General features: G+C 36.2%; 6 protein-coding genes across 7 annotated transcripts in view; 2 read left to right on the top strand and 4 right to left on the bottom strand.

Annotated features, from left to right (window-relative positions):
- Nucleotides 1-24,969: 24,969 nt before the first annotated feature.
- LOC120773972 (pickpocket protein 11) lies at nt 24,970-27,492 on the bottom strand. Its single transcript, XM_040103257.1, has 8 exons — nt 27,455-27,492; nt 27,189-27,378; nt 26,927-27,060; nt 26,000-26,267; nt 25,723-25,936; nt 25,488-25,656; nt 25,221-25,339; nt 24,970-25,139 (listed from the first exon to the last, which is right to left on the bottom strand). Exons 1-8 carry the CDS (start codon nt 27,490-27,492, stop codon nt 24,970-24,972), a joined length of 1,302 nt encoding a protein of 433 aa, XP_039959191.1.
- A 1,431-nt stretch (nt 27,493-28,923) lies between these two features.
- Nucleotides 28,924-30,951, bottom strand: LOC120766973. Its single transcript, XM_040092764.1, has 2 exons — nt 30,767-30,951; nt 28,924-29,134 (listed from the first exon to the last, which is right to left on the bottom strand). Exons 1-2 carry the CDS (start codon nt 30,949-30,951, stop codon nt 28,924-28,926), a joined length of 396 nt encoding a protein of 131 aa, XP_039948698.1.
- A 6,279-nt stretch (nt 30,952-37,230) lies between these two features.
- On the bottom strand, nt 37,231-41,175 carry LOC120782821 (serine/threonine-protein kinase greatwall). The gene is made up of 10 exons (XM_040115335.1): nt 40,859-41,175; nt 40,072-40,549; nt 39,762-39,920; nt 39,562-39,704; nt 39,317-39,490; nt 39,104-39,238; nt 38,691-38,848; nt 38,530-38,619; nt 37,770-38,458; nt 37,231-37,696 (listed from the first exon to the last, which is right to left on the bottom strand). Exons 1-10 carry the CDS (start codon nt 41,003-41,005, stop codon nt 37,431-37,433), a joined length of 2,439 nt encoding a protein of 812 aa, XP_039971269.1. The 5' UTR covers nt 41,006-41,175; the 3' UTR covers nt 37,231-37,430.
- A 1,084-nt stretch (nt 41,176-42,259) lies between these two features.
- On the bottom strand, nt 42,260-48,999 carry LOC120778779 (protein mel-28). Of its 2 annotated transcripts, none has more exons than XM_040110766.1 (2): nt 48,867-48,999; nt 42,260-45,201 (listed from the first exon to the last, which is right to left on the bottom strand). In XM_040110766.1, exon 2 carries the CDS (start codon nt 45,147-45,149, stop codon nt 43,281-43,283), a length of 1,869 nt encoding a protein of 622 aa, XP_039966700.1. In that variant the 5' UTR covers nt 45,150-45,201; nt 48,867-48,999; the 3' UTR covers nt 42,260-43,280. The 2 variants fall into 2 exon arrangements, with proteins under 2 accessions (XP_039966700.1, XP_039966709.1); XM_040110775.1 differs by lacking the exon at nt 48,867-48,999 and adding an exon at nt 48,760-48,838.
- Nucleotides 49,000-49,736: 737 nt separating this feature from the next.
- Nucleotides 49,737-52,003, top strand: LOC120766326. Its single transcript, XM_040091750.1, has 3 exons — nt 49,737-49,905; nt 49,968-50,577; nt 50,674-52,003. Exons 1-3 carry the CDS (start codon nt 49,783-49,785, stop codon nt 51,840-51,842), a joined length of 1,902 nt encoding a protein of 633 aa, XP_039947684.1. The 5' UTR covers nt 49,737-49,782; the 3' UTR covers nt 51,843-52,003.
- A 5,920-nt stretch (nt 52,004-57,923) lies between these two features.
- The window catches only part of LOC120766278 (elongation of very long chain fatty acids protein 7), a 25,217-nt gene continuing 11,051 nt past the window's right edge, over nt 57,924-72,089 (top strand). Inside the window, exon 1 of the mRNA XM_040091679.1 lies at nt 57,924-58,256. The gene's annotated coding sequence lies outside the window, so the exon portion shown is untranslated. The remainder of the gene's footprint in view (nt 58,257-72,089) is intronic.

Here is a 72,089-nt window from a genome sequence, read left to right as displayed (position 1 = left end):
CGACATGATCGCCCAAATGAATGAAGACACTCCAGCTGTGAGAGTATTCGGCGCAGTACCCGCCGGGGAAAGCAGAGGAAGAGAAACCCCTCCACCCCGTTGGAAAGACCAAGTGGAGAAAGACCTGGCTACACTTGGAATCTCAAAACAGCAAAAAGGAAGAACGACTTGAGCGCTGTTGTAATTAAACTTATTTGGGCAGGCAATGAGTTTGCAAGAAAGGGCTACCTTACTCAAATTTAATCAGGATGGGAACTACTACAAGCTCTTAGCAAGGTTCACGTCACAGTAATGATAGGTATTCTTCAATTGAAATTCACTTGATGAGATTCTCAAAATTTCAGGAAGGAAGTTAGGTGAAAACATTGTGACACTTCCTCTTCCCCTATTCGGCTTTTGCCAAACTAAGCCTGAAACAGCACTGTTTGCCATACTTTTCTTTTTGTTTCGGAAGTTTTAATTTTCAGATGAAGACTAAGAATCATGCCTTAGCAAAAATGTTACTATTTTAAAAACCGTTAAAAAATATTTTGCAACTTTTCGAATATTTTTGTCTAAACTATCAAGAAAACCTGCCTCAACAGTGATATGATTTAAAATTGAGTCTTTTTCTGTATCTATATATTTTATAAAACAAAATATCTCGAACTTCTGTAAAATGTAATTTTACTTTCAAATCGCTGCCACAACACACCCCCCTCGTGTTGCACCTTTGCCTCTATTAATTTGTAGTTGCGGCGATAAGTTTGGGCTTTATCTTTTCTTTTTCAATTCCACGCTTGTTTTTGCGACGTTTCGTTTCGTATTTCCTTCTTACGTTTTGAATTATGAGCACTTAAAATTAATTTTCACATTGAGGCATATTTGGATATTTCTTACACAGCTTCTTCTTGCGCTCGTATTGCAATGGATGCTTGCGTTTGCTGCTACCTTAAAAAAAAGAAGTTTTCATTGCCAATTTCTGCGTAAGTGGACTCTTCAGTAACCTTAGTTCTGATTTAAAAGCTTTTGCAATGTTATTAAGGGTGCCAGAAAAAATATTTCATCCACATGAAATTGATGGTATTTTTAATAAGTATAATATTAGTAAATCATTGTGTAAATAGCAAAAACCCAACTTTTTGTTTCCGGATCTGTTGTATCAAAAAATATTTATATAATTATGCATATAACATATTATTGCAATATCTGCCTTTCCAGCCAACCTGCCATGAAATAAAATTCTACAACAAATGTTACGAAATAATTTCATTATTGAATCTTAAAACCAGCATTTCGTTTGCTTTATACATTCTTAATAAATTCATACCTTCTTAATTCATAAAAGAAAAAAATTTCATCTGGTTCATCTAACAGCAATATTTTTTCCATACCGCTGCCACGCACTTGAAAGTATTTCCTGCTGCTCTTTGATAGTCAAAAGAACTTGCTACCACTAAATTATATTTAATGAATGATTGGCAAACAGCAGTAAGTACTTGTGGGTTGATAAAAGTTCCAAGGAGCACACAAAAGTAGAGACATACAAATATACAATTCTAATGTATGTATGTATGTATCAGTTCAACTACAGCAACAAATTTGACTGAATTTTACATTGAATTTTATAAGAAATACTTATTCGCAGCACTTGATTTCAGTGTGTAATAAGAAAAATTAGTTATTTGCTAGCAGTTAGTATTCATAATATGATGTTTCAAATAAGTAGACCTCGCACTAAGTCTAGAAATTTTTCTCTTATACTCTGACACTAACATTTTACATAATGTGGGCAAAAAAAGTCAAACTGTTTAATTTAAATTTCGCGCAAAAACTCACCTCCAAGACGGCCATCAACATCAACTGATGATCAACACTTCAACAAAATAAAGGAATTGGTGCTTGAGAATCCACGATGAACAATCAAAGCTCTTACTGGCATCGTTGGAATATTTTGGAAGGATCAGTGAAAACCATTTTGAAATATCATTTGGGCCTGAGAAAAGTGAAAGCACGATTAGTTCCAAAATCAGTCTTTTTTTCGAAAAACAGCGTCGCTTTAACGTCTCTTAAACAATGCTTTTCGACTTCCAGAATATCATGAAACGTTTTTTACTGGCGATGAGTTTTAGATTTATGCTTACGACCCGGAAACAGAGAATCAATCGGCCGAATATAGTGGCAAAGGTAAACCGAAGCCGTTTCCAGAATTGTAAAAAACATTAGCACAAGTGTAATGGTGCGAAAAAGGACTTCTTTGAGAGAAACGACTTAGATTTTGAAGAATAAATTAAAAATTTTATAATTGTGAACAAAGTCTTATTTTTTTTTTTTTTTTTTGCCCATAATGGTAATAAAACAAAATTTCATTTTACTTATTTTGATTATCACTTCCTCGATCTTGCAAATAGTGCTCGCAGTTTTTACTATTTCACATTGCCTATATATAAATGTTAAAATCAAAATTTTGGATGTAATCCATTTTTGCATTCACTTGTTATAGGTCTCGACGGGACTAACCTTCAGTGTCTTCAGCGAATGGATTTTAATGGTTTCAATGGAGTCACAGGAAGCCCAATGTTGCAAATACAGTGGCTGAACAACAACTATCCCTTCGTTTTTTGCCAAAAAGTCAGTCACAATCACGTTAGAATGCGTCGGCGAAATATCGAAATATAAAGTTCATAAATATTCTGCCAACAAATTCAGTCATTACGACGAACTGCTTCATATAAACACTTCAAACCGGCCAAGTATTAATCCTTGCTGACCTTTTGACCCAATGTAACGAATCCATTGTGAATCACACCACGGTAACCAAAAAAGGCTATTGGCATCACATTGTTTTTTGATGGACTTTGACGTGGTTTTTTCGGTTTCGGCTAATTTTGGTGTGGCATTCGCTAGATTAGTGGTTAACTACGACCTTATATTCATAAACTCTTTCTTGCCAATAGTAACGATGCGTTTGATGAATGTGGAGCCCTCAGCTACATTGTCAAGCATCTCTTTTGTGACCGCTTCTCGTTTTTGTAAAAGATTCAGGCTTCTGGGTATGAACCTAGCTTGGCACGCTTCATACCCAAAACATTAGCCAAACTGCGTTGAGTCGATCCATAGAAGAAGTTGGGATCTTCTGCTATCTCTTTGATGACAGCATGACGATTTTTAAGGATTGTTTCTTAAAATTGATCATTTAAAGAGTTGGATGAACGATTCACATGAGCCGAGTAAAAAATTTTCATTAATAATGATTTATGATCCTACGATACCTAATTCCACTCCACATTGACTTATATCAGTGAGACTTGTGCTAAAACTTAGTATTAACAAGTAAGGAAGGGCTAATTTCGGGTGTCACCGAACATTTTATACTCTCGCATGATAAAGTGATAATCGAGATTTCATTATACGTCATTTACATATTTTTCAAATACCGTATTTTTGTAAAGTTTTATTCCGCTATCATCATTGGTTCCTAATGTACTATATATTATACAGAGAAGGCATCAGATGGAATTCAAAATAGCGTTATATTGGAAGAAGGCGTGGTTGTGAACCGATTTCACCCGTATTTCGTACATGTCATCAGGATTTTAAGAAAATATTATATACCGAATTTCATTGAAATCGGTCTAGTAGTTCCTGAGATATGGTTTTTGGTCCATAAGTGGGCGAGGCCACGCCCATTTTCAATTTTTAAAAAGCCTGGGTGCAGCTTCCTTCTGCAATTTCTTCCGTAAAATTTAGTGTTTCTGACGTTTTTGTTAGTCCGTTAACGCACTTTTAGTGATTTTCAACATAACCTTTGTATGGGAGGTGGGCGTGGTTATTATCCGATTTCTTCCATTTTTGAACTGTATATGGAAATGCCTGAAGAAAATGACTCTGTAGAGTTTGGTTGACATAGCTATAGTAGTTTCCGAGATACGTACAAAAAACTTAATAGGGAGCGGGGCCACGCCCATTTTTCCAAAAAAATTGTGCCAAATTTCACTTTAATAGCATTATTTATGGCTTAGTTATGACACTTTATAGGTTTTCGGTTTCCGCCATTTTGTGGGCGTGGCAGTTGGCCGATTTTGCCCATCTTCGAACTTAACCTTCTTATGGAGCCAAGGAATACGTGTACCAAGTTTTATTATGATATCTCAATTTTTACTCAAGTTACAGCTTGCACGGACTGACGGACGGACAGACGGACGGACAGATGGACGGACGGACAGACAGACATCCGGATTTCGACTCTACTCGTCACCCTGATCACTTTGGTATATATAACCCTACTCTTTTAGTTTTAGGACTTACAAACAACCGTAATGTGAACAAAACTATAATACTCTCCTTAGCAACATTGTTGCGAGAGTATAAAAAAACAAGTAAGGAAGGGCTAAGTTCGGGTGTCACCGAACATTTTATACTCTCGCATGGTAAAGTGATAATCGAGATTTCATAATACGTCATTTACATATTTTTCAAATACCGTATTTTTGTAAAGTTTTATTCCGCTATCATCATTGGTTCCTAATGTTTATACTCGTATTATACAGAGAAGACATCAGATGGAATTCAAATTTCATTTTAATATCTTTATTTATGGCTTAGTTATGACACTTTATAGGTTTTCGGTTTCCGCCATTTTGTGGGCGTGGCAGTGGGCCGATTTTGCCCATCTACGAACTTAACCTTCTTATGGAGCCAAGGAATACGTGTACCAAGTTTCATCATGATATCTCAATTTTTACTCAAGTTACAGCTTGCACGGACGGACAGACGGACGGACGGACAGACAGACATCCGGATTTCGACTCTACTCGTCACCCTGATCACTTTGGTATATATAACCCTATATCTGACTCTTTTAGTTTTAGGACTTACAAACAACCGTTGTGTGAACAAAACTATAATACTCTCGTTAGCAACATTGTTGCGAGAGTATAAAAACTATAAGCCGTAAAAATATACTTGATGTTAATGTGAGACAATCATTATCAGTACTTAGAGCATTATGTACAAGTATATTCTAAATCTTCGAAAGATAGATTTAGTAAAAGAGCGCGGTCGAATTAATATGTTTTTATTAAAACACTGAAGGTCTGAGTTAAATATTTACCTTAATAATATAAACTAAACCAGGCAGTTTTGATCCCATAGTACTCGTGTGAGAAGAGTATATTTCTGATGGATCAATTGAATTCTCATAAGCCATAAAGGCATCAGTTGCTCGAATGAAACAATAAGGTCAGCAAACTAGTTTGACTTGAGTTTCATACCAATTCGATTGAGGTAATTGTTATGGAACAAAGAGTTGTCATTGTTGTAGTGGTAGAAAATGGAAAGATATATAAAAATTTGGGTCAGCTCTCAACTGTCGAGAGAATGAAAAAAGTTACCATTGTTACTAGGACAGGAGATGCCAAAATTCTTAATTTCTTCAGTTGCTCGATGTGCTAGGAAGAGTTTTCAATAGTGATACTACACTGCGAATTACCATTGACCAGTCGCTTTGTAATCTCTGCCTTTTCCTGTTTAGAGATCTATTGTTATTTAACCGTATAAATTTTGTGAATATTATAAGCTGAGTGTCTAGAAATATTTATTCGTTGGTAAATTCTTATACTACTTCTGCTCTTTTTAAAAATTTATGACCGAAAAGCCTAATGAAAGCATAAACAGTAAAGAAAAATAATAGAACTAGTAAGAAGTTCATCATGACTACCAAAATAACTAAGCTATTCAAATGCCGGCCGGACTACATACACATCACACCTAGACAATTTTACGAGCACAATATAACAGGCCATTCATAAATAATACTTACAATAATTATGTGCATGTTAGAGGCATTATCATATTAAATGAGTTGGAAAAGTATGCGTAAAAATAATAGACGAATTTAATACAACTCTGCTGGAAAATTATGGCGCGTTCAAGTAGCAGTCAGCTTCAACGCCCTCGCACATCCTTCAACTAAGCCTATATAAGTTTTACGACTTTAATAGTTGGCCCACTGTGTGCTGTCCGCCGGACTGGTGTACGAGTATATGGAATAGTAGTATTTCCGTTGCCGGCGTTGAGCAGCAGCTTCTTTTCCTCCGGCACTTTTGTCTGTGGCGTATTGTTTATGTGTTTATATGTTGACATGCTAGTGTGTTTGTGTTTAAATATTACATTATTCTAACAAAATATTTTGTTTTCAACATGCAACAACAGTCCATGCAAGCAACGTCGTACAACTCATAAATGCAAAAATCGCTGGGTGAGGAATTGGGTTTCGCAAACCAACGTAAGTAATACAGAAAGTATATAAAGCTGTTGTCTCATGGTTATACCCTGGATGTTATAGAAATTTGAGTATACTTAAAACTTTTGTAATCATACCCAGCATTACACTTTCTTTCAAATAGAAAGGCAAAGGAAATAGCTGTGTAACTAACCAGCAGCAGATTAAAAAAGTCGCACGAAAGGGAGGCGCCTTGTCTGAAGCCTAGTTTGATATCGAACAGCTGGGAGTGGTCTTTCCCGATCCTGACGGAGCTTTTGCTATTACTCAATGTCAGTTAACCAGCCGTATTAGTTTTGCGGGGATACTAAATTCAGACATTGCATAAAGGTAACGAAAAGGTGGTGTGTGTCGATTCTCTTCTCACGGGATTTATCCAAGATGGTGAATATCTGGGCGGTCGTTGATTTTCCAGGCCTAAAGCCACACTGATAAGGTCCAATCAGTTTTTTTCGGTGCGGTCTAATCTTTCACACAATACGCTCGATAGAAACTATTATGTGATGTTGAGGAGGCTTATCCCACTGTAGTTGGCGCAGGTTGTGGGGTCTCCCTTTAATGCCAATCGGTGAGCATGCTTTCGTCCGACCATATTTTACAAAGAAATTCTTGAAATCCACATGTCCAAAAAAACCAAATTTCATTAAAATTACGTTTTTATGAAGGGTATTACAGTTTCGCTTAACACTTTCGTACAAGACAAAAAGACCTCCAACGCAACTAACATTTCGCCACCTCATTTGGTCTCGGTCTCTAGCTGACATAGCGAATAATTTAACAACCCGTTGAGTGAGTGCTAAAATTAAATTCATAAATCATTTCAATGCTTCACGGGCCGACATGTAGCACCCAGAATTTTAGATGCTGCAGACCAAGAGCTGGGCAGCATGCTAGCAGTCATAAATATGCGCTTACCAACAACTACATACTAACACGCCATTAGAAATCCAACTGCCCCCTGGAAGGTCCTACTCGACTTCTACCACAAATATCATTGTGTTGTTGCTGTCATCGGCACTAGCACGGGCTTTCAAGTCGGCGTTTACGCTTATTTTCATTTCATTGTGTGTACAAGTAATTTGTAGTCAAACGTAAGAAAAACATTTAGAAGACAGTTTGCGTATTGCGAAAAGACGCAGACAAAGCGCAAACAATGCATATCCGAAAATTCCTATTATCGTGGCAAGAAATTGGTACCAAATGGCTCGACGTAAGCGCGCTTGTTGCACTAGGAGATGGCGCAAGTTTACAGCGCCTCCGACCCTGGGTCTTTCTCGAGGCTACACAAACAACACATACACTGCAAGTGATAACTATTAAATACGCAAAATTCGCTGCTGACTCGGCGAATTATTTTCGAGGCACAGCACCCACAACGCCAGCCAAACAAATAATCACTCGACGGAAGCGTAGCCACTCAGACGTAGTCACAGTCTCAGTGGCAGTGGCAGTCTTTGGTCGCAAGTAATTTATAATTGAATAATTTATATTTTTATTGTGTGCTCTATAAAGTGAAAGAAGTACCCTGCCCAGCACCAACAACTACAATGGCTGTCTGAATAATTGTCTCCTTTGCAGATTTACCAAACACGACGCTCTCCGCTCAACAACCGAAACGGCTGAAGCTACAACAAAACTCCCGTGTATCAACGACAAGGATGAAATTTAGCCTTCCTCCACTGCAATATTATTTTTGAGCGCCGACATCAATGCCAATGTCATATTGACAGAACTTCTTATGCGAATACTATACATACATACTAATGAAACGCAGTTTCTTATGGCTTACATCCCCCAGGCATGAAGTTGTGCCTTAAAACCGTCTGTTGAGTTATTCATTTATTTTCATATTTGAGCAGCTGAAACTTTATTGTCGAATGTGCATTCATCAAATTCATCATTACTTTGTTATTACAATTATCTGTGCATTTTTGGACAACGGCAGTAAGGAATATCCATATTGTCGGCATAATAAACGTAGAAATAGCCATAGCGTAGGTGGCGCCCGGTAGTCATCAAAAGTTCGGCGGTTAGCTCAGCTTCAGAACTTGCGTGAGGGGGCGAAGCTTTCTGGGTATTTTGTTTGTATAGCAATTGTTTGGCTTAATGAGCGACGGACTGCAGCAGAGTGGTTAGTGGATTAAAGTCGCGTAAGCAGCTTTAGTTGACTATATTCGTAAGTTGGTGTGCACGAACGGCCAAACTACCTTAATATCTTTTTTGAAAATATTTTGGCGAAATATACAAATAGTACTCAGTCTATAACTATCTCTATCCAAAGTACATACATATATATGAGAGACACAGAGAATGTTAGGCTCATAGCCTTTAGTGGACTTTAAAATGTTTCTACTTTAAATGAATATACAAATTGAGCTTTCGAGTTGGAAAGAAATGAGATACACTATGTAGCTCTGTGGTTTCGTTCCGACTAAAGGTCTTTAGTAAACAAAAGGCATAAAGAAACTACCATAGATAGTTAAAACTTCGGTATTGACGTGATTTCGTAGTTGTTCCGTTCTCTGCTACCAAAAAAATATTGCTCAATGCCAATTGTCGAAGTTGTTGAGAATAAGTCGAAGTAAAACATTGATCATTGTTGGATTTAGACTCAATTTGGTCTGCCATTTCATAATGAACATACTTACTTCGGGACAACGTTTGCAAGCCGTGTAAATTTTTTATCAAAAAATGGTTCGGGTCGCGCGCTGAATCCACCATTCGAACAAGATAATCTTCTAGCAGAGTTGGTAATTTAAGCAACCATCGGTCGGTTTGGCACTACCTTTACTCCGGTGAATAATGCGTATCCTAAGTGACGCCGTACAGTGCGCACTGAACTCCCTATTGTTGCTATGGAACAGAAAATCTAAGAAGACCTGAATGAGTCCATCCACCATATTGTGCAACAATTGGGGCCGTGCCCACTCCAGCATCTGTAGGGATGATAATTCACAAGCCATTGTTGAGGAAACGTCACATCCTCAAAAAGCCACTGTCTGGCTTGCTCTTTGTGTTCAGGGAATACAGTCAGCGATACAAACATTTAATTTAACTTTTGGCGAGTGAATTATCTCGTTTCATTATTCTTGGCGGAGTTACTTAAAGTCTACGCATGTAAGCTCGAAGGATTGACTCCTCGGCAGAAAATATTTGGCGCATTATTTCTGTCATATAGCCTCAATTGCTGGACAAAGTGGTCGAAAATTGGGCCTAAATATGTTTCGATAAAGCACACATAATTTTCGATAATATCAACAGTTCTTAAGAATGGCATCGTTTAACTCGCTCGTGAAAAAAGGAACCCAATATTATCCAACAGTTATATTGGAATCAATTATCTAAATAAAATTAAACGCAGTCTGTCACCAACTTTAAAGGGCCGTAAAAATATATTATCAAAGTGCTTTAAGCTCATTTCTGAATGTCAAATTGTCTACACTTCCGCCTTCCGGTACAAGTTCATGACATTTTCAGCGGCGTTGAGTTCATTGCACAAATTGATTGTACACAAACATGCATGCATACCAACGTCTGTTCGTCTATATATTTATGTGCGTGTGTTTGTATGTGGGTAAGTATGTTTAAGCCAGCAAACGAACAGGAATACTTTTCCGCCATTCATCTACTTTATTGTGTCAATAGGAAAAATTACGCACAAACAAATTGTAAATGAATGAGCGAACAGCATTGCCATTCATTCAAAAACTCGTGCATATTTGCCACTCACATACTTACTTTTGGCTCACAGCGTACAGTGGAGCAATTCATAACATTTTGTGATCTTATTAAAAATGTTTATTATACAGAATTTTTTGGCGTAAATTATAACAAAAATTAATTTTCTAATGATTACAAAAATATCTGATATTATAGTCAGTATTAGAGATGTCTGAAGGTATGCGCTCCCAAGTGTTTAAGTCTTAACCTTACAAACGCGGAACGTTCAAGAAGGAAGTGTTGAGTTGTTTCCACCTCATCTTCTTCCATATGGCTTCTGGTTGGATATCTTACCTTGCAGCGTGAACGCCTATGGGGCAATGGTCTTTTGAAAGCCCCACAACTAGGGAGAGGCTAGCTTTACTGAAGGCAAAGAGATTACTAGAAGGCTTTTGCGATAACGCATGTACCGATGGTGGCTCAGTGCTGGCCAAACTTCCGCTCCCATTCTACGATAGCGGTTTTAGGATGTCTTTCCTTGCTAGTTCATCTTCTTCTTCTTAATTGGCGTAGACACCGCTTACGCGATTATAGCCGAGTTAACAACAGCATACATAAAAGGAGGATGGAGTCATGTGTAGAAGGAGGATGGAGTCATGTGTAGAAGTTCACGCAAGTGAGGAAAGTTCTCTGATCGCCATTCACTTGGGAGTGGCCAGAAACGATTCTTTTACACATGGCTCAAGCAGCTCACTACTTCCGGTCTTTGACCAAGTATCCTCTGGGTAGCCTAAGAACATCCGTTCGAAGGCGAGCTAATGTGAGAAGGCGAAACATCCCCTGCATAGGGTTGTGCGCTGGGTTTGGGACCCGCCACGTAAAAAACACCCCCAATGAAAAAGAAAACACAGCCTCGGATGAGAGATCCCCCTTTTGCTAGTTCATCAGCTTTACAATTTTCTACGATTCCGTTGTGGCCTGGCACCCATACCAGTTTACCACAAAGACACTCGATGCTATTGACAGCGAGGTTATGCACTTCTATCTGAGTGGACGGTCATTTTTCTGAAGGAGATTTTATTCGGGAGCAGTTAATAACTGCTACCTTAATGACAGCAACCTTGGCTTGGAAAACACTGGAGTAGTCAGGAAGTCTGAAGCTTGAATTGATTGAGAGCTCCTGACAGTAAGCCCCTCCCTCGCAAAGAAGATCTGTATTCGGGAGCAGTAAATAAGTGCTACCTTAATGACAGCAACCTTGGCTTGGAAAACACTAAAGTAGTCAGGAAGTCTGAAGCTGGAATTGATAGAGAGCTCCTGACAGTAAGCCCACATTCGCAAAGAAGATCATTGCCCATGTCCTCTAAAGGCTTCTTCCCACCCACAACTCCCTCGCCGGGATATGTGAAGATAAAGGGCCGCCATTTAAGATTATTGCAAGGTCTAAATGTTTCTACCTCACCTTCTTCCTTCCAGCTTTGACGATTCTTTAGTCTTACCGCGTGAATACCAAAAGGACAGTGTCCAGTTAGAACACTTGGCATTGCGGTGAGATGAATCTTGCTATAAACAAGTCTCATGAGTGCCTAACCATTATGATAACGTAGTAACTTGATGTAATTGCTTGTAGGTTAGACCTTGACTAATCTTGAGCGCACTATCAGCGAATTCCAACCAGTATTGCTGCTCTGCTGTTGGATTGAATGCACACCACACAATTATTCAGTCCGATTTTGAGCAACTATATGTCAAAGAACTACCTCAAATAGAAAAAACGCAATTATTAATCTCTATATTTTCTATTCAAACAATTTCAGTCATTACTGCACCACTGTGCCGAGCAACAAACACACTAGCGAACGGCGCACCAGCCTTCCAGCAAACAGTGGTCGGTTCGATGCTCAACAGAAGCTGCAGAAGTCATCGTATCTTGGCTTTGCATCTTTGATTGCTTTTCATTATGTGCTGCAAAAATATGTGTAAACAGAAAAAATGCAATTCGCAGTGGCGCATTCTGTAACCAAACAGCCGGCAGACGCGACAGACAAATGAAAACATAACATAACGCTCACATACACTTACACTGGTAAGTCGGAGGGCACAAAAGACAAATCGAAAGAGTTGAATGAAGCGTAAAAATAATGAAACAAAAACAACAACTGGCGACATCAGTATTCTGGCATAAGTTTGTATGATTTTTATTCCAAAAAAAATATTGTAAAAAGATTTGACACACAGCCTTACAAATTGGCGGTAGCAATACAAGAGAAGCTGAGGAGGACGTTGGCACTGGTGAAGGGGATATTGACATTGATCTTAGTCGTGGTGGGTTGGCGGTGAATATCAAGGATACAGACACTTCCGTTGATTGCGTTGGCAAGTGAATGAAGGTGCATGGTAAAGAAGAAGAGTGTAAATTTTCAGGTTATTTCGATTGGGAGCACGTTTTCAATTGTTTCTTCTCAAAGGCTTTGAAATTATTTATATGAAAAAATATAATTCTTTTATAGAATTTTGGTTAACAATAACAAGCTTTTAGCACATTAGTAATTCTAAAAAATTTGATTGGGAATATAAATATCAAACAACAAATTTAGTGCGTGTGAGACAATTACGTATATGCAGTAGTAACAGTGGTTGTATTCCTCCCATGCCGAAAGCTACTACTCAAAATACCACGATATGTATAGTATATGGAAAGTCTTTAGTTCAGGAGCATTCTGTCTTCATCATGTGATGTAGTCACTGTCACTGAAACTTATTTCAACACAATAAATGTAAAAGTTGATATTGCTCCGACCAGAATGGCCAAAAATTACATATAAAAACGGCCTACTGGTCGAGTAGTACGACACTTACCCATCTTGAGACCCAGCGTTCATTATTGGTCCATATTTTTTCAAAAAGAATGAGAATGTATGCGGATAAGAACCGCCAAAGGCGACCGTTATCGAGCCATGATAAACGACTATTTGATGCCTGACAATGAAGCTCCTGATCTTCGCGTTCCTTGGTTTCAACAAGACGACGAAACTTTCCAGACATCACATCAATCAATGGATTTATTGAGAGAACACTTCGGTGAACAAATAAGTTCGCATTTAAATTCTTGCTCGGCGCATTTGAACTAGTGATGCTCCAACAGAAAAATACGTTTTCCAAGAACTGTGACAATAAGCTTCAAATCGATTAAGCTTTTGACGCGGTGAGTGACTTTTTAAAATTTGAAAAGCAAATTAAGTAACATATGTTCAAATGTGGAGAATGAGGTAGTCGGGACTAGAGTTCATTTTATATCGGACTGTGACTGATGATGAAAAATTTATCCATTACGACAACTCAAGCAATCACCCCCAATCATATGTATTACATAGGTATGGTTAACCAGCCAAATCTCCGGTAAAGCCGAATATCCATAACATCACGATAATGCTTTGTACGGTATTTGGTGGGATCAGAAGAATGTGCAGTATTAAGAGAGTCCAAAACCGGGTGAAACACTTAATGGGGAACGCAGCGGCAACAACTCATCAAATTGAAGCGAGCGATTACTGAAAAAGCCAGAAATTAGTGAATAGACACGAAGCAATAATTTTCCAACACACCAACGTGTTAAAATTTTTGGAAACCAGCGACTGGGGAGTTATACTTCACCCACAACTTGGCATTTCTTACAAACATTTCTTCCAGTCTAAACAGAAGACTGGAACACAGTTCACATAACCATTCTGGCAATTTGTGGATTCCATCCCAAGAGAACATTGTCGGATCGGTAGACTGTACTGATGTGAACTGTATTCCAGTGATATCACTCCAATTCATCGGTAGAAAGTCGGAGGATCTAGACAGAAGTCCATGTTAGATTATTTCACAGAATATAAATTGGCTTGTATAGAAAAAACTGTTGAGGTGACTAGTCGACTTCGGAACTTATACTAGTTGTAAAGTACTTTATAACTAGTTGGTTTCACTCCGAGGTATATATGTTCGTATGTATGTAGCACAAGCATATGTACTCACGTTCGCTAATAAGTAGCAATTACACTTCGAGCCGCATCGTTAGCGCCAAAACGCAGGCAAAGTTTGTTTAAATAATCTCAAGTGAAAAGTATTTGCACAACTAACTTTAACATAAACTTTCAACGATCTGCATATTATCATGCGCTCAGCAGTTATTTCAGCACATCACCATAAACACAAACAAATAACCATAAGAGGACGCACATGCACATACCACATAATAAATGGGTGCAACCCAGGCAGCTTGGCGAAGCGCGCCGCAAGCGACGTGCCACCCACCAACCGCCTCGAGGCAACGTAACATGTACAGTTCACACAACTTTCGTGGCAATTTGTTAATAAATACCCAGCAAACAAACACACACCACATAATGATTGTTGTTGTTGCTAGCGATTTTTGCAATGCTACTTGGCTATTACTGCTATGAGGGTAATGCTGCAGATGAATCTCAGATACGAACAAATGAGCTGTTTGCCACAATGCCTCTGCATGTATTTGTTGCTTAAGTACGACTATTGCTACTGCAAATTTAATAGCAGAATGCCGACGAGTTGCAACAATGCGCCGGCGCTGCGCTGCATAAGTAGCGCCGTAGTACATACAGACGTATACAACGTGCAACACGCCGCATATGTTGCCGCAAATAACTTCGGTGGCTGTTTCTTCACTAGCACCCCGTGCAACCATCGCCCGACGGAAATTTTAATGCCGCTGCATTCATTTAAATTCAGTAGCTTCATTTGTTGCAGCCAACAGCAACAGTAGCATTTGCAACAATGAGCGTCAAGACACAAACAACAAATGTGCGCGTTGCCACCTTGTTGGCGGCAATAGCCACGCGGCGGTGGCAGCGAAAATTTGCGCACATTTTCAGTTAACAAATTGAATTCATTATTCCAAGCTGGCCCGCGGCCAAAAGCTGCTTAGGCATCAACAGCGCACGAGTCTTACTTAGCAGGTACTGCTTAGTCCAACCTGCAGGCGTTGCACGGACATGCTTTCTAACTCTGTCAGCTTCCTACCTATGTGTGGTTAGCTCTTGCACCTAAGCTGCACTTACCCACACACATATATACTTACGTATATAAATGCATACCTGCGCGTATAAAATTATGTTAATTGAATTAATTATTAATGAGCGCGCATCTTTGGTCTTGGTCGCGGTTTCAGTTACTAAATCTGATTTCGTAATATTATTGCGGCTGTGCGGACTACAAAAACCGGAAAGCTTTCTAAATTACTTTGTATGCTCGCTGCGTTTGTGTGGAGTCACTGAGTATCTCTAGGTACTGCTTAGTTAAGGAGGGAACTGTTAAATTTTTATGAACTGAAAAGTACTTGTAAAAAAAAAAACCAAGTAAAACCACAGAGATGAATATAATAAAAGAAGAATTATTTTAAAGAAATATTTTATTTACTTATTAAAACTCGAGGTGAGTATTCATTTAGGTTACGATCGAAGTTAAAATATCGATTATAACGTCTTCCAACATTTGAATATATGCCTTAAACTGGGGATTCATTGGTTTGAGAGGCGTTTTTATCACTTTATGATCGTAATAATGGTCCACCTGTACTCACATTCGTCGAATTGTTGAAATTTTACATATTTTTACATAATATTCAAGCGCCAATAAGACAAAGAACCGCTCGAAGTAACGAAAATATCGCTGCTGAAGACCACAATTTCTCGATTCCAAGACGTTCTCAAAAAATGGGACTGTCTCAAACAAAACCCTGGCGGATTTTGAGAAAGGATTTGGGTTTGAATCCGTATAAAATTGTTCTCACTCAAGTACTGAATCCATTGGTCCACCGTAAATATCGTGAATTTGTGGATTTTGCTCTGGAACAACTTGAAAACGATAACGAATTTTTTAAGAAATTCTTCTCCTCCGAAGAGGCTCACTTTTATCTGATTGATGCGGTAAATAAACAAAACTCTCGAGTCTAGTGTGAAGAAAGTCCGCAAATTATACAAGAACAACCATTACGTTCACCTAATTTAATAGTTTGGTGTGATTTTTGGTCTGGGGGAATCATCGGTCCGTACTTCTTTCGAAATTAAGCTGGTGACACCGTTACTGTCTATGGAAAGCAGTATAGATAGATGATAATTAACTTTTTATGGCCGCAATCAGAAGAAGTTCTTCTTGACGATATCTGGTTCCAGCAAGACGTGGTTCTGTGCCACATAGTACTTGCAACAACCAAATTATTGAGAAAGAGTTTGGAGACTTGGTTATTTCAAGAAATTATGAACTCGAATGGCATCCAAGAAGTCGTCATTTAGCGCCATTAGACGATTTTTCGTGGGGTTATTTAAAGTCATTGGTCTTTAGCAATAAACTCTCTTCAAGCTTTATGAGTCAATATTGAACGTGCTGTTCATGACATACGACTTGATTCATTGAAAAAGCACTCGAAAATTGGCTTCATCGAATTCCTTGCTGCAAAAGAAGTCGTGAAGACCATTATATGTGACCTGGTCTACGGAAAGGGGGTTTAGGTGTCAAAAAATCAATTTTCACTTTTTAGTTGATTCGGATGGAAGATGAGATGCCATGAGATTTTCCCAGAAAACTAGTTTTCGCACGTTAGCTCCCTTTTCCCTTTTCGTAAACCAGGTCACATATTCAGAACATTATTGCATCGATTGTTGTGTTGTGAATATAACATATCTACAGGTATTGGTCTGGATTCATTTATCAAGCAAACTTTTTCGGAACTTATTTTAATAGTTCTGTAAGCTCTTTATTATTTTAATTTAAATTTTTATTTTATAATGGTAAAACAGACAAATATCATTTCTCACGGCAGAATAATTAAATCTGTTTTTGCTTTCTGCTTCTTACATTTGCGTTCAGATGCCATTTCACTTTTAAAAGCCAAAAACAATTGACGACAGATAAAGTATTGCACCTCACAAATACCGACCAATGAGAAGCCCGTTATAATGCTAACAATATTACCAATAAAACCTGCAGGGAAGATTAGCACAAAAATTAATACAAATAGTTATAGGTTTTGAAAAAATACACAAGCTCACTCAGTACTTCAAACCAAGTGTCCTTGAGCACACGTCTAAAAATCTGAATATGCGAGACGCCGAAATAAATATGGGTCAACGCAAAGTTCGATAGATTTTCCGCGTCTATTTCTCTGCAATTGAACAAAATGTATGTCTTTAATTTATATATGTAATTATAATTTATTATAATATTTAATTTATGTATGTCTGCTTCAATATAGCTTTTTGCACTTAGTCGGGTCTTATGATGTACAACAATAGGTTAGAGATGTACGACAATATAGATGTTGAAATTCTGTTTCGACGGAAGAAAGATCGATACATTGCAGTATTTGGGACTATTTTTCTTAAATTGATTTTTGTTTCATTATACCCTGAACAGGGTATATTAAGTTTGTCACGAAGTTTGTAACACCCAGAAGGAATCGTCGGAGACCCTATAAAGTATATATATAAATGATCAGTATGTCGAGCTGAGTCGGTTTAACCATGTCCGTCTGTCTGTCTGTCCGTTCGTCCGTCCGTCTGTATATATACGAACTAGTCTCTCAGTTTTTAAGATATCGTTTTGAAATTTTGCAAACGTCATTTTCTCTTCAAGAAGCTGCTCATTTGTCGGAACGGCCGATATCGGGCCATTATAACATATAGCTGCCATACAAACTGAACGATCGGAATCAAGTTCTTGTAATGAAAACTTTCACATTTGGTACAGATTATTTTCTAAGGCAACAATGTAATCTCCGAAGAAATTGATCAGATCGGTTAACTATAGCGTATAGCTACCATACAAACTGAACGATCGGAATCAAGTTCTTGTATGGACAACTTTCACATTTGACAAGATATATTCACGAAACTTGATATATGTTATTTTCTAAGGCAACAATGTAATCTCCGAAGAAATTGTTGAGATCGGTTAACTATAGCATATAGCTACCATACAAACTGTACGATCGGAATCAAGTTCTTGTAGGGAAAACTTTCACATTTGTCAAGATATATTCACGAAATTTGCTACAGATTATTTTCTAAGGCAACAATGTAATCTCCGAAGAAATTGTTCAGATCGGTTAACTATAGCATATAGCTGCCATACAAACTGAACGATCGGAATCAAGTTCTTGTATGGACAACTTTCACATTTGACAAGATATATTCACGAAACTTGATAAATGTTATTTTCTAAGGCAACAATGTAATCTCCGAGGAAATTGTTCAGATCGGTTAACTATAGCATATAGCTGCCATACAAACTGAACGATCGGAATCAAGTTCTTGTATGAAGAACTTTCACATTTGACAAGATATATTCACGAAACTTGATATATGTTATTTTCTAAGGCAAAAATGTAATCTCCGAAGAAATTGTTGAGATCGGTTAACTATAGCATATAGCTGCCATACAAACTGAACGACCGGAATCAAGTTCTTGTATGGACAACTTTCACATTTGACAAGATATATTCACGAAACTTGATATATGTTATTTTCTAAGGCAACAATGTAATCTCTAAAAAACTTGTTTGGAACGGATTACTATAGCATATAGCTTCCATACAAACTGAACACATAGTTACTAACAGAAATGCACCTGTGAAGGGTATTTAGCTTCGGTGCAACCGAAGTTAACGTTTTTTCTTGTTTTTTCTTAATTTTGCTTAGGAACTTAGTTGAAAACCTTCATCAATTGGAAGCTTCTTTCTATGATCTCGCTAACGTGTCAAAATTATTGACACTTTCGGAAGCGTAAATTCCCTTATATTGAATAAGGTATAGATATACATAGATATAGATATAGATATATATGTATATAGATATAGATATAGATATAGATATAGATATAGATATAGATATAGATATAGATATAGATATAGATATAGATATAGATATAGATATAGATATAGATATAGATATAGATATAGATATAGATATAGATATAGATATAGATATAGATATAGATATAGATATAGATATAGATATAGATATAGATATAGATATAGATATAGATATAGATATAGATATAGATATAGATATAGATATAGATATATTACAACTTGCTAGGATCAAAGCCAAGGAAATTTACACACTAGTCACTGGGATTTCAACCGTTATGTGAATAAAACTATTATACTCTGTATCAACATGTTACAAGAGTAGTAAATATTAGTACAAGATTCTTTACTTACGGAAATGTATAAATATTATACGAATTCAAAGGCAGTGCGTTGGCATGAATAACGTAGCGCTCCGAAGAGCACGTCGGCAAGCATTGCGGGCAATAAAGAGAATCCTCCATTTCACGTTCGAGTCCAGGAATATTTTCGCGTTCAGTAATAACATTAGACCATTTGACTATGAAAATATATTGGAACATATAAAGTTACGCCAAACACATGCTCTCTTTCTCTAACTCCCTCTTAAACTTACAATAATAACGTTCCAAGCAGGCTTTGTGCCGCAGCGTACAATAGACATAATCGGTAGACACATCTAACAACCCATTGGGATGCATGAAAAGCAAACAATTGCATAACACCAGTATGCTATACATACGACAACGTGTTATACAACTATTGTAGCTGTATAGTTTACCAAATATCCGAGCTTGCTCATCGGCAAAGTAGCATTGGCGCTTTGCAAAGTGAGCGAGGAAGAAGTTTAAAAACATTTTATATAAAGTTTTTCAGTATTTAGTAAATTTTTTTTATGTGCTGTGTCTATAGGATTAGATTGATCCTTTTAACTGTTTTAACTGCGGCACTTACCACTGATGGCGACAATATGCGAGCTTCGTTGACAGTGTCAATGATACCCGGTTTAATTGCCAAGTATGTATTCTTGCCACTTTCCACGTAGCGTTCCTTTACCGAACCGCTCGTGATGTCTGCGTAGTGCCCATGGGAATGTATATAAAACTGTATGAAAATAAAAACAAATAATTGTAATATCAGCAGTATATGTTATTACAAGCAGATATGTATATAGTTAGAGAGACGTCTGGAAATCATGGTCGATATTATTACTCAAAGTATCTCTTGCACGGATAGAGAGACTTCCAGAAATTAGTCCATCTCTATCTATTGTGCCCCTCATCCTGAAATATTATCCATAAAATAATATCCATCTCGATTAGTTTTGGATTGCGAGAGTTTACATGGTTTTATATTAACTGTCTTCTCACGAATTACAAATAATTCAGAAAGACAGACATTGACCACAAACTTTTGAAACCAATTTATTTTATTTATATCATTCCAACTTACTGCGAAGCTAGCTGATAGTGATGCTTTAAAATATTCATCATTATTTGAAGAGTTCAGTAATAAAACGAGACCATTTAACTCATCGTAAAAACTTAAACTTTGAGGTCGCGGCTTCGAATATCTGAAAAGAATAGAATAAATATATAACTGTATACAGCCAGCTTCTTTATTCATATTCAAATTTGTAAGTAAGTGTTTATAGGTATAGTTTTCAAAATTTACGCAAACTCAGAAGTAAAAATATGAGCGCCAAAGCTTATCGGCTAGTACACTTTTTTTTAAAATGGGTGAACCATTTGAAGAAGCCCTACTTTTTCAAAGAAAATATACCGAAACTTCAAATTTAATAAGGAATGATTATTATCTTTTGGAAAAACATTTTTTGGCATTTATTTTTTGAAGATTATTTCTTTGAATGATTGAGTCCAATTTTCGATGACTCCTTCCAGCATTTCGACTGGTAAGTGGCGAATGACACGCGTGATGTTTTGCTCTAAGGCCTCAATCGAAGCGAATTGTCCGCATAGATCTTAGACTTTACATATCCCCACAGCAAAAAGTCTGACGGTGTGATATCACACGACTCACGCGTAATTTGCCAAAAAAAGGCTATAGAAAAAAGTATGTACCTCTACTTGGATCACCCGTTAATTGTGACTTCAGAGAATTTTCTTCATATATTCTAAAAAGCTTACAAGCCATCGTCATTAAAGGTGCAACAAAATCCATTCGCTGTTAAAGTTTCTGTAAATTTCGTCAGGCAATCAAAGTCCTCTCCGGCCAAACGGCAACGGACCAATATATCCTTGCAACTTGGTGTTAACTAATGAAAGAAAATAAGGAATGCCCGAATATTGTTATTTTTTGTTTAAAACATAAATACTACGGCTGACATATTAGCTACAGTTTGCTAACATATGGTTGAACAAAATTTTCGAGTTTAAATTCGGTTCAATTTAAATATCTTCAAATTGATGCTAACCTGTTTCATACGATCTCTGGTATTAAAAAATACTTCACTATCCGTGGTGTCGGATATATCAAGAAAGTTTTGAAATTCTAAAAAATCTTCATAGTTCTCGTCCTTTTCAGTTGCCTTTAAATATGGAAAGCTCAATTTTCTTATTTCATGGTAAAAATAATTAAATCCTCGTTTGTATGGATCTTTTTGCTGGCTAAACAAATATAATTTCAAAAATATATTTTTTAAGTTCTTAAAAATCAAGTTTTGATATATGCACATATGTATATGTATATGGTGTATGAAAGCAGGCGCTTACAGTGTCTCCGCATATCTGGTAACGGAGGCGTTCGACATGCGATTCAGCGTGCATATTGATATTGTGGGAAAGGGCACCTTATGTATAGGATACAATGGATCGAACATGGTTGTGCTTAAAAATTGCCCCTCGAAGATGGGCGTTCTCCATAGAAAGACAATCATTACGCTCATCATTGTTATATGGAATATAACCCAAAAGAAACTGCAAGTAAATGAAGAGCGACAACAAAAGGCTGTTGATTAAATTCTCGCTCCAACGGCTCCGTTAAACACTGATGGCAGGTGACATTGCCAAGTACTCACCGTTCGTGGAAACGTCGATGAGGCTCCACTAATTTTCCATAACAATGAAATGACACATTCCGCAGAAAGTCCTTCAATGCCTCGGCAAATGAGATTTTCCGCTTGCCATCGCGTCGTGCAGCTGATACCGCCGGCACCCACCAAGGTGCACGCCCCAACATAAATGGTGGATGCGTTTTATTCGACGCTTGTTGAGGTGTGTAGCGCTTTTTGTGCGGCGATAGTGTTGCCATTTACGTTCAGATAGCAGTTGTGCCAGGTGAAAGAGACTCAATCCCCGAATACACTATCGTTGTCTGACAACCGACAGTCGCACTAATTGTAGCTCTAAAGGCAAATGCCACGGGTTTTATATACGAAAAATACACCAATGAAATGGGATGGTGAGTTGGTAAGCATTGGGGTTAGGTTTGTTAGCGGCACTTGTAGATTTTCGGTTGCCTTGTACCTGTAAATTAGAGTCGTTTTCGCTGGCGTACTCGCATTAGCGCCGGTTAATTGCTTTGGTGTTAGTCGTTACTGATATGTCGAATTGCCAGAGAAGAGTGCCGGTGTTTGTACGTATGTGTTGGCATGTTCGTACGCATATTGAACTAATTATGCGGCATTATGGCTTATTAGTGGAGCGTTTAGTGGAGCAATCAGGCTTACAACTAGACTCGATTCTTAGTCATTGAAGATGAGAGAGTTGTAAAGATTTGTAAAATGCTCAATCTCATCGCACGTACGTAAAAATGTGTATTCTTCCACCAGTCATCGTAAATTGGCAGTAATTGCTTGCGCTAATTGATTATTTCTATCGAATGTACAAAACATTGTTCAGTAATCAAAGTGAATAGCAAACAACTTGTAAGGCATTTATTGCTTAATTTTGTCAATATCTTCTACAATACTGCTTTTTGAAATCCTACACAACAACACCATTGTAGAATGTGATGTAAGGCATTAAATTAATTTTAATCATCGAGACAAAGTCCAGACAAAGATAAACGTTCTCTGAATCCTTAGTTGAAACTGATTGTTGACTTTACGCCATTATATCAATATACGCCACGCCCTCACTTTTGTTAGAGTTTCCTGAAATTATTTCCATCGACTACCATGGTTAAACCAGAAATAAGGATAAAACCTGTTTTGTTAAACCAAAAACTCTTCAGTCCACGCTGTTTGTATTAATTCGAACTTAAGTATCCGCAACAGGTAGCATCTGCGCTTTTTGGGAACTTTAAGAGAGACTTTAATCTAATTTTGATACTTCCTCTAATCCCTTAAACTGCGAATCTCCAAGATATCTAAGACAAGTTCTAGATAAGATTGGACAGCCTGTCTACTTTCCTGCATTTTCAGCATGTATCGTCCGTACTAATGCCCATCTGGTTCGCATGTGGTGCCACGAAGTTATGACCTGTCATTAGTCCAGTCCTGTGGTATTTTCGCACTTACCATATAGTTAAGTAAAATGCATGCTCGTTTTTCTTTGGAACTCTTGATAACAAAACTGAGTTTATTATACTCTTGCAACCAGTTGCTACAGAGTATTATAGTTTTGTTCACCTAACAGTTGAACGTATCATCTAAAACTAATCGAGATAGATATAGGGATCAGGATGACGAGAAAAGTGGAAATCCGGTTATCTGTCTGTCTGCCCGTCCGTGCAAGCTGTTACTTCAGTAAAAATTTAATCTTAATGAACTTGATGTGCAGGTTCCTTTGTACGAGTTCGTAGTTGGGCATAATCGGACCACTGCCACGACCACAAATCGCCATTAACCAAAAAGCTGTAAAGTACCGTAACTAAACACCTAATTAAGATATAAAACCGTGCCGAATTTGTAGGTCAGTGTATAAGTTATATACAGTATATATGTTAGGGTGTTTTTTTTTTGAACTATTAATGTTTTTCAATCCCGTCATAAAATTTCCTTGGAAATACTCTAAAACAATGGTGCCCTTAATATTAACATTTAGGACTGGGCTAAGGCCTGTAAAAATTTTTCAATGAAAATACACGACAATCGTGATTTTTTATCTTTAAATTTCTATAGCTCAGAGGCATTTTTTGGCATCGCTTTCACTTTAGACACATATTCCTCAGAATTGAACACTCTACAAAAGTGCCCATTGTGACAAAGTCGAAACTCACACCGGCGAGGTAGTACGGGGGTCTAAGCCTGATTTTCCACGAATTTCGCATTTTTTTTGTATATAATTTTGATATTCGACTTTTTAAGTAAGGCTTTATAGAATTTTTATAGATGGTATGTATTAAAAAATCTATGAAAATTCCAGTTCGAGCATGTCGACTAGTAACTGACGGATGACACGCATGATGTTTTGCTCTAATGCCAGAATCGAAGCGGGATTGTCCGTATAGACTTTAGACCGTACATATCATTCGATCTTGTTGCCCAATCGATCGATCCAAAACGTGAAATTATTTGCTCACCGAAGTGTTCTCACAATAAATCCATTGAATGATGTGATGCATGGAAAGCTGCGCCGTGTTGCTGAAACCAAATGTCACCGAAATCACGAGCTTCAATCTTCGGCAGCAAATAGTTGGTAATCATGGCGCGATAACGGTCGTCATTGACGGTTGCGTTCTCACCAGCATCATTTTTGAAGAAACTCTCCACGGTCTTGGTATACACTCTTAGCTAGGGCTGCTATATTTTCTTCCCTTTGCGCTGGACGTGGTCTATTCGGTCGAATATTATCCAATAATGAATTCTCGGTCTCAAGATAGGAGATGGTGTTGTGAATATTTAGTACGCTCAGTAGGCCGATTATGTTGACCATAAGTTGAGGGAAGCACGTGAAACCCATTCTTTGCAGAACGTTATTTCGACAGCTTAACACGACTCACTCGTAATCTGTTAAAAAAGGGCTATTGAAAAAAGTACCTCTACTTTGATCGACCGTTATATATACTTTATAGGGTCTTCGACGTTTTCTTCTTGATATTTCAAACATCGTGGAAAGCTTGATATACCATATTAAGAGTATAACATAATTTTTTTTACATATAAAAAAATAAGTGGAGACCTGCTTTGTAATCGCAGGCACTAATACTTTAATTTCGAACACATATCAACCATAAAACATCGAATGAATTACAATGATAACAAATATTTTAACTTATTTTATGGACATATATACAGTTGCATCTCGTCTTTCTTTTTGCCTTTTTTATGATCTTGGCTTATGGCTGATTTAATAACAAGTATTACGTATTTTGATGTAAAGAAGCCAATCTCAAAGGCTGCAACAATAGAGAAGCCCAGAAAAATTGAGGTTACATTACCAATTGTACCTAGAAATGCAAAAGAAAGAATTGCTCAAGGCTAATAAGATTTATAAACGACATAACACTTTCAACTACATATATACTTACACAATGCTTCATACCAGATATTACCCACCACGCGCTTATAATACTTTGCATATGGTTCATCAAAGTGGATACGCAATACAGACATCTCCTCCAAATCCAGGCCGATGTTATCCAATTCACTAAAATTAAAATTTGCATCCAAAGAGTTTTGGCTTAAAACATTTATGATATGGATAGCGAAGAAAATCGGTGGATTGTAACCTTAGTTTAGCGGCAATTTCTTGGTTACGATCACCTTCAACATAACTGTATTTCATTTTAACTTACGCTTTCGTATTGGTAGCTAAGAATCGGTCTATAGGCAATGTCATGAAGGACACACCATATTGTATATCGTTGCAGGCTGGCAGGCATTCCGGACAGTACAGAGCTTCTTCGTAGGCACGTTGTAAACCAGGCACGAACTCACGGTATGTTAGCACATTGCTCCATTTAACTATCAAAATAAAAATATGTTCATATATTCATGCTTAGTCCTACAGAGAGATCTGAACAAACTCACATTTATAGCTGAGCAGGCAAGGCACATGGTGCAGGGTACAGTAAATGACGCCATCATTATCCGACAACATTCTGGTATCCATATAAAAGGGTATACAACGACACAACGCCATAATACTACGAATCCGGCAGCGAGTTACACAATTGGAGAAACTGTAATTCCATTGAGTATGCGTTGCATACAGAGAAAATTCATCTTCGAAATAACATTTACGCTAAAAGTAAAAATATTGAAAGGAATTTACAAATTTCACTCAAATTAGTGGCATCTCACTTACTGTATGCGGACTAAATGAACTCAAATTGGGTTCTGTATAAACCAAAAGAGCATGCAACTCCAGAAAGGACTCTTCACCAGATGTTACAAATAGCTCGTGTGACTCACCCGATGTTGTATCGGCAAAGATATCGGAATCATGGACGATGACAATGTAACCATCTATGGTCAATAACGACATGAAATCATCTTTATGGCTGGTATTCAAAACGACCGTCAAACCAAGTTCCGGATTGACGAATTGATCACGCATTTTACGATTGTTGTAACTGTAAATGATGAAAAAGAATATAATTGCAATAAAAAATATTTAGAAATTACCCGAAAAGCGAGTTCAGAGTGATAGAATTTTAGAACCAGAAATAATTTGGTTAAAATTTTTTTTTAAAAAATATACTTAAGAGAACGTCGATTATCAATACCGAGAAATTTAATTTGGTTTGCAGTTTGATTGAGGGATTGTTGGGTGTCGGAAGTGAAATTATTCCATTGGAAGCCGTCAAACTCTTACTAAATAAACTCCACAAATATTTACGCTCTGTATTTAACCCAAAGAGCCTATTAGCCAGCGTTTCTTAATTATCGGAATTGGACGACAATTAGTATCAACTCAGAATAATGAACAGTAAAGTCCACAAGGGTTTAGAGCGAATGTCGTGAAGCAAATATTGTAAATGGCAAATATCTAACTATTTTATTCGGAAACCCAATGGCGTCATCTTCGTCACAGAACGTAAAACACAGACCTTATTATTAAGAGTTCGAAGTATACAACTTGAACAACCTGGAAAGTAAGTTTTGCTGGAATACTTTACTTACATTCGAAAATACAAATTGCAAATCCTGGAAAGTAAATGTTAATGGAATATTTTTATTTTTACTAGTCGCGGGAGTTTTTCGGATACTTATGTACACTAATTTCACTCACAAATTTCCTGTATTAAAGGTACAACAAAATCCATAAGTCGTCAAACTTTTCTGAAATGTCTTACGGCTGAAGCATTCGACTTCAACACCTGATAGCTTGCAATTACGTATGAGACTCTCACATGAGGGCGTGAGCTAAAAGTACGAAAGAAGATTAAACACATTTATTAGTTGAGCTTCTGTACTGTATCTATATTTATATATATATATTTATATATAAACAGAATACATATGCATTAGTAAAGAGGATTGTGGATTATTACCATTTCGGCAACCCTCCGTGTATCATAGAAAGTATCATTTTCATATGTATCGTATTTGTCCAACAACGCTTGAAAATTAGAGAAAGCTTCACCATCCACATCCATATCAAATTTCTGATAAAAATGAATGAAGAGCTTTAAATGTTCCATGAAATAATCAATGCTTCGACCTTGAAGATCCTTTGCACTCCTACAATAATAAATAAATAGGTGCGTTCAGTGTTTTAATATATACACGAATATGTTTCTGAAGCCACAAAACATACCATAAATGCACATTTTGTGCGGAAACCAAAGTAAACATCTTGACCCCAATTGTAAATAACAAAGACATGACAATAAACAACAACAACAGATTGTGAGATTGTATACTCTAAAAGGAGCTCCGTCTAAATCGTCTGGAGGCAAAAATAGTACCATGAAATGCCACATTAGAGGTAAGTTCCCTGTGACAACCCAAACAAACTTACTCAGTACCCTCTTTTCTAAAAGCGAAATCCTTTTAGTCTGTCCACCACCCACAACCACATTCTTCTATAGTAATTTCGTGATAATATATGGCATTTCTTTATATCGGTTGGAACTTAAAATTATATTGTTATTATGATGCAGCGGTTCGACTTTTTTCTTCTCTTCTTTAATAGAGTAAACACCGCTTACGCGGTTATGATCGCCAATCCTTTCTCCGTTTAGCAATTTGGCGACAATTCGAGATACCAAGTGCAGTCAGATTCTTCTCCACCTGATCTCCATATAGCAGGACGGGAATTATGAGCGACTTATAGAGTTTGGTCTTTGTTCGTCGAGAGAGGAATTTACTAACTCAATTGCCTACTCAGTCCGAAGTAACACCTGTTGGAAACAGTTATTCTTTGTTGGATTTCGAGGCTGACATTATTGTTGGTGTTAATACTGCTTCCAAGAGAGACGATATATCTACGACTTTGAAGTTATGACTGTTAACAGGGACGTGGGAGAAAATCGCGAGTGTGACAACTGTTTTTTTTGTCTCAGAAGAAATTTTGTCTTGCCCTCGTTCTCTAACAGACCCCGTTAGACCTAATTGCCCTTTTTCTCTCCACAAGAAAGCCACCGGACTTGCCGGTCAAAGCTGAAACTCACTTCAGGGCTTCAATTAAATCCAAGGTTTCGGCCTGAAAAACAATATTGTGATTGTAGAGTTTAAAGCTAATTTCTCATGGCATCTTAACTACTGGTAACTGTGCTTTGGTTCATATTTCAGTGACGAAACGATTTTAATTTTCCTTTTAGCGCGCATTTATATATACTTGTATGCTGATTCCGTGGTAGACCTTAGCGTGAAACTTTGAGACGGCTAGTTATAAACCCAAGTCTAACCTGGTATTTCTTATTTAGTAGGGTTTTATGGTGGGTTTTTCTTGAAGATGGTAATCGCTGATTATTAGAATACTTTACGCTTTGAATGTTCTAAACAGAAGATCACAAACGATTTCTAAAAGGCTCTTTCTGGTACTATGTTTCTCTGATAAAAATGAAGAATATACCCAACCGGTTTTTAAGCAAGCTAGGAATTACAATCGCACCCTCATAGAACTAAGAAACTGTTTCGACTGATAATTTAATGGCGACTCAACGGCGCTTGCTGTTAATTACTGGTAAATGCCTTCAGATGAATACATACATTCAGGGTTGCTTTCTGGTGTGTGAGTGTGTGTGTGTGCATTTAATACCTACAATAAGTGAAATGTCAAACTCACAGCTCCTTTGCATACGCCAATGCCGCTTGCTTTGAGATTCTATTGTTCGAGCAGATGGAAATTGAAGGAAATGCCACGGATTCAATGGGATACAGTGGATTGGATAGGTTGATGACAATGTACTGAGCGACAAATTGTTCCCATATCAGTGACAGAATCGTAAACAGAGTGAACATTGTTGTTAAATGCACAGCCAACCATATTAATCTGCAAATATGAGAACATACCATACAAATATATAGACACAACTGTAAATGAACAAACCGTTATTGAAGTACAGAGCAATTTATGTATTGAGGCGCACATACGGTTAAGAATATACCAGTAAGTTTAAGCCAATTATTGAGTAAATGCAATTGAGAGCACGGTTTGATAATGTTTAAGTGCAAACTGATAGTGTTCTTATGTATGTCATTTCGTTACCGTTAACGAAATATGCAAACGGTGGTATCCGTCAGACACCAAGGGACAGCGGACTTCACGGCGAACCTGCCTTGATTCGGCTGAAAAAGGGATGTTCACCGTTTTCACCGGGTTCACTAGATGGAATCTACATCGGCTATCAATATAATACTCGATTATTTTACAGAAAAACGAGCCCATTTGGTGAAAAAAATTGCTCTTTCACCATAACATCTTCTCGTCTCAAACTTATGCCGTAAGTATTAAGTAAAAATTAAGAAAACCCGATAACTTCGGCTGAAATGAAATATAATAACCTTCACAAATAAGAAGGTTTCTATACAAAAACCAAATTTTTATCGAACAGCTTAATTGGGAGATATATGCGTTAGTGAGGTTGTAGCGTTACTTTTATCAATATTCTATACCTTATTGTCGTGAAAGTATTTTATTATGCAAAATATTGATCTTGATCGTTCAGTCGGATGATCGGAAATCGGCAATTCTAGCAAATAAGCAGCTCTTTGGTGAGAAACGTCAGAGTGCAAAGATCAGATCGCTTTCTCAAAATCAGTTGGACTGGTTAGCGTTTAATATAGAGAGACATACAAGCAGACAGACATGGCTGAATTGGCTCAACTCGTCCGGCTAACGACGTGTTCTCTAGGTAAACTTTAGATTGGGTAGTCGAAAAAGTCTTTTCGTATTTCGTATTTTATATCTCCAACGCTACCAATTACATTGGGTCATACCACATACATATAGTGTACGAAAATACTTTTTCGACTATCCAATATATCTTGTTAAGGGTATAAATATTCTTATACCGCTTTGAACGCTTTATTTTATGCTACGAATTGGCTAAAGTTAATAATACATCGGCATCGGTATAGAATCTATAAAATTAAGAATCATTGATTTCTGGGTCTTAGTTACAAAGCCATTTTCAATTTAAAAATACTTAAGTCAAAATTTTATTAAGATTTAAACTTAGGAAGGAAATTATAGATTTGAGCTTAATTTCTTAATGCGTAACTTCCTCGAATTGATGATAAGTCACCATTCATACAGTAAGCAGTCAGACCTAGCCGCTTCATTTAATTTACTTAAGTTCAGCTTAAGCTAAGCTGCTTCGACACCGATCCGATAACGAGCCAGATATGTTCACAACAACTCGAATGAACTTTATTAGATTAGCACCAGTAAAACTGTGTATGGCAAGCTCATTTCACTAAAATACAACTTCTACTTCATTAGGTAAATTTTTCCATTTAAATTATATGTAAATCGTTTAAGAATTGAAATCTTAAACAGCACTAGCTAACAATCAACGCTGCGTATGAGTAATATTGCGTACAAGCATATTCCTCCCTCAATGCAGCATTAATTTGCTAGTCTTCATTGCTGATCTATGTGTGCATGTATGCGTATACTCACTTCTCCCACACATTCAATGTGTTGTCGACCAATTTACCATACGCATGCATCGATATGTTGCGAAATAGATCCGTCATGTCATTGCTGAATCTGGCGCCAACTGATTGCTTTCGCTTTTTTATAGACCTTTTCGATGTTTTCTTTGGACTCTTTATCCACCAAATGGCACTAGATGTTGACTTCATTTCGCACTGCTACACTGCTGATACGTATTTGCATAAACTAAGTATGCACACATGCACATACATACAAACACGCTGATGATTCCTCTGAGCTGCTCTTCTGCTGTGAGCCTGCTTTCCACTTATTGCAGCTGCCTCTTGGCTTGCTAATGCTGGTGATTTACTGCGTCCGTGTGTAGCGGGAATGTTGCAATTGTTTGTCCGCCGGGGATGGGAATTGGCACTGCAGCAACGGTATTACTTTCACGGTTCAGTGATTTTCACGCAACACACGGTTTGTCGCTCGTTGCCGCGTGAGAACAACGGCTGCTTTACAATCGCTGTCAGCGCTATGCTGCGGATAAAGTTCAAGTGACAGCCACACGAGGTATAAATGCCCTTATATAGATGTATGTGTGTGTGCTTGTGTGTTGTTGGTATAGGCAAGTCGTCATATGTGTACACCGAATGCGCTTCGTTCAACATGCGTTGACGCTTAGGCTGCATTGAATAATTGCCATTGTCACTGCAGGGGCGTATGTGCGAGAACTTGTAATGGATTTTCATCATTAGCGACACAGGGACACATAACGCCTACTTAACCGAAATTCACTTAGAGGTTTCAATTTTACTGCAAAGCCACTTTCGACTCTTTGAAACTTGGCTGGGTCGTCGTTGCCTTGCAAACTTAATCAAACTTTTAAGGACGTATGAATCCACCGTTAGTTCAAGCATATAAAAAATACCACCTTACCTATTTAATTGGGTTTCCAGATTAATGTCACTTTGTAAATGTAAAAAATTGTATCATTTGGAAATGAAAAAAAGCCAAAACTCTTAAATCACTCGACAAACTTTAGAGGCCGGTGCTACTATAGCGTAACCTATTGACGTAGACACCATTTAAGCGATTATAGCCGGGTTAACAACAGTGCTCCAGTCGTTTCTTCTTTTCGCAAGGTGGCGCCAATTGGAGATTCAAAGCGAAGATCCTTCTTCACCTGGTAATTCCAACGGAGTGGAGGTCTTTCTCTTCCTCTGCTTCCCCCGGCGGGTACTGCGTCGAATACTTTCAGAGCTGGAGTGTTTTCATCCATTCGGATGATATGACCTGTCTTTTAATTCGCTGAACTATGAAAACGTCGTCGTATATCACATACAGCCATCATTCCGTCGAATGCGATATTCGCCGTGGCCAATGCGAAAAAGATCCACCGCAGAGCTTTTCTCTCGAAAACTCCCAACGTCAACTCATCAGATGTTGTCATTGCCCATGCCTCTGCACCATATAGCAGGACCGGGATGATGAGTGACTTGTAGAATGTGGTCTTTGTTCGTGGAGAGAGGACTTTACTTCTCAATTGCCTACTTAGTCCGAAGTAGCACCTCTTGGCAAGAAATATTCTGAGTTGAATTTCGATCCTGGTGTTGTTAATGGTGTTAATACTGGTTCCAAGACAGACGAAATTATCTACGACTTCGATGTTATGACTGTCAACAGGACGTGGGTGCCTAGTCGCGAGTGCGACGACTGTTTGTTTGATGACAGGGGATATTTCGTCTTGCCCTCGTTCACTACCAGACCCATTTAACAGTTTACCGATTCGAAAAATTCGCGAAGTATAAATTAAATATTCACCTTTCAATGTGATCACAGTAGTATATGCTTATGCCATGTTTTTGCTTTTGAAATAGTTGCTCGTTCGATTCGTCACATAACGTTGATATGAATTCTTAAAGAATCTAAAGCTGACACTATCTCGAACTAAAATATCCATTGTAAAAAAAAAATAAAGTTTTGGGAGTTCAGTTTTCTTTGTAACACATATTGCCCTCACTTAGCTCCTTGCTAATGTCGCGTAACCAATGATGCTTGTAATAAAACTTAATGACTGGCTACTTACCGTTGCACACGTGGTGCTCGCTAACTATCGAGCTTTAATTTTGTCTGTAAAAACTATGCACAATACAGAAGGCATATATATTTAGTATATAGCACAAATACCACACGTGGGCTCGTACGGATATCTACTAAACTACTATTTGTATATATGTACATATGTGTGTAAGCAGTTGTTTGTAGGTCTCTTTTATGGGTAGACGACCTCAGTTATCAAAACAATACGAATTTTGCATCGGAGACCGATTTTGAGTGCCAAAAGAAAACAAAACTTAACGGAAAATGTGGAAAGGCGCCAATGACAAAAGAAGAAAACCAACAACACACAAGAGTAAAACCACAGCAAGGACAATACTTAGTTTAGAGCAAATAGCTTTCCATCCACTTCCAGCGCGCAAGTGCACTCAACGGACATTTTTCGTCGAAAGCAGCGGCAGCGCCTGAAAAAAAACACACACCCATTATTAGAATAGCATTTATTAGGACAATTGGCCAACTGGACCAGTGCCACCATGGCTGACTGAGTGAGCGCCTACGATTTGTTTGCCTTCTGTGCTCATTTTTGTTATTGTTGTAATAAAATGTAATTGGTTCGCTGCAATGCGGCGCCCATATTGCTGGTAGTCATTTCAATACTGTGTCCCGTGGCGCACGTAATCCACACTGTAGATACAGTTAGTGCGGAAGTGATTGCACAAGCGAAGATATATGGTATTATATTTATTGGAAAAATATCCGTTATGCTAAATAAAATTAGTATATTTAACCACGAGTGGATGGTATCAGGAATGTAGCAGTTTGTATTGGCCGGAAATATGCGAAGACCGAAACACTAAGAAATCTTTATCATATTGTAATTGGAACATGATGTTAATGAAAGTCGGAGGTTACGTAATCGAAACCTAGCAAACTTTATATTAAGCCCTGGCTTATAATCTTCGCAACATTCCCTAAAAGTTTTATTCTGTTACAACAATAATACATGACTGAAAACTGCTAATTTCATTCCAAGTCCATATTAACAAGACGGTAAGAACACTGTCAGAGGTTAGGCATACGGATATTGCCACCGCTCCATATGTAGGAAAGCCAAGAAGGTGCACCAATTGATCGCGACGATGGTAAGAATACACTCTTCTTACGATCAGAAAAAGTGCGCTAGTACCGCATACCGTTGGTTTTCATAGACCAGCAAGAACAATGTGTTTTACTACAGTCGGGCCGAGACTTAGAATTGAGAAGGATTCAAGTCTTTTCCCAAGTATTTCAGGCGTGTAAATTGAGGATTTGCGTTTTAACCCGCACATTTTTGTTTTTGAATAATGCAATAAATAATGAAAAGTAATTAAGCAAATGGGTCTGGTAGTGAATGAGGGAAAGACGAAATATCTCCTGTCATCAAACAAATAGTCGTTGAACTCGCGACTTGGCTCCCACGTCCCTGTTCACAGTCATAACTTCGAAGTCGTAGATAATTTCGTCTATCTTGGAACCAGCATCAACACCAACAAGAACGTCAGCCTCGAAATCCCACGCAGAATAATTGTGCTACTTCGGACTGAGTAGGCAATTGAGGAGTAAAGTCCTTTCTCGACGAACAAAGACCAATCTCTATAAGTCACTCATTATTCCCGTCCTGCTATATGGTGCAGAGGCATAGATGATGACAGCATTTGATGAGTCGACGTTACGAGTTTTTGAGAGAAAGGTTCTGCAAATGATTTATTGTCCGTTGCGCGTTGGCCTCGGCGAATATCGCCTTCGATGGAACAATTAGCTGTATGAGATACACGACGACATTGACATAGTTCAGCGAATTAAGAGACAGCGGCTGCGCTGGCTAGGTCATATCGTCCGTGTGGATGAAAACACTCAAGCTCTGAAAGTATTGGACGCCTTACCCGTCGGGGGAAAGCAGAGGAAGCGGAACACCTCCACTTCGTTGAAGAGATCAGGTAGAGAAGCACCTGGCTGCACTTAGTATCCCGAATTGACGCCAAATTGCGAAAAGATGAAACGGCTGGCGCGCTATTGTTAACTCGGCTATAAGCGGTGTCTACGCCATTAAAGAAGAAGAAGAAAGAATAATGTCTCGGTTGGCTGGTAAGTTGATCAAGTGAGAATATGGCCACTTCAGTACTTCCTACGAGGTAGGTTCTGATCACACTCTATATTGGAGGGGAGAGTTTACAAGAGAGAGTGTTGATTAAATGTTGTTGGATCAGGAGAAACAGTTAAAGAGATTCGGAAAAATTAATTTATTTAGGTCTTGTTACAAGCATTAAACGGACGTATGACATTACGATCGAGGCTAGCGTCATATTGACTTGCCGAAAACTGCATTTGAAGCTAGAAATGGGCTTCTTTTTCATTAAGACGAAGGTAAGAGTATAGCCTTGAAACTGACAGCTCTCTAGCTATGTTATTCTGGTGTTATGATGAACTATATATGGTATATCGGAGATTTATAAATATCCTGCAACGTGAACTGCTGCTACGGACGCAATAATTTGTTGCATGGTGGCTGGACAAACCAAGGTATCCGCATTTTACTTTGCAGAGTTTAGGATATGTCATAGCGGGTCATTTTTAAATGTAAATTAATATCAAAGTATATGTTCTTAAGACCTTAAAGATGGTTTGTTAACTAGTAATTTTTTCTAGGATAAGCTCAGGCTAGATATGATGTTGATAATTTCGTGAGAGTTTAAGTAATCCTTAGTATGTTGGAGTCGGATGTGGTGGTTCTGCAACCAGCGTAAAGAGGAAGGAATCTCAACCTACACCTACCAAACTAACTTCATAATGACGTGTTGCCAACGTTTTAATGGGACGGAGACAGCCCTGGCTTTAACCCATCAGCCATTTCTGCAAAGCGTCACCTCTGCTTACTCAGGTGACAAAATACCTCGGCCGCCAGCACAAGGTTGAACCAATCGAACAAAAATTCCTAACCAAGGCCAGTCTCGAGCAAATGGTAGAAAATACAAGAGTTGAGAGGCATTCCGCACGTCATTCAGCGTTATACAGAATGCGCCGCCTGGAGGCGAACTTGCTCTACAGTTCTTCCCCGACAGATGAAAAAATACTTTTTCACTAATACAAATCTTTATTAACGATTTCAAAGAAGTCTCCGGACTCAATACAAGCATGCCAACGCTTAATCAATTTTTCCATACACTTTTTATGTCTCAGTTAGGATAGCCTTCAGTTCCTTCAGCGAATTTTATTTTTTTTTTTTTGTTTCGGCTCATTTTTGGAACGCCATTGTCTTGATTGTTGGACAGCTTTTGATGAGTGTAGGATATTTTTTTCGTTTTGTGACCTCCTCTTCTTCTTCTTTATTGGCGTAGACACCTCGGTTATAGCCGAGTTTACAACAGCACGCCAGTCGTTCTTCCTTTTCGCTGTTTTGCACCAATTGGAGATTCCATGTGCAGCCATGTCCTTCTCCACCTGGTCTTTCCAACGGAGTGGAGGTGTTCCGCTTTCTCTGCTTCCCCCGGCGTGTTCTGAGTCCAGTACTGACACTTTTCATGTCCAAAACATTTACCAAAATGTGTTGAGCCGATCCAAAAGAGATATTGAGATCCTCAGCTGCCTCTTTGATGCTAGTTTTCGATTTTCAACGAATAGGCATATGGAAATCAAACTTCACACGAAAATAAGAAGGGTTATACGAATCTAGGAAAATAATTTTAATCGATCCAGGTTAAATTTGATCAGATGGTTTGCAAATATTCAGCACTTTAAAACGCAAAATTAATGTTTTGCTACAAATGTGTGAGTTTTAACATATTTCACCGCAACAGCAGTTAAATCAATTTTATTATATATACAATTTATCAGTGCATTTATATTTTATTACGTAATAGTTTTGTATATGTTACATAATATTTATATAAAAAGTTAAATAAAGAGTTAATAAGAATTTCAGAAAAATTTATGAAAAAATAAATAGTAAAACAATGGCTTTAACGAGAAAATTTTACATGAATGCGATTAATTTAAACAATGACACATTTGATATGTTACATGTTGTTCAGTACGATTCATTATACATATATGCACGCGCAACAACAATAATCGAGTAATTCAAAGCAGGAAGCTACACTTAAGGCAGAATTTTAACTCTTTTGATGATATTTGTGAGATTATAAAAATATTTGTATTTACATCAAGGAAATACAAATCTTTCTACTTTTTGTTGTTGTTTATATTGGACACACATACATATAAATTAAATATTGCTACAAAACCGATATTAAAACTAAATATTACTACACACACAGATAATTTTAACTGGTTTGAAAGGATTCTTTAATAAAACAAGACGTCTAACAGATAAATTAGCTACATACGGTAAAAAACAATATTAAAGAAAGCAATAAAAAATATAGCAATAAAACGATAATATTCGATTTAATTAGATTAAAGAATGTGTGTAATGCTTTACTTATTTCTTATAATGCGATTATGGCTCTCAAGTGACGATATCTCGCATATTCACTAGTCAAACTTATGGAGAAAATTTGTATAGCGGCGTACACCAGTAATACACTGACCCCCCACTCCTCACTAAACAGTCTTAAGCCGCGTGTCTTTAGTCTTCTAGCGTGAAATTGGACAACTTTAAATGTTGCAAATTGTTGCGTGCCTCAAAATAAGCCGTGTCGGTGGGATTATCAGGCGCTGGCACAAAGGGCGGTTCAACGTTTTCAATATTCTGCCATTCTATGGACTCGAAGAAGCGCATTTGCTGCACCTCTTTGGCTGCAGGACGCTCTGTGGGATCGATTGTTAACAGCAGATCGACAGCTTCCATCGCTTCGGCTGATAGCGCTTCATCACCTTGGGGCCATTCAATATCTATAAGCAGAAATGTTTATTTATAAAAAAAAAAATCCAAATAGTGTTATTAATTTAAACGTGTCAATTATACTTTTATTTAGAATGTTGTCGAAAACTTTTTGTGGTGTTTCATCGTTGAAGGGTGGCAAGCCAGTCAAGAATTCATAGAAGCAAACGCCCAGTGCCCACCAATCCACAGCCGGTCCGTGACCTTGCCGCAACAATAATTCCGGCGCCAAGTAGTCGGGTGTGCCCAGTATGCGTTCAAAGGACTGACGACCAATGCCGCGACGTACCGATTTCGGTGTACGAAATGGTGTATTTATGCATTTCGGTGTTTTCGGCACATTATTGCCCAAATTAATGGGTGACATGGTGGGATCATCAGCAGCCATTTTAAGATACGACGTCTTCTCTGTCATTGGTTCGATTTTTTTCGCCTCTATCGAGAGTGGTAATGCAAAGCGTGTGGCCTTAAGTTTACCCAACAAACCACCGTCACGACGTGGCACCTTTTGCGATGACACAGGTGTCGAGAACACTACATTTGTGACGTGCTCATTGAGTGTTGGCGGCATTTCATCGTCTGAGAGTGAACGTATTTTCAGTACGCCACTAACAGCTTTACGCTTTTTCGGCGTACTACTACCGATATCCAGCATATCGATCTCTTGCGTGAGTCCGGTGCTGCCAGAGTTCGATGCAGAATTGGAACCATCCGTCTCCAGATTGGATGAGGTCTCCGAACGATTTAAAAGATTTAGTTTACGTTTCATACCCCTAAAGGTGATAAATATAAAAATAGAAATTTTTTTATTAAAATTTTTGTATTTACAGCTAATGTGAACAACCTTAGAAATTCAGGACGTTTGAAATTTTTCGAAAGGTTGCGAAACGGTGAACGCATACTGCTGGTTTCATTGGTATTATTCGTGTTATAGCTAAAATTACAAATAAATCCAATGATTTTCATATCATTTTGATATCTTTTAAATCGTTTCGTGTATCATACCTGCGCGAATAGTCGGAACAGCTGGTATCATTTTTCGAAATAAACATATTCTCAACCTTATCTAGCGAATTGGTAGTCGTGTTGATCTGCGATAGAGAATAGTCACTTTTGCGACTAGATACGCCCGAGTCTTCGGCGACTTTGGAAACACGCAAACGCTGTATTGATGTATAAAATATATGAGTTAAAATTACAACACACACAAATGTAAGAGAAAGTTGATAAAACAATGCAACAGTGAAAAAGTATGTAAATATTTGGACGACAGACACCACATAATATTTACAAAGAACGTTGCATGCAAAAATCGTAAAAAGTTTTAAAATTTAAAGTAGATAGCAGTAAATAAACACTTTAACCAAAGATTTTCTTTCCAAAACCCCACACGCAAAGCATAAAAAAAGCTTACACACCTCATCCATGGAACGCTTTCGAACCATGCTAAACTCAAATGAAGCATCTTCCTGCTCTCTCTGCTCCACTTTAATCAAAACCTTATTCTCTGTGTTATTATCATTTAAATGTATATTTTTTTCCTGCTTGCAACCCTTTTTAATGATAAAAGCAATGAAGTTTAATAAAATTTTTAAATTTAACCAAATATAATTTTTTTATGTTTTACTCACATTGCAATTCGCTCGCGCTGCAGCAGCTGCAACCTTGAGATCAATAATGATGTCTACGAAGCCAACATGCTTTGTATTAGAGCCCGCACTTGCGACACCGGTACTTGTATCATTTTTGCTTATCTCTGTGGATGTGCACGTATGGTACGAAGAAGTGCTGTCAGCAAGTTGTGGCTGCAAACAAAGTCGTAAATAAATGTATTTATTTTTATGTAAAGGAATTCACAATCTCTTCCCAAACTTACATTAGTGCATGTATGTGAAACTGAAACATTAATCTCCTCGGCGGAAAAGAACGGTGAGACACCAGATATTTTGCTATCGCTTGTGCGTTCAGCTTCATTAAATGATGTGTCTGCCTCACTATCCGAAGACTCAGTTATCATATCTGTGGCATAAAATATTTAACCAATATATAGTAACATAAACATAATAACAATCATACTCCGCTTATTCATAGCATTCATCAGATTTGAGATGCCAGTGCCACACTCCATTTTCTTCTCTGATCCAAAGGATAAATGTGACGTAAGGGAAAGCAACTGGCCAGGTGTACGTGTATTTAAGGTGGGCGATATATTTATCAAATCCGATATTTCTAAATCTTAAAAAAAAAAAAATTTATTAAATAAAATTATTAAAAAAAAAAAGCAAAATAATAATTATAAAAAAAGCAAAATAATGATTAAAAAAAAAAGCAAAATAGCAATTTAAAAAACCAAAATAATAATTAAAAAAATCAAAATTATAATTACCTCTGTGATTGTCAATCTTGCTTAAACCGAAATCGGTCAATTTTACATGACCGGTCGCTGATAGCAACATATTATCTGGCTTTATGTCGCGATGCACAATGCCGTGGTCGTGTAAATATTGCAACGCTAGCGCAACTTCTGCAACATAGAAACGTGCAACTGCTTCGTCAAAGTACCCGTACATGGTAAGGAGCGACTTTAGATCACCACCTACCATATACTCCATCACTAAATAGACGTACGAGACCGACTGTAGCGAATAAAAGAGGCTAACACAAAATGGACTACGTGATAATGCCAACGCATTGCGTTCCGTAATCACTTGTGATACCATATTTTTATTTATCATCTCGGACTTTCGCATAACTTTGATGGCATATAATCTATTTGGATCATTATTTTTATATCCCAGAAATACTTTTCCAAATGCACCGCGGCTTATTGGCTTAATAATAACAAAGTCCTTTATGGTTGGAAGCTAAAGAAAATAAATAGATATTTTTACTCATATTGCTTAAGTATAAATAGAAAACCGTGTTAACATTTTGTGAGGATTGTAAGAAATAGTAAGGACAACTGGCAAAAAAAATCTTTTTTGTAAAATAAACGCAAAGTTATGCACCACGAATACCACAAGCACTTCGCAGAGTTAACGGCGCATTACGAATATGTTAAATTAAATTGAATGCACAGCACCAACAAATATATGTGTTTTATAAATTAAATACAACACAATTGTTAGATATAAAACAATGAAATCTCTTTATAAAGGTCCTCCAATTAATACCTTTGTACATGACTGATTCTCAGGCCTTGTCGTTAATATGTTTATCTTATCCAATAAGCGTTCGCCATCTATTATTAAAGATGACTTTTTGGGTGTCTTATAATCGCTATGATGATACTGCACTGTTGCAGTCTCCTCTTTTTCCATGTTACGATCGTATAATTCTAGATGAAATTTGCCGCGCACTTAATATTAGATGATCTGTGGTTACTAAAAAATGTACTAAATTTCAAATAACCTTCACTTGAATGTATTTGACTTTCTGTTTGTATTATTTATTTCGTTTACGTCATTTAACCAATAGGTGAGTTAAAAATTATACACGAAAATATAAAATGTAACATAATTCTTTCAAAAATTCGACCGAACGTTGAAAATGATCAAAATTAATTTGACATAACTGCCAATACAGAGTACTGCCAAGTTAATGTTTTGAGATGTTACCAGTAGTGTTGCCATTTGCTAAGAATTACATGAGGTTTCGACTATGTTACAGCCGTCCCTAAATTAGATGGCAGCGACAAATTAAAATTCCGCATACCCATAGATTTTGTATTGCACAAACTTAAATAAGCACGGCGGCAAAATAATTGAACAAATGGCTATATGTAAGTATTTCTAATAAAAATATTTCGTTTTAAATTTCGTTTATTTTGTAGAATATTGAAAATTAAATGAGAATTTTACGTAAAGTTGCAGCTTTATTTAGGGATGTTACTTCGGCGTTAACGGTGGGCGATAAAAAAACGCGCAGTTCAACGCTTTTATTTAGGTATGTCAGTTAGTGTTTCAAGAAATTTAAATTTATTATTAAAAAAAAATAAAAAAGTGTAAAATTAAAAAAATTGTTTTGCAAAATTTTGAAAAATAAAGCCTTTGGCAAAATGAAATTAACTTCCTAAAAACAACAATGTAACACTTCAAAATTTCAAAAAAATAATTAGTTATACTTAGTCATTGCATGCAAACAATTTAGGTTGGCGCTTCCCTTTTCATTCACCCAATAAAAATAAATGTGGACAGTTACCCCATTTTTTGCTTATATTAGTTTCAGAATGGTCTAATGGAGATAAATCTTACACGAAAGCTAAGAAAATAAAAGGTTTGTACAACAGCTCTAAGTAATGCAGCTGCAGTAACAGCGCTTGGTCAGCTGTGCATTCAAATCCGTGGCGGTTACGCAGACCTCTGTTTTCAAGAAGGTACTGATATTTTTCTTTACCGGTAGATGTTTTGGTAAGAACAATTTTTGGGTAGTGAACGCTTTCCGATTAGAATTAATTTGTTTTCAAAAATCTTATGATTCTCAAATGAACCTACTATACCATGAAAACATAATTTTCTATTTGTATAAAATCTCCTTTATTTCTATGAATATTGAATATTGTTAAAAATTGCCATAAATTTATGTATATAGTATGTATGTATTTATATAATCATTGTAATGCATGAGTACAAATATATATATGAAACTATTATGATCGATTGACAAAGGTTTTAACTGAAACTTTGTTATTTGCAAACAAAAATTAATACACAAATCTTATGACGATTACAAACAATCAACGTTCGTAAGGTACTATAAATACGTACATACTTGTATTGTATGTATTACATAAGGTCTCTTCAAATACATATGCTTACTTTAAATGCAAAATGCAAGTGGGATATGATTTTGATTTTAAACTAACACTAAATTATTATAATTTCTATAATGAGCAATCAAACAAAATTAAAAAATTTTATTATGTTTCTATAATTCTGCAAAATATTTATTCTTTTACGCCTTTCTGCGCAGAAATGTTTGCAGAAAAGCCTAAAAGATAATATTTTTGACATGCGAAATGAAATGAATCTGAAATTAATTTGGTTATTAAATACAAATTTGTTGTTGCAATAATATAAAACAATCTATCATACGAACTACGGTTCTATGTTAGCGAAGTGACAAATATCTCAGGAAAACCGACACTCCGGTAAACAATACACAACCATAGCAAATGGTATTGTCTTATATTTTCTCAACAACTGTTACTAAATATTACAAAACTTTACTTTTGCAAATATTATATTGAATTTCACTTTAGTTAAATTGTACATTTATACATATTTTGTATAAATTGGGTTCATCAAAACTAAACTTTAATGTGTTCGGGTTGCACAACACTTTTCACCCACCAAGTTCAACTGCGCTTAAACAAATATACTATATGATGAACGTTATATAAGTGTTAATGTGTTAAATATATTATATGTGTGAACGTAAATCAGCAAACGGGGATATGTAGGTATTACGAACGTAAAAATAATGTTTAAGACGTTTTTACATACAGAGATGTACATAAGCTAAACATCTGAAACATTTAAAGAAAATTATGATAACTATTATAGACAATACAATTAATTTCTCGACAAATACACTTTACATAATATGACATCTCTTATTTTTAGCCGAAGAAACGGATGTGTCTGCGATGCCTGCTGCAACCTCATGCACATTTGAGGACTTGGATGCATCCTCCAGCTCATCGTTCACTTCATCGCCCTTCTCCATTCCACACTTTTCGTCCACCTTCATTGGTGAGTCCATTTTGGGTGTAGTATCATCGTCAGTATTTTTCCCTACAGTGACGTCTTCGGTCGCAGTCTTTTCGTCACTTTCACCGCCGTCGGTGGCATTTTCCTCTTCAATCGAAATGCCGGAAACATTTTGTACATCAGCTTCATCCTCATCTGTGGCTGCTAGTTTAGTGGCCAACTTCACCGGTGTGCTGCTTTGTATGGAAGCTCTCGAAAAACGCGAACGTAACATTGTTAAGGGAGAAGAAACTACGCTAAACAAGCTATACATATCAAGGCGTGCACGTTTTGGTGGCGAATAGTCAGCGTCAGTTTGCAACTCCATAGTGGATTGCGTTTGGCGCGGTGGCGTACGGTCACGTTTACGACCACGTCCGAAAAATGAAAAAGATGAGTTGTTTGGTACCTCTGAGCCAACAGTCACGTTCATGCTGGTATTGGTGGTTGAACTGACGTCTAATTCAGTGTTAATGCGGCGATAGGATTCACGAAATTGTAAATTACTTTGGAATTTCGAAGGAGTATATTCGTTAAGTGGACGAATGCTGCGACGTCCACCGATATGTGTAATAGTGCGTGGTACACTCTTGCGATCCGGTGAACTCCCACAACTGGGTGCATTTATCGGTTGATCTGATTTGGCATCGACGGTTTGTGGTTTAGTCTTTTGTGTTGCCGTTGTTGCTTTGCCGGGAGTCGAAGTGGCGGCTGGTGGCTGCAGCACAGAAGCAGCTGCAGCTGCTGCGACCACGACTGGTGACGTATTCTCTTTGGACTTAGCTGGTGAGGTCTCCACAGCTGGTGGTTCCATTTCAACATCATCTATGACTGTGGTGACGGTTTTGATACGTGGCGAAGCAGTTGGTTTATCCACCGGTTTTGTGGGTGTACTTCTGCCAGATTTCTCGACACCCTTTGTGGGTGTAGCCCGGGATTTAGCCTGTCCAGCACTGGATCGAGATGTTGGTGTAGTTACTTCCATTTTTGTTTCATCACCTTTGTTCGCTTCTTTTTTATCTGCTTGTTTCTTTTCCACCTCTGTTGCTACCACTGCCTCATGACGTCGAGATCTAGTCTCTTTTTCAACAACTTTTTCTGGTTCACTTTCTTTCTTTTTCTCCATTTCCTTATCTTTCTCCTTCTCAGGCTCTTTTTCACTCTTTTCAACGGGCTCTGCAAGTTTCGGCTCCTTAGTTTTTGTATCTTCCTTTGCAGTCGGCGGTGCAGCCTTTTCATTTGACTTTGCATTAGTCTTGGCGTTGGCATTACCATTTGAGTTAGCAGCGACCGTCTTGGCGTTGGTGCTATTACTATTACTATTATTGTCCTGTTTATCACTACCATTTTGCTGTTTCTCTTTGGCACCGCCGTTTGTAGAGGCTTTGACACTGCCATTCTGAGTTTTCTTCTCATCAGTCTTTTCATTTTTCTTCACTGACTCATTATTGGCGGATTGCTGTTGTTGCTTTTTGTCTGTGTTTTGTGGCTTCTTCAAATCTTTCGGTGTCGACTCTTTTACATCGTTAACGCTGGATTCTGTCTTCTGACTTGCAGAATGCTTATTGTCATTTTTAGCGCTAGCGCTATTATTCGAACTGCCATTGGATTCTGCAGATTTGCCGCTATAATGATTTTGACTCTGCTGTTTGCCGCCGCCAGATAGCGAAAGTGGTGCACGACGCGTGTGCTGTGTTGTGGCCTTTGTCGACATCTTGGCGTTAATTCTTATATATGAACTTTATTCGATCGCAACTTTTATGTATCTATAAAAACAAAAAAATGTATATTTATTATTTCAAATATAACAGAAAATAACATAAAAAAATTACTGACAAATTAATCAGCACTGTAATTGAAAGGAATTTAAACACGTATGATTACATTATAATCAATTTAATCAAGCTTTTGCCTTGTGATAAAATTTTATTATACATTCTTTAAAATAGAAGCAAAGATGTGCTACCCTAACTACTTCAATTATAGAAGCACATTACATATGTACATATGCATATATGTTATCAGTGTTTGTTTATATTTCGTTGACTTTATGTCTGCGTACGTCTAGCATAAAGCAAACATTACAATATGTACATATGTATGCAAAGCGTAAAATAGAATCGTGTGGTGGAAATAAAAAAGTAAGTCGACGCTTTTTCCTAGTTCTTGCAACATATGAGTTTAAGTGATCGTTTATGTTGGTGTTGAAGATCAACAACCTTATCAGCCTTCTACTGCATACCCACTTAAGATTTAAAAATATAGGACATATGTACATTGTATATGATTGGCGCTTAGTTTCTTCAAATAATTTAAAGATTAACATACTCCTACCGGCAGCAGATTGGCCTGCTTTGGAAAATTAATAAACAATAAGAAAAAACGTTGACATCAACTGGACCAAAGTTATTGCAGTTTGAATGATAGCTAAACACTATTGTGTGTATAATAAATTTCAAATAAAAATTTCAACAAGAAATAAAATAAAAAATTGTACGTCTGATAGCGCCTTAAAGCATTCAGTTATTTTGCAAGCTTAGAGGCGTTAACTATACAAAAGAATTTATATGTACATATTTATAAACAGTAGTGGCGCGATAGTTAGAAACATTAGTATTTTACAATATTTGAATTTTTATTTGTATTCTATATTTTTAGTAAAACATATACGTAGTGTACAGTGAAACCTATAATTTTTTACATGATTAAAAGATGGCGATTAAATTGTTCCAATTGAAGCCTCTCGAAAAAACGAATTTAAGCTTGGATCGAAGTAAACATACAAAATTTGTAACAATAAATTGTTTCTAATTATCGGACCACCAGTATACTTATGTAGATGCATATCTACGGACGGCTGTGAGCGCAATCACATTCGCGTGGCTGTAAAGTTTACAATGAATGTTGCTGCAATTTTTTCATGCACACTTAAAAAAAATAAAGAAACGGTTAACCGAGAATGGAATTTAAATCTATTCAGAATACTCGTTTTTCCGATTATTAATAATACAAATTTGTAAAATTGTATGTATGCTATGCTTTAAGGTGAAGCTCTAGCATTAAAAAACATTCAGCTGATTTATAAACTGTGAAAATAAATCGAATAATATAAATTTAACCCTGATACGAAACACTATTTGGTGGAAGTGCAATAATTCTTCATAAAAGAGTTCAGGTAGCAGTTTTTGAATACATGCCCGTGTGTGCATAGAGCGCAATTTATACTTGCTTAATTCCATTTAACAAGGTATAACCATCAACATCGCACCACCGGTAAAAAATACCCTAATTTCCGGTAACACAACTAAATGACCTTATAGGTACGAGAATTACACCCAAATATACCTATTGAATATGTATTATGCCGCATTTGAATTCCGTTATGCCTGAATAGTTATTGGTGTTACACTTCAAAGATTTCGAAAAAAAGAACTCAATTTAAGTTAATTTTAGTGCGAACCTTTTGACTTGAAAAGAGTTAAACCATATAAAAATCTGTCTAAGATAAAAGAATTATGACTATGAGGTTATTAAGAATTATCATAAACATCGCCCCCTTGGATTCCTAAATAACGGAATAATTGCAACACTACACAACTAAAAACATTGTCAACATATCCAACATAAATCTTAAAGCAACACTCACAAAATTACACATTTATAAACTTGTATAAAAATGTAAAAGTCAAAAATGCATTGTAAAGTTGATATAAATTCCAAGCACAAATACCAGCAAATCAGTTTGTGATGCCTTTTTGTCTAAACCATTGGCAACCAAAAACAAGCACATCGACAGTCGGTAGGTAGAGTCAGCAACCTGGTGCCATCATAGCATGGGCGCCGCTTAGTTTAACAGTGGTGATATAAGGAAACAAAAAGCGACAGGAGGGTGAAATACATCGCACGGAAAATGAGCAAAACAAATAATGGAAGAGAAAAACAAAACGAGTTTTTACCCGGGTGAAAATTTCTTTAGTGATTTTCGTCTGCTAGTTTGCGCGCTACAACCACTACGGTTTGCTTATAAAATGTGGAAACGTATAACGACCTTTTATACATAAGAACATTTTTGAAGGTAACGTTCAAATATTAAAGGTTAGCCTCTAAGTTTAAAAATATATAGGGCTTTTTGGACGAGATCGCAATCAGTCAATAAGGCGTGGTATATTGTATTACAGAGTACAACATTTTCTCACAAGGCTCATGCCAGATAATTATTGGCAATCTTGCCTAGGCAAGAAAACACCATATTATTTCTCTTATAATTTGCGACAACGCATGCACATAAAAACCATATTCATGAATAGAAAGTGCATCGTACAGCTGTCAGCACAAACAGACCGTATACCCAGCGTTTTACTGTTTGTTTCTGCTACATATAGAAATAAATGTCAGCGGACAGTTGCACCATCATCAAAGTGCATGCATACATATATATACATATATACAACCATGCATCTTTGTATATTGGTTGGGCTTGTTGCAAAGTTTTGAATCAAAATATACTTAAATATGATTGTGATTGGAATTGTTAATTATAGGATGGGGAGACTATGCACACGCGGAACTTGCAATGAGGAGTACAAAGGCATGCAATTAATTAACACATCGTAAGAATCACATGTTATTCTAAATTTATAAATATAACTAAAATAATTAATATGGTAGGCGCCGAATGAAGGGTATAGTGATCATTATTTTATCGAGTATTAATATTCAAAATAATTCATTTAAAAAATTTAATTTTACATATCGAAGAATGAGCTCCACACAGCAGTATTTAGAAAGTAGTGTGGGGGACATGTTGATATTTCACTTTTTTGTTTTCATTACACCATTCGCAGTACAGAACACGAAAAATAATACAAATTATTTTACCGACTTTGATTTTGAGGAGAATTGCATATAAAAATACTAATATTTAAACCACAAATTTATATTTGCGTTTTAAAGTATAACTAAAATACATATGCTTAACACAATTGGATATATTCAAATGTATGAAAGCCTTATAAACTAAATAAATGTTTTCTCTATCTCAATATTGTTCGCCACTACTGTGGCGCACAAAGGAGTCGCCAGACTCGGCCCTGGCTTTTTAAAAATGGCGGTTCGTCTCTTTTTTTCTCCGCGTTTTACTACAAATATTCCTTAATTGAAGGTTATATACAATTTTATCATTTTTATACACTAAACCTTTGTTCTTACAAATATTCTATACTGCAATTTATATTAGCAAAACATTACTGCACTTTTACAGCTTCATTAATCCCGGCAAATTATCGTTATGCAAAATGTCTCTATATCAAATTGAAATTTCCTACCTCAACAAGAAAATTGCAGACGCCACTCAAATTTCAGCTTTAATGCCGCCAAAATAGTGTACATAAAAGCTAATTAATTTAACACTTTATAAACTTTACACACAAACCTTTATTTTGTATATTGTATACTTTTTGCTCTGCGCGTTGTGTTGTATTTTCTGGTCAATTATTCTTTTATCGCAAATAAAATGCAGTTTTGGTTCTCCGCTTACAATGCACTCACACACGTTTGCTTGAATGAAATCCCGCACAATTACATATTCACCAGAGGCGAAAGAAATCATGAAAACGTCAAAGATATATCCCTCCGCGGTGAAAACATGTCAAGGCATGGGTACAGTTGGCTCCAGCAAAGACATAAACCGCTTGGTTAACATAAAGTGGTGAGATAGAAAAAATCGCATGAGTCTTTAAAGTGGGTATCCAGCAATTTGCGATTCGGTAAATCTGTAATATACATGTATTGAAACATAACACACACATAACTTGCAATGTGCAAGTCCTATGCGTACGAAAGTGTTGAACGATCACACGTACACAAGAAATTCGGCTTTAAGAAACTAATCGGAACTTTAATAAAAATCTCTGGTAGCGCTCTTGTGTAATTACCCCAAGAATTAGCTGATATTTGGATGTAACAAGTCTGATTATTGTTATAAATAGTATAATATACAGGATAGCAAGGGAAAGGATGATTTTACTTTTTGCCTACTCAATATAAGATAGCAAAAAGAAAATATAAAATCCTAAAGAAGGTCACACAACTTAAAGTCTTTAATTTAATGTTAAAAGCAACATAAAGATTGTTTATTTAAAGCCATAAATCGAAACTATGACCAGTGTAAATCAATATGTCCAAACACGAATATTGCATTCTTTAATTATAATTAGGTATACTATTGTGAACTAGTGTGGTGAGAGTTTATTCCGTCATAATTGTGAATGAAGAGTCATATGAAGAAGTAGCACCAAATAAGCGGTTTTGTAATTTGTTTTTGTTTGAAATTTATTAAAATTTGTAAAATGTCTGAAGAGAAATATAAAATCTGTGATATTTGTAAAGATAAGACAAATTGTACATTTGATTTACTAATGTTTGGAGATTGGCAACATAGTCGAGATATTAACGTACATTACTTTTGTTTGGTATGACAATGTCCTTTAAAACCAACTTTAAAAGCTCAATAATTTGATATTTTTCTTTGCAGTTACTCTCTACTAATCTGCCACAAAGAGGCAAAGATTGCAGTGGTATAAACGGCTTTCTGGTGCGAGATATACGCAAAGAAATTACTGCCGCTTCCAAACGACTTTGCTGTTATTGCGGCCGTCAAAATGCCTCAATACAATGTTTTAAATGCAATGAGTACTTTCATTTAGTTTGTGGACGACAAAATCGATGTCTATATACATTTGTCGACGATTTTCGTTCCTACTGTGATGAATGCGTCCCCAGGAAGGAGCTTCAACCGGTGGGCCTACAGAAACGTCCATCCAGTTTTGAACGCTGTAGCATTTGTCGCGATCAAATGGGCTTGTACAATGAAATAATGTTTATATTTGGTAAATGCTGCAACCGCGGTTATGCCCACAATGTATGCGTTCAACAGTATGCAATGGCAGCTGGTTATTATTTGCGTTGTCTTTGGTGCCGTAGCAAGGATTTTCGAGAATCTGTAAGATCGCAGGGAATTTTTGTGCCTGATAGAGATGCACGCTGGGAGACGCAGAAAGGCATATATACCGACCTACACCGTGGACACAACACTTGTAATATGGAAGTGTGCCTTTGTCCAAGAGGACGTGATTACCAAAGTGGTTGGTTTTCGCATATATTACCTTTTTCAATGCATTCCCTTAATTAATTTTTGTATTAAAATTGTTTGTAAATATTTTATTTTAACTACATTTTAGGCAAATGGTCCGTGATACTATGTTCATTGTGCGGCAGTGTAGGTGCCCATAATCCTATATGTTTATTAGGCAAGGAAAATGCTAAGGAGCCGTTAACCATATTTAAGTGTGCGACTTGCGCGAAAACCGAAGCGAATGTCACTAATTTGCCAGAGAAGGAACTGTTAATGGCGAATACTAATGAGGTAATCGACAAGAGCATTTTTATGACAAAGAACAATGCAAATGTTAATAAACCAACTGAGTCGAGTTTAGTACCTACCTTCTCCGAGGAAGACGAAACAATGTCATGTGATAGTTTTGTAACTGTAATTCCACAAACTGGATCATTTTCGGTGGTTAAAAATCGTACAGACGATTCAGTTAAGAATAATAGTACAATGCTTTCAATAGGAACTGAGTCTACTCAGAGAGTTGATAACGACACTGTAATTGCAGTTGAAGAAACTGTATTAATACACTCAACGGACAGTGACTCGTCCAATGAAAATTCAATAGTATTGCAAAATGATGTGGCACATCAAGATACAATGCAAAGAAGAGATAGCAATTCTTGCGATGAAGATAACACAAACATAGTGAAAGAAACACAGTCACAGCAACCGCTATTTATTGAAGATGATGAGACACAAGTATTTGTTGCAGACACACCCCGCGAAAATATAACCAAAGAAACTCCAATCCCGAATAAGACATTAAGTTATGAGATTCAGGACGATGAGACCCAAGCATTTATTGAAAATGTTTCTAAAATAGCTAACGCAAATGCATCAATGGCGGAATCGCAAAGTACAATAGTAGCTTCGAGCCGTACAACCGCATTATGTCCGGAGACCACGCTCAGTTTGGTATGCTCGCAAGCCAATAGTACATCGGACAATATTAACCAATCACCTGTCGTCTCTTCTTCTTCCCAACTTGAAGAGCAGGAGGAATGGGCATGCTTTCAGGTTTACGAATATGACGATGCGGAAGGAAAATGCGTAGGTAGTGCTACCGCACGCATTAATTTAAGTGAAGAGCGTTTTGCTGGTTTGAGCCTGAAAGATATTGAAATGAATTCTAGTAAACTGTTGAAGAATGAAGATATCGTAGATCGTTGCGACGATATTGGCATCTTTGCCAAAATCCAGTCAATAATTGCAATGTACGATTCGGTTCCAAATTAGAAAATAAATACTCAAAGAGAGAGATGAAATTCGCTTAAATATTTTAAAGATTAGTAAAAATGCCAAGTTAAAATAATAAATTTATTTTTTTTACCTTATATACTGTTATACATGATTAAAGAATATTTTGTTGTTAAAAAATAAACTCAAAATTAACGTGACTTATCTCTTAAACTATTTCAACTTAAAAGAAAATAGTTGATAGTTAAATGCAGTTATACAGTAGGTACCGTTGTTGTTGTAGCGGCAGAATTCTGCCGAGTTGGCAGCCTTGACCGGATAAAAATTCGGGTCCATTCCAGTTACGTAGACCCGAATGTCGTGTAATCTGTTGGTCGTCGAAGGGCAAAGCTCTAAAAGCTGAAAATTTAGATAAAACTGTAAGGCATATAAGGCTACATTATGGATACACCATAGGAGTGCAATGGGTTCTAAAGATGCCAGTAACCTTATTTTCATCGAAGGAGTTATAAAAAAGTGGACTTTAATTTAGTTTAGCCAGCAGCTAAACTCAATTTATATGTTCGTTGCTGCTTTAGTGGTTGAGGAAAGGCTGTTGGATAACGTTAAAAGAGTGTTGTCACATACCCATCAGAGTCCAGTCCTCAATACCATTGAACGATATTACGAGGCGCAAATAGCAGAAATGAGGTTTGGTTTGTTCTTCAGGAAATATAGTCCTCTTGTACTTACACATAATTTGGTGCTATCTATAAATGTAGACTACAAGCCGTGATACCGGCCAAAGGTGCACAAACAAAGTATTCATTGTATTAAAGTGTCGGTCAAGTCTGTCCATATGTATGGCTGCTATATGTCACAATGACAGTATCTGACGCAATTCGAACACAATAAACTTTAGACATGCAATGATCACCCTTTCAGTGGAGCCATAAACACCGAGTCATTGCAGACGAAGAGCTCGAGTTGCCGCTAGAATCGAGAGTGACCCTGGCGCAGCTTCGTTCTGGATACTACGCGACCCTGACATATCCAACATACATATGTCCAGAGTGGAACGAGTCAACCGCCTCTTTGCAAGGCCTGGTAGACCTACACATTTGACCCCGACGAAACAGCACGTTCTCTGGGCCTACCGTTAGATGACAGCGATGAAAACTTATTTGAATCTTGCTATTCTAATGGGAACTAGATAACCGTTGCAACAACAACAGAGTAATCCGTGCCAAATTTGGTGAAGATATCGCTTTAAATGAAAAAGTTGTCCATTAATGGACTCAAGTGCGATCGTTCAGTGTCTGTGGCAGCTATATGCACAGTAGTCCGATATAAGCTTCTTGCGAACAAAAGGTCACGTGCAAAATTTCAGTTCGATATCTCAGACAGACGGATATGGCTAAATCGGCTAATCAAATTGATCAATTATGTACATACATACATATATATTTAATAGGACCTCTGAGGTTCCGTGAAAAACTTAATATACCCTGTTCAGTGTATAAAATAGGGTTCTCCGGTAAGGAAACGACTATCTTGCAGACATTACTCGTCTCTTCTGCACCGGGAGGAGCTCTACCATATGAAACTTTCGATTTTTATTTCACTAAGCGAAAGTTTGGACATTAAAGTCTATGACGTCAAAATTGTAACGGATACTAATTCGATATTATTTGTTGCTGTTTTTCTACTAAAAAGTTCAGAGCTACATTAGATCAAATCGATACAAGCGGTAGCAATATTGTTGTTAATTTACAAGAAAATCGGCTCGACGCTCAAACTTACTGTTCTCACTACTGCCGGGTTCACGTAACCGGAACCGGCCTCAACAGCATAATTTAAAATTATTTGGGGAATGTTTTGTGTCGCTACAAAAACAAGAAATGATGGTATATGGTACTATGATTATTGATGACGTAACGAGACTATTTAATTTTTTTGGACATTTTGAGATATAACTTACTTTCACATCACGCCGAAAGAGTCCGTTTCTTAGACCGACCTCTAGACTACATCGATGACCACATTTCATTCTTACAACCAAACAGGGTCAGAGTGATCGCCACAAAGGTAACAATATCAAGCATTCATGCATAGTACTTTCCTCAATGATAAATCTTCACCGGTGGAAATTCGCAAAGCCCGCGCTGAGCAACCGTTGCACTCTGACAAGCGGCCACTTCCGGCCTTGCATATTTATAGCAGAAAATATTATCAAAACTTAATATTAACAACAATACATGACATTTGGAAAACACACATGTCTACACACTAGAAATCTGCAGCTAGTTATGCTAATTAATGTCGCATTTTGCTTATGAACGCGGTGGACACACTCGCAGGCATAAAAAATTGAAAAATGTATTAATTAGCGTTTATGCATTCAAAAGCCGTGAACTTCAACTTCGCGAAGAAGAGTTAAACCAAAGCAAAGGCGAAAACACATACATGAATTAATTTGGTCCGGGTGAAGCTGCCGTGTGGCTAAGTTCCAAAAAACAGCATGCTGAGAAGAACACGTGATAAATACTCAGATTAGTAGTAAATTGTTGAAATTATTGAAATGCTTAAGAAAAGAGCGTTTGGCTCTAATGATTCAATGCCTCCTCCTTGACCAGATTTCGTGGTATGAAAGTATGAGGAAGTGTCTATTAGGCACATACAATTAATTTTGAACTGCATTTTTAAAACAAATTTTCGAAGTTCATCAACCTGTTGAAAAAACAACACATTTCTGAATAATAAAATTGAAATAATGATTTTAAGCTGGATACTGAAGTAATCAAAATTTTGGCCGTTTTAGGTCGGCTAAAATTCTTCTTAGTTGTTTCCTCCGCGCGGGCGTCGACTAGGCAATGGGTGCCGCTGCTTACAATGTCATAATTACAATACGTCATGGACAGTACGGAAATAAAAATTCCGGAACACGTGATCGACATTGGGAAGCTCATACATTGTCTATACGACGATCTGAACAGAGTCATGGTAGGAAAAATCAAAACCCGATGAAACGAGGTAGCAAAACTGCAAAAGTCATGTGCAAAACAATAGATCGGAAGATACACAGAAATCTTAACAGACTGTAGGAACATGACCGGAATACTAACTAGTCACTGTCGGGTGGCAACACACGCCCGTAGAATGGGGCTGATAGATCGAGAAGACTACAGGAAATGTCTAGACTAAGGCACCAGGGAAACAGTAGAGCATCTCTTGTGCACTCGTCCCGCATTGGCAAGACTAAGCTATAAGCATCTGGGGAAGCATCACGGAATGATACACTGGAGAAGGTATAGATGGTGTGTTTGTTTAGACCTGTGGTTCTCAATTAGACAATGTTTTTCTTCAGAGTTGGGCTTTTGACAGTTGCTAGTTGATTTATATTCAGGTTGGTTTGCCATTTGATATTTGACAAAACAAACGGAACAACGTTTCCAATCGTGCAAATTTTCTATGAAAATAATGGTTCGCTTAGCAGAGTCGCTAAATCGAGTAACCATGGACCGGTATCGCACCATGTTTCAGAGTCATCGTCCCAAAACGAGATGACCATCAATCCTTGAAACAAAAATGCCGCTTTGGGAGTGGAGTGATGATAATCCACAAGGCATTGTTGAGACGCCGTTACATACTCTATGGGCAGAAGAAATGAATGGTACATATTTTTTCAAAAATGAAGCCGGCCATAGAGCTATAAGTAATGACTTTTTCGTTCTAACATACGCTGAGTGGTATAGGCGACGAAACAGTCTGTTTATTAGAGGAAACTGTTGGTGAACACATTAGCTCGGCTCGTAGGCCTATAGCGTAGAATCTAAAACTGGGCGATTTAACATCATTGAACTGTTTTTTGTGGAGCTATATGAAGTATTTTTTTTTAATTGCACACTCATATAATAACCTCTACTGCTCCGACTAACCATATTCCGAACATAATATTCTACTTAAAATTGCAAATTCTCCTGACAGTGCTACTAAAGAGTAAAAAATTAATGAAACCGACCAATATCTTGATCTAGGCGCCATATACCCTCATCTTATTATAATGACTCCCACATCTCCGATTTTAATTTACATTAAATTTATTGGTTTATATTTTACATATTTTAATGAGATTAAGTAAATACATATGTTATTTGTGGCATAAAGTGACCTCCGACAACAACCGACAATAACTATGTATATATAACATTATAGGAACGATTGAAGGACGAAAGTGCGGAATATTGGAAAATCGAAGAAGAAGGGGAAAGCTTTGTTTCATTTGCAAAATATTACACGATTTGTGACCGCATCCACAGTATTACTTCAGTCTGGCTTGTACCTGTTCTCAGATATCAAATTGAATGGCAATGAGAAGGTAATACTAAATTGAGAGCTATTTTGAAGTAATGTTAAGCCATACTACGAAAATGGTAAAAATTGAAAGAACAATATTATCGTTGTAACTTTGAACAGTCCTGGTTGAATCGAGGTTAAACCTAAATTGAATATTGGCCAAGGCAGGATTGATGGCCAGGAAGATTTTATTAGTTGTTTGTTTGGATTAGCAGGGAACCATCCACTATGAGCCGAAGGCTAAGCTTTTAATTCGGACCTGTACTGTCAACTATTGGAACGTTTGAAGAAAGCAAGTGTTTAGGAGCAACTAGATTTGCCAATAGAAGAAGAATAGTGTCGCACATCGATGATAACGACTGGAAAAAGCTCCAGTTTCTTGTTGGGAAGGTTCTCATGCTTTCACATTATAGTCCGAATCTGGCACCACTTTGCCGCACAGAAGGTGGCCGCTGTTTTATAAGCTTCTAAATCGGATGAAACCGCCAGCCTAAAAAATTAAAGCGAGATTTCCAACAAACGCAACAAATTTGCGGCTTGACAGGAGGAGTAGGATTTTCTTTAAGGACAAAACTCGACCTCACACAGTGAGATGGATTAAAAATTATTGGCTGGGAAGTTTTGCCTCACCCAGATGCCCAGAATTTGACCTTTCTGATTACCATTTGCCCCGATTGATGCAGAACGCTCTCATTGGAATTTGATTCACATCAGAACAGAATATCAAAAAGTGACATGACTTATTCTTGGTCACCGAGTCAGCAGTTATTTTGAAAAGGAAAGAGAGATGAGAAAATGTTATAGCTTCAGATGGGCAATACTTTGAATAATGCTATTGCACATATTCTTATTAAATAAACTTTCAAATTTCGAAAAAAAACCGTCCGAATAATAATATTCATCCAAAATATTAAAAATACTTCGACCGCACTCACTGAAAGCAACTTCATGTGTTTCTACGTAACTCCTTCCATTTCAGCATAGTTCACAAAAGTGTGGACATGTACATTCTTTATTATTCACAACAAATTAGAAACTACTAACTCAAGTTGAATCTGCGTTTAAAAGTTAGATTGTGTATTTTATTTTTGGTTGCAGTTGGGTCCGCAAAAGTCTCGGCTACAGCGGTACGGTACGCTAAGTTTAACTAGCTGGCAAACAAAGCCAGCTTCTTTGCAAACTAACAAATGCAATAGTTTGTGGAAAATATCTGCGTTACCCCATTACGTTACGGCCACCTTGACCATTTTACTGTTCTCTGTTATTTTCGTGTTACTTTAGCGCGTTGAAAGGCAAAACTGAGAATACAAAACTTAAACAAATGACAAAAGCAAAAGAGCTCGACATAATTGCACACGTTTGGCGAATGAAATAATGCAAGATCGCCGCCACACAGACAGCTGCAGAGCCGGCATCGAACATGTTCGATTTGAAGCTTAGCGATCAGCACACACACACACACACACGCACACTTGCATAGTTGAATGTTGACATTGTCCTTAAATTGCTGGCGTCACAACAGCGGTGAGCCGCTCGGCTACGGAGGTGAGAATGCGAGCGGAAAGCGCAGACAAAGGCGAACATGCATGCGAGTGTGTGTGTGTGTGCTGCGACAATAATGGTGGACCATTCAGCGTTGCTTATGCGCTTGCAAATAAGCTCGCATGTGTGTATGTGTGTTTGTGGCACGCCTGACTGCGTTCGATTGTGTGACGCTGCGCGGCGTCTAAATTTGTTTATTTATACACCTGCTGGCATAGAACACGGTATCAGTGTCTTCTTGGCGGCCGTAAATGACGGCCGATTTCAGTTTCGGGAGTAATACCACTAAATACTAATAAGTTGTTGTTGTTTGTTTGCTATTTTAATATAAGTGAGTTTTGATTGTTTTGTGGCGGCTACGCACGGACGATAATTCTTAAAGCACACGACACGCAGCTGTACGCGCTCGCATCTACACGCACGCATACATACTTACGTGTGTGCACAACAACCGAGTTGAGGGCTGTGCTCGGCAAATTAGCTAATCAGTGCGGTTTGGCAGTGATTGTCACAGTCTGACAGTCTACCAATTTGGCAGAGCTTTACGACGGTGTTTTGTTTTTGGTGCGCTAAGAGGTACGGAAGTGTCGAAAATAATTACGGTGTATGCATATGAATTTTCCTAAATGTAAAAAAAATAATAATGAATATTGTGTATTTAGCATTATATTATTGGCTCATATTTTTCGTACAAAAATTTGTAAACAGAACTTCTTGCACGTAAGCTTGAAATAGAACGTATTTCAAAATTGTCTAATTTCGAGTTGTGATTTCTTGTTAGTAAGGATCTCTACGATTGTGTGTGTATTGCATGTTAAAGTGGTTTTAAACTAACGCATTTGATTTTTAGCTATTTATTTTAAAATTTTCGCACATTTTCTGATGTAGAATTATACATATGTATGTATATAAAGTTGTAGGAAAATTTAAAAAAAAATTAAAAAAGAAACTCATTTAAAAAAAATGTAAAAAATTTAAATTTTTTTTAATTAAATTAAATTTTTTAAAAATATAAATTAAATTATTTTTTTTATGTTAATTTTTGTTCAAAAAATTCTTTGGTTTCGGCTTTTTTATTTTTTAGATTTTTTTTTTTAATATTTTGTTGATGTTTTCTTCATGTTTTATTTTAAATTATAATTCCTTCACAAAAAGGTTCTTTCTTTGTATGTTTGTTTCGTACGTTAAAATAATTGTAAGCTGACGCATTTTTAACTTTTAATTTGAACTTTTTTGCGTGTTCCCTGACGCAAAATTAGATAAAGTTTTAGAAAATTTAAAAAGAAATTAAAAAAAAAAAAAATTTTATAATTTTTATAATTTTTAAAAATTAAAATTTTTGTTTTGTTTTATTTTCTTTATAAAAACTCTTTTGTCTTCTGGTTTTTACTCGTTAATTTTTTTATTTTTTTTTTTAATTTGTTTTCTTTGTATTTCTTTTTATTTTTTGTTGATGTTTTCTTGGTGTTTTATTTTAAATTGTGATTCCTTCCCTAAAAGATTCTTTCTTTGTATGTTTGTTTTATATGTTAAAGTAACTGTAAACTTACGCATTTGATTTCAAAATTTTAATTTTAAATTTTTGCGACTTTCCTGACGCAAAACTATTTAAAGTTGTACCGAAAATGAAAAGCAAATAAAAACACCAGTCCTGAGTTCCGTTTTAAATATTTTTCTTAATTTTTTTTTTGAGAAATTTATTTTGTTTTGCTTTCCAAAATCAATGAAAAAAATTGGAAACAAGTTCGTTGCTTAAGTCTTTTGTCCAAACCAAGCCGCTAAGCCTTCGCTGCTAGCAAACGAGTTCTTCACTTAAGTCTTTTATCTTTTGCTAGTTCTATTTTAAACTCAGAGGTAATTTTGAACTTGAATTATTAAAAAAGCGGGTGATTATTTTACGCAAATTTCTCCTCAACCCATAACGTCAATGTACAATTTGTGGCATGCTATTTTTGAAACTCGCTAACCAAAGCAACTAGTTACCTCAATATTTGTGGTTCTATGTGTTCTGATCTAAAATAGCGCTCAGTTGTCACGCTTTTAATCTTATTCTAAATATTTAACTTCTGTTAGGTCTTAATTTTTTCACAATATTTTCTTAGCTCTAATTGCCGTTTTGTTTTGATTTTTTTTTTTGCTTTGCTAATTCTTTTCTTGCTTAAACGTTCGCTTTTTCTAGTTGACCTTAACCTAAAGTAAACGATTATTTATGTCCAATACGCACAACTATACAAACATACATGCATAATAAATATATTTAGTTATAATTACTAAAGCACATTTACTTCTATGAAGATTTCGAGGCATTGAAGCTGCTCTGACTTAAGCTATTGAAATTAAAAATTTGATTGGGTTTAGTATTTTACAGTTTTTTGCTTACATATAAACTCATAGACATCCGTAACAGCGCATAAAAAGCCTCAATTTGCATAAACTAAAATCCAGTTGTGCTAAATTTATTCCTTTCATATTTGAGGCTTGAAAAAAGCAAAAAGGGTTGCTCTTTTGGCAGTTGAATTAAAAAAAAAAACTGTAAAGTGTTGCCGAGTTAAAGGCCTTTTATAATGTTTTGGCTCTAGTGTCTTAGTGCCTTAAGGCTATTGAAAGATTGGATACCATATAATTTTCTTCTAATCTAAGCAAGGGTGTGACATGAGCACATAATATCAAAATAATTTCCAATCTAGTGTTGAAATTTTGTACTAAAAGTGATCTCAGCATACGAGATCAATTTGCTTTTGGTGCAAGAGTGTTTAAAACGACTGAACAGTCTATCAGGTCATAACCAAGTTGTTTATGGGTGCTTACAATCTTAAAAGGTTTAAATAAGTAATCCATCTCTCTATGGAGAAACTCAGGCTACTTGTCGTCTTCTATACTGGCAATTGTAATCTCATGAAGCACTTATATAACATGAAACTAGCTTCTTGTGCGAATTGCCGGTCCTGAGATATGGAGGCTGAAACTCCAGAGCACCCGCTAATTAACTGCAAAGCAGTCTGTAAGCGCAGGATCCATGTTTCCTCAACATTACCTAGCAGTATATTGGAATTTATCAATATGCGTGGCTAGGCGAGTCGTTGGGTCTTAGGATAGGGCACAATAGACTTTAGATCACGGTGCAATCCCCATTTATTTATCTGCTTATCTAGTTTTAGATCTATTTAAGACTTATGATGGAAATTCTATGAAATATTCTTTAACAATATTCGGTACCAGAATCGCTACATCATTGAATGAATGATAAACATTGAAAGCAATAGATTGTTGTTGTTGTAATTTTAGCGACATAAAATATTTCAAAAATATGTTTTATTGAAGGCTACGTTTCTGACAGCCCTTGGTTGCATAAAGTTTCGGGTACATTACCGTTATTTGAAAACCCACGTTGTGAGAATCGTAGACTAGATATATCATAGATAAGAAATATCCCTTCATTATATTCATTAAGTATACCTTAATTCATATATTCACATATGATAACGTGATCTGATAGTGGTTCCTTTCTTATTATAGGGTGTCAGACGTTTCTTTCTGGGTTTTAGAAATGTTTAGATAAACTTTATATTCTCTGTTCAGAGCATAAGGATAGTATTTGAAAAAATTAAATGTATTATCGGCCACATACGAGTAGAAAGCAGTATTTATTATATGCTTCTTCCGGTTTGACAGTAAAAATGCTTTCAGCTTAGTTCTTCTGTGAGCAAATAATTTTGCCTCAGTGAAAATAGTTGATTTTTATCTTATTTCTGCTTTGGAAATAATGTTTTTTTTTCTTAAACTATTTTGAAAATATATATATGTGTGAATATATATTTGTTTTAATAAAAAATTTTCTGTAATATTTCTCCTTGTTTTATGAATAAATTGTTTTATAAAAACTTAACAAAATATATTAGTTAGGAAAAATAATAGTTTTTTATGATATAAATGGTATTAGGCCCATCATGCTATAGTAAAAAAGCCGAAAATATTATCATCCTAATACAAGTATGTCACTACTGATTGATATATCTTCAAAGGAGCCATTACCACCGAGACATCCAAAAAGGTTGATATAGTGTGATCTTCATGGTCAATTCACTTCATCATAAAAAAAGGAATTTAGTGTTCTCAAAATTATGAGTATTGTATAGTAATTATCTATGAGAACCAAGTTCCAAGGTTCAACGCGAAATTTGTCAATTGAAAGAATGAAAAATAATTGGTTCTTAAGTAAGGCAAAGAGTTGCCGACTTATGTTCTTACTCAATGTCAACACCTTAATTGAGCAATATCTTAGTACATTCTCACGCCTGTCTTGTTTATATACACGAAAAGCACACTGACTTTTATCCGGTCAAGTATTGTAAATGCGGAAAGCTCTTCAAAACTATTCGTCACTAACCCAACTACAAAAGTAATGTATTAGTTATAATTACGTAGTTTAAGTTTTTGTCACTGAAAACGTTTGATCGCGCCTGGATGACTGAACGTGTGACATATATATGTACATTACATTTAATTTTCAGCCGTTGCTTCGCAGCTTTCTTTCAAAGAGTTCTTGATCTGATTCATTTTCTTGTTGTTATATTTTTTTGTATTTTTTACCTGACAAGTGAGCGAAAAAAATGGGAGTATTAATTTGCATTTAATGTAAATTATTTCCCGCTTGCCTAGTTTGGTTGTCGCCGCACTTAGACGTGACTTAATTCAATAAATTCAAATAGCTCAAGTACCTGTTTTATTGATTTTTTATTTTGTTCGTAGTTTTTTTTTTTTTTAATTTTTTCATACTGATAAAATTATGCTTTAAGTAAATTAATGAGCTATAGCTCAGCTATGACTGGCTGTAGCAAGGGGGTTGGGTGCAGGCGATAGTGACGACGTGTGAAGAAAAAAGACGCCTGTAACGAGTGGGAGCGGAGGTAAGAGGGTGAGTGGATGCGGTGAGGTGCCGTGTGATGGAAGGTTATGTTGATGAGCGCTGATTGCTGCTCATCTGATTATGGGCAACTCGGCTGACAAATAAAGTCAACGGCAATGGCCAGACAAGGCGAATGGCTGACGTGCGATTGGGAAACAGTCAGTTGAATTGAAGTGAAATCGAATTAGAATTTAAAATAAAATAAAGTCTGGCAAGAAATAAGATCAATAAAGCAAGCTTGTCAGCGGTACGACGTAAAGAAAGGTGACGGAGGAAGTAAGCACGTGTTGAATTTTTATGCCAATTAAGTGTGAGTGTTATGTAAGACTGAGGGAGAATAAGAAAATGAAATGAAATGATTTCAAATAAAATGTTTGCCACGTTTTTCGTGCGGTGTTGAGTTGGGTGAAGAAGCAATTTGGAATTTAAGAAATTCGTATAATTTTGCATTTCTGTACATTCCTTGGTTGCAGCAATTTTCTAGCGCAAATTAAGAAGTCAAATCTTCTACTCGCACGTTGTATCCATTTTCGGTATTTAACAAGCGTATGATTGCCTTAGCGTGTATAATTTCTGTTTACTCGTTTTCATGGTTTTTTTTTGTGAATTTTTTTGTTTTCTTGTCAGACTAAGTGCTGTGGGAAATGACTTGTAGTGTCATTCGAAAATAGCAAACAATTTGTAAGGTTCACACATAAATAATGCCAACGACAGCAACAATTTCAGCTAGTCTGACGACGCTGCTGGCTTTGACGTTGATGCTGACACTCGTCGCATAGTCATCGGTGATCGGATGTTGCGCCTTCAGCGGCCGCAAATAAACAAACCCAAAAATGTTTTAAAAAATAGGGAAGGAAAATAGTTAGAAAAAAAGCATACTAAATGAATGACGCTGTCGGGCTGCTTCATGCATAATTGACGGATATTTACTAAACAAACTGTGTGCACAAACGAATGGACTCGGAGTAAAGTTTGGAGGTTTAAAGGCTTTGGTAAAAGCAAAGTTCACGGGATGATACAGATATCAGCATTGGATTTTGAATTCTGCTTTGGTCTAAATTTTAGTTTCATTTTATCACTTTTGCAAGTTTGTAAGCTTTGCTTGCGGTTTTTTTTTTGTTTTTGAAGAAGGCAAATTTTGTATTAATTGAGTTAGCCATTAAATACAGGGTTTTCCAATAAAGATTAGATAATTTCTTTTAAAATCCACGACTTCTTTTGCGGCAACGAATGCGATAAAGCAAATTTTCGAGAGCTTTTTCTACTAAATCAAGTCGTATGTTATGAATAGCACGTTCAATAGTGACTTATAAGACTTGAAGAGAGTCTGGTTTATTATTAAAGATCAATGCCTTCAAATAACCCTACGAGAAGTAGTTTAACGGGGCTAAGCAACAACTTCTTGGAGGCCACAATTTCTTGAAATAATCAGATCTCAGATCAGAGGAAGGAATCAAATCTCCCCGCACGTAGCCCCGTCTTGTGGGAACCAGATGTTGTCTAGATCAACTTCTTTCGATTGCGACCATAAAAAGTTGATTATCATCGATCTATACCGCTCTCCATTGACAGTAATGGTATCACCAGCTTCATTTCGAAAGAAATAACGACCGATTATACCACCAGATCAAAAACCACACCAAATTGTCAACTTAGATGAATGTGATGGTTTTGTGCATTTTCTTCCAGTTTTGTTCATTAAACGCAGCACTCAGATCAACGTGAGCCTATTTGGAGAAGATGATTTTCTTAAAAAAATCGATATCGTTTTTAAGTTGTTCCAAAACCAAATCAGTTTCAATTCTTGAGTGAGAACAATTTTATACGGAAGCAAAACCAAATCCTTTCTTAAAATCCGCCAGATCGAACGGTTGCAATTGGACAACGATTATTTTGATAATAAAATTGAATATTTTGTAAGCATTGTTCTTGCACATAACTCTCCACGATAAAATTGTAAACATGACTGAATACAATGAAAGGAAATTACAGTTCACGACAAAGTAAAAATTACCAAAGCAACCCTTAGAAATCATGTCACTCCTATTGAAAAACGTATATTGTCAAGTTTATGGTGGTCTTGTGGTAGCCACTTTGACCAGGATTCTCTGAAAAATCAGCTGATAACTTCAAACCCGGATTTTTTCCTTAAAAAATCTTTTAAAGCATTATTTTCATTCAAATATACAATAAAAGTGTAAGGATTGGTCGAATGTCCTCCTCACCGATGCACCTATTATTGTTTATGAAGATACCAATTAATTTACATCAAGGCTAATTGGCCTTTAACCTCATTTCTGAACGAATGTCAAATTTAGACAATAGATTAGGCTTTGGAAGAGGCGAATGGAACAAACAACTGGTATAAATACAATAGCCTGACATAATGTAGTACAAACATAATAAATGAGTGTTATACATTTTTGTGGAGATGCACTCACGCTTCATTGCTGCCTTTTCCTTAACAATTTTGAAGAAGTAAGAATTATGAAATTCTTGGAAAAAAATATTTTTAACTCGGCCATTGTGGCGCCGATTCCGCTGAACCCTCGGAAAAAAGTTGCGCCCGCGATGGCAGGATAACTCCTTACAGACTAATGTAAAGCGAAAAAATACGTGTTTAAGTTAAAGTTTACAGCTTGGATAAAGAAAAAACTGAATATTGTATTTCAGCAGACAATTTTGCAAAAAAATTACAAGTCTTTAAGAATTATATCTCAAAGAGCTGTGTAAAATTTGATGAAGATCGGTTGAGTAGCTCTTGAGAAATTTTTCCAACTGACTTCAAAAACACAGTTTCGGGAAAAACGCGCTTAAAGACGGCGCATATAGCCTAGCTAGCCTCGAGCGCACAAGTATTCAAGGCTGTATCTCTGAAACTATTACTCGATTCAACTTGAAAATAATGAAAATTTGGGAAAATATTCTTTGTTGTAGAGTTTAATAAGACAGTAAAAAAACGAGTTTTTAAAGCCGTAAACCCTTGTAAAAGTAGCAACCGCTTTTCAACTTTTTTTTGACTAAAATAAAAGCTTTGAAACTAGAGTTTTTCAACTAAGTTTTAATATTAAATTAATATTAAAGTGGAGTGCATTTTAAGCAAATTGGTAACACCATAAACATTTTTAATAATGAAGCTTGTCCAACTACATTAAATTGGAAAAATATTTTTTGTTTCAAAACTATATTTTCCTCATTGAAAACATGTGAAACTATTTTTGGGTTAAAATTGCGAAAAATAGTTTATATCCAATACGAGTTTCCCAAAATTAGTTAAATATTTAACATAAATAACTATTTAAAACTAATTTTTACAATTGCTAAGCTCAAAAACTGTATATCTATAAATACATTTCGTATTTTCACTTTCTATTCGGGTCTAAATAACAATTTAACTTATGATAGAGTGCTTAAGTGGCATAGTTCAGACTTCTAGGTGGCTATAGATTTGCAAAATATTTCCAAACTCAGAAATGTCCTAAACTCGAAATTTGTTAAGTAGGCGCCTCCAAACACCATATTTAACATACTTACATAAATACAAACATGCAAACATCGAAGCATCGTATATTCATGATGTATGCTATTTTGCTGTATGTCTATAAGAAATATTTGCATAGTAATTACAGTGTAAACTTATTGTAAAAGAATTACAACAATGTAAACATATGCTAACACTAAACAAAAACATACATATAAACACTTACACACCCGCATATACATACTATGTTGTAAATTACAAAACAAAAAATGCAATGCATAACAATTACTTATGTTCATACGTCGGCCTTTGACAAACAAATATAACTTCGACATTTCATTACAGAAAATCATTTAAATATTTACATGTTAAGTGCAAGTTTACACAATAAAAGTGTCAACACACATATTAATAAAGTGTCAACAATTTTCAAGCTTGCAATAAATGACGCCGGAAGAGTATATACTAGCTAACTGTAAAGGGAAATTTTTTAGTACAAATTCTCATCCAGCTACACATACATACAAATATGATATATACATATGTAAGTAGGTATGCACTTTATTTGAATATTGCACTTAAAAGTGAAAATTAATGCTTCAGTGATAGTGCCAGCAATATTCTCAAGCCCATAATTAGTCAATGCCTAAATAAATAGCATTATATTTTACATACGTATTTACAAGCTTATAAGTATGATGCAGCTGTAGTAAGTGGAAATATTCACACTTTTAAGTGCACTTAATATTTAAGAATACTCTATTCTATTTACCTTTGGCTGGTTTTTTGTGAATAAAATGTTATGAATGATTTTGTTGTTAAGTAAATTTGTTTTTTTTTTTATAGAAGGAATAGTGTCACAATGTAGTTTGCATATATAGTACAAATATACTTATGTGAGTTGTACTTTCATTAATGTTCTAAGTTTTTGAGACCTCAAAGGTGTCTATTTGAATAAAGTGTTAAACACTTGGCTGAATTGTAGGGCCATGTGAACAACCACTTTACCTGTTTTTCACAGAAACATATCTGTTTGGGAAAAATGGGTGGAAGTACAACTCAACCTAATCGTCTACAAAAAATGGTGGGTTTCACGATTTTTAATACTTTCAGAATGGATAATAACTAGTTGTCACAGATCACATAGAATTCTTCAGACTATTAGATTAATTGGAAGATTTTTTGTGGTAGTCAAAATATGTATTGGTTCACTATATGGTATGCCCGAGTTTAATGTTTGTAGTTGGAATATATAATTACTTGGAGACAATATTTTACAGATTTACAGCTCGCAGAAATCAGCTAAGCAGCAAAAATTTATTTATTATATGTTATTTTTCAGTTGCTAATTGTGATGAAGTAAGCAATATATAAGCAACCATTGATAAGATTTCTGCAGTATTAATATAAGTGAGAGAAATTCCATAGAATTTTTCCGTTCCCAGGACAACAACAACAACAATAATATTTGTTTTTATCAGGTGTAATTTCTGTTGATCGAAAAGGGACTTTCCCTTCGACTTTTTTTTACTAATTTTGAAGCTTATTGGCATTAGTACATACATATTTCGAAATGTAAGACAAATAATATTAATTGCTGGCACGAAAATAGGATAAACAAGAAAAACGTTAGCTGCACCAAGGCTATAATACAAATTTATAAGTGCAAATCCTAGTAGGTTAGTGCAGCAGACTTTAAAACTGAACTGAAAAGAAATTCATAGTAGATTGAAACCCATCGGAATTGAAAGATAAGATAACAAACATTTAAAAATTATAATAAAACGGAAAATAATTTACGGCGATCTAAGGTCGGGAAGAGGAACGGACGTAGCTGAGTTTTTAAGGTTTTGGAATGCTTTATCTCGATTTCCGGCGAAAGTTAGAGTGCTATGGAAAAAAATTGTATGCAATGTTGTAGATAATGAAAAGATCTATAACTCTTATTTACCGACTTTCTCCACATAAACTCCAAATTTATGTGAAAACTTCACATAGCCAAATGTTTGGATTTCTTATTTTTGTCTTGTACAAAAAAAGTGTTCTTTCACGAAATTTGGTACAAACTTACCTCCTTATGTTCCAAGCATATTGTATTTATTTAAAATATTCATTATTTCTCCTTGCATTGACTTGTTATCGAAAAAATAGCAAATTTTTTATAAAGCCAGTAAGCTTTATGTTAGTAGACCATATTTTCAGATGGTATAAAATACGTCTAAGAGATCACGTTGATCATATAGTATATCATATATACTTTATGGGTTTTCAAACTTAGTATGCCACATTAGTTAAGTTAGGTTTGTTGGCTGATCCAGAGTTTACATCTTGACTACTAAATGCAGTCCGTTGTGAAGCCATATAAATATAACTCCTGTAATCCTGTTAGCAAAAGAAGCAGATGAAATCCGGTCCAACCTTACGACATGAACGCTAATAGCGCAATGGTCTGTTAAAACACCAAAAACTTGAGAGGGGCTAGCATTACAGAGGTAAAAGATACTGATAGCTGAGCTAGGGTACATTTTCTTGCCAGCTCATCAGCTTTACAGTTGTCTGCGATTCCGCTGTGGCCTATTGAAAACGAGGTATTCCTTAACCAGTCTACATAAATGCACAGTTTGTGAGCGCAATGCTAGTATCGCCGCCCTGCTATCAGAGTTGATTGCCACTTTTACTCAAGGTGCCTTCCGGAGCAGTGAATTTACGGCTACCTTAATGGCCGCAACCTCACATTGAAAAATATTGCCATAGTCAGGGAGTCTAAAATTGAAGTTGATAGATAGTTTTTGACAATATACTTCTCAAACAACTTTCCGCGCAAGCTTTGACCCATCCATAAAGAAGCATATAAAACTAATGGTTTTAGGAGAAATTTGCTTAAAGGAGAGGACATTTTATTGTGGAACTATTTATCGCTCGATCAGAGCTGTAATGATAAAAATTATAATTATCAAGTTGCCGTCAATTTGAGCTTGAGTTAAAGCTCTTTTGAGTCATTATCAGGACAGCGTTAAAGTGCACAGATAATTCATACAATCATTTATTATCTCACCTAGGTAAACAAAGCTAATTTGTGTGGGCTTTTAAGAACAACAAAAAATATACAAACTATATATCCCACGGCACAAGCAGCCAATTTGAGAATTATTTCCAAGCAATTAAAGCGATTGCGATGCGCGACCATTTGCACTTTTTGCTGTAATTAAAACTAAAGAACAATACAGTGTAGTGTTTGGCGATAAAATAAGACTTAATTATGTAGCTAACACCTTTTCTCAATGTTGCCACAAATTACCCAAAAAGATGGTAGATAAGTGCAGCATCAAAGTGACAAATCCCTTAGGCGTCATGTTCTTGTGAGAAGCTGTATATGCGACCACAATTCAATGACGATTTATTGTACAATGACAACTGTGAGCAAAAAAATGTAAGTAAGGGAAATACATATATGTATATACATATACTATACATCATAATGTGATTGCTGTCGTCTACTTTTTTATTCAATGTAATGAGTTATCAAAGGTTCTAATGCGTTTTGGTGGTTAACAATAAAACACATTTAGTCTTAAGACGACAAAATTAAAAAAAAAAATCAAAAAAAAACTTCGGCTATAATACCCTTCAAAACTTTTTATAGCAAAAAAAAAAAGGTAAAAAAGTCGTCATCAAGATTTTCTTCGATCGGTTTGTATAGCAGCTTTATTCTATGGTTCGCTGATTTGAACAATACCTTCGATGTTTACAGCCTTGCCTTCGGCAATAACTTGTGCTAAGTTTCGTGAAGATATCTGGACAAATAAAAAAGTTTTCTAAACAATATATTGATTCGGATCAGACACTTTGTATGACAGCTATATGCTATAGGGGTCCAATACTGGCGATTCCGGCAAATGAACAACTTTTTGGCGAGAAAAAACGTTTGCAAAATTTCAAGTCTACAATTCTAAAACTGAGGGATTGGTTCGCGTACATGCATACAGCTAAATCAAGGAAGCTGATCATTAAAATATTTATTTTATAGGATCTCCGCCGCTTTCTTCTAGGTGTGACAGAGCTTTTTGACAAACTTATAATAATATACGTTGCTCAGGGTATACAACTTCTACTTCTTCCTTCTTTTCATTATTTAATCGTCTTTATATTAAATGGCCACTCAACTTCTGCATTTGGCAATGAATATTTAAATGTTATTGTAATTGCTGAAGTATATTGTTGTCAGCAAGTCTTTGTTTAAAAACTTATATATATATATAATCACGGCTATATATGTATATATACATATATATAAATATGTATACATATGTCCTAAAGCTTTATGTGAAATTTATTGTATTTTTGAAGCTGTAAACTCGGCTATACGGCTATAACCGCGTAAGCGCTGTCTACGCCAATTAAGAAGAAGAAACTATATTTGAATCTCAATTTAATTTGCGGAAGATGACAATAACAGAGATTGTGTCACAATTATATAACTTTCGAAGAGAACCAAAGCTGAGGGAAACAAAAGAACAGCGCGGCGTTTAATTTTTGTTTATAATTATTTATGCAAAATCTTTTCTTGATTTTTGCTATTTTTTTAATACAAGATATCAGAAACTGTATGAAATGAGCCAGCTCATGGCACGTGCTATGTGCGCGCGCCTTTAATATACAAATAAGACATTAACATTTAGCATTTATAATTAATTAACAAACACGCCCGCAAATGGAACTAAAAACGAAAGCAACGAAAGAAAATAAATGAGAAAAAAATCAATTGAAACAAAGTGTCAAAATTAATATGGAATGGTAGAATAATAAATGTGTACATAAATATGTTTTATATTTTTTTTTCTTTTTTTTATTCTTAATTTTTTTAACATTCTGTTTTAATTTTTTATGTTCTTCGGGGATTTTTGCTCCTCAGCAAAGTTGCGGCGAACAAATAAAAAGCAGTTCAGCTATTTTTTGCCACTCTTTTCGCTTGCTTGCCCATTAGTTGTCTTCCGTGTACGCTCTTTTGCTCAACTACACGCACACACACATTTATTTACATTTCTATTTTTAAGTATATGAAGAATGTGGCTACGCAAAAATTCCTGATTAGTTATTCTAAGCGCGACATGTGCATGAGGGCGCTCTTAAAAATAAGTAAAACTCATATCTACAAGGCTTGTATTTGTTGTAATAATGCAAAAAGCCTATACACGCTGATACTCGCATATGAAAACGCGCAGAGAAATATTTCTGCTTTACATTGAAAATGCTGAACACACGCGTTGATCACACTAGCTGACTGCGTCACATAACACTCTGTTGTTGTAGGTGATATGCAAATAGAAGTTGTTGATCCTTAAATGAAATTCCTTGTAAACCTATGCGTTGACAGCGTGTCTCCACTTATTGCGAATATGCAAAAGCCATGACTTCCTGATTATTTTCCAGAAATGTTTGTATGTTAAGCACATAGAAGAGTCCTTTTGCTCACACTTGCTTTCCTGCCACTGAGAAAGTCTATGAGCGCACAACACGCATGCAAATTTCTAATGATATCAATCATTACTTTGCCGCTGACGCACTTTTCGCATGCTAATGCACTTGGGCACACACTCACACACACACAAGCCATTTACATGTAAATATTTATTTATTACTATTTGTGCGCTCTCGCATGTTTTATTGAGCGTTGAACTACAACCGTTCAATTGACAATATTAAAAGGCAATTAATTTTATTTGCTTGAGAACAATATTTGCGGCACTTAAGAATACTTTTTATTTGCTTGTAGAAAATTGAAATAACGCCTTTTTAAAGTTTATTTTCAAGCTATATTTATTTACTGCAACTGTTTGTTTAGCGTTCTAACGATAAGTAATAGTAATAAGAAGGTTTAACACTTAATAATATATGTCGGTGCTATCCTTCGGGTGCGAGTTCGCTGCTTAAGTCTTTTGTTAAGTGCGTATACTAATTTCCTGTTGGCTGAGCATATAAATTCTCAACATTTTAAATATTTCTCATACAAAATGAATGCATA

This window comes from Bactrocera tryoni, chromosome 1 (genome assembly GCF_016617805.1).
Source record: "Bactrocera tryoni isolate S06 chromosome 1, CSIRO_BtryS06_freeze2, whole genome shotgun sequence".
Lineage (NCBI taxonomy): Eukaryota > Metazoa > Arthropoda > Insecta > Diptera > Tephritidae > Bactrocera > Bactrocera tryoni.
This window is presented reverse-complemented; position numbering and strand designations above follow the sequence as displayed.

Bases quoted from the DNA above. Each gene is read 5' to 3' on its own strand.
- LOC120766326 (XM_040091750.1), top strand. From the start codon at position 49,783: ATGTCTGAAGAGAAATATAAAATCTGTGATATTTGTAAAGATAAGACA. The intron at 49,906-49,967 runs GTATGACAATGT...TTTTCTTTGCAG, and splicing joins ACGTACATTACTTTTGTTTG to TTACTCTCTACTAATCTGCC. The intron at 50,578-50,673 runs GTTGGTTTTCGC...ACTACATTTTAG, and splicing joins AGGACGTGATTACCAAAGTG to GCAAATGGTCCGTGATACTA.
- LOC120773972 (XM_040103257.1), bottom strand. From the start codon at position 27,492: ATGTTTACTTTGGTTTCCGCACAAAATGTGCATTTATG. The intron at 27,379-27,454 runs GTATGTTTTGTG...TTATTATTGTAG, and splicing joins GCACAAAATGTGCATTTATG to GAGTGCAAAGGATCTTCAAG. The intron at 25,340-25,487 runs GTAAGTTAAAAT...TTTTAATTTTAG, and splicing joins TTAGCTACCAATACGAAAGC to TGAATTGGATAACATCGGCC.
- LOC120766973 (XM_040092764.1), bottom strand. From the start codon at position 30,951: ATGAAGTCAACATCTAGTGCCATTTGGTGGATAAAGAGTCCAAAGAAA. The intron at 29,135-30,766 runs GTGAGTATACGC...TCATATTTGCAG, and splicing joins ACATTGAATGTGTGGGAGAA to ATTAATATGGTTGGCTGTGC.
- LOC120778779 (XM_040110766.1), bottom strand. From the start codon at position 45,149: ATGTCGACAAAGGCCACAACACAGCACACGCGTCGTGCACCACTTTCG.
- LOC120782821 (XM_040115335.1), bottom strand. From the start codon at position 41,005: ATGGAAAAAGAGGAGACTGCAACAGTGCAGTATCATCATAGCGATTAT. The intron at 39,705-39,761 runs GTATGATTGTTA...TTTATGCCACAG, and splicing joins GAATGCTATGAATAAGCGGA to ATATGATAACTGAGTCTTCG. The intron at 39,239-39,316 runs GTGAGTAAAACA...ATCATTAAAAAG, and splicing joins CAGCGCGAGCGAATTGCAAT to GGTTGCAAGCAGGAAAAAAA.